General features: G+C 38.2%; 6 protein-coding genes and 2 non-coding genes across 8 annotated transcripts; 3 read left to right on the top strand and 5 right to left on the bottom strand.

Moving 5' to 3' along the window:
* Positions 1-13,548: 13,548 nt before the first annotated feature.
* LOC130500043 (uncharacterized) lies at positions 13,549-25,640 on the bottom strand. The gene is made up of 7 exons (XM_056994740.1): positions 25,576-25,640; positions 24,972-25,487; positions 24,159-24,855; positions 14,355-14,980; positions 13,990-14,274; positions 13,799-13,904; positions 13,549-13,716 (listed from the first exon to the last, which is right to left on the bottom strand). Exons 1-7 carry the CDS (start codon positions 25,638-25,640, stop codon positions 13,549-13,551), a joined length of 2,463 nt encoding a protein of 820 aa, XP_056850720.1.
* A 3,861-nt stretch (positions 25,641-29,501) lies between these two features.
* On the top strand, positions 29,502-29,608 carry LOC130500459 (small nucleolar RNA R71). Its single transcript, XR_008939084.1, has one exon. It is a non-coding gene; the product is annotated as a small nucleolar RNA R71 (small nucleolar RNA).
* Positions 29,609-32,055: 2,447 nt separating this feature from the next.
* LOC108827775 (zinc finger CCCH domain-containing protein 63) lies at positions 32,056-34,432 on the top strand. The gene is made up of 8 exons (XM_018601259.2): positions 32,056-32,786; positions 32,885-32,974; positions 33,077-33,178; positions 33,261-33,407; positions 33,502-33,621; positions 33,718-33,777; positions 33,855-33,952; positions 34,035-34,432. The coding sequence occupies exons 1-8, from the start codon at positions 32,253-32,255 to the stop codon at positions 34,177-34,179; spliced, it is 1,296 nt and encodes a 431-aa protein (XP_018456761.1). The 5' UTR covers positions 32,056-32,252; the 3' UTR covers positions 34,180-34,432.
* LOC108827776 (sorbitol dehydrogenase) lies at positions 34,400-36,102 on the bottom strand. Its single transcript, XM_018601260.2, has 5 exons — positions 35,841-36,102; positions 35,699-35,766; positions 35,085-35,612; positions 34,821-35,008; positions 34,400-34,739 (listed from the first exon to the last, which is right to left on the bottom strand). The coding sequence occupies exons 1-5, from the start codon at positions 35,956-35,958 to the stop codon at positions 34,547-34,549; spliced, it is 1,095 nt and encodes a 364-aa protein (XP_018456762.1). The 5' UTR covers positions 35,959-36,102; the 3' UTR covers positions 34,400-34,546.
* A 217-nt stretch (positions 36,103-36,319) lies between these two features.
* LOC108827778 (uncharacterized) lies at positions 36,320-37,588 on the bottom strand. The gene is made up of 3 exons (XM_018601261.2): positions 37,377-37,588; positions 36,878-37,082; positions 36,320-36,762 (listed from the first exon to the last, which is right to left on the bottom strand). The coding sequence occupies exons 2-3, from the start codon at positions 37,067-37,069 to the stop codon at positions 36,649-36,651; spliced, it is 306 nt and encodes a 101-aa protein (XP_018456763.1). The 5' UTR covers positions 37,070-37,082; positions 37,377-37,588; the 3' UTR covers positions 36,320-36,648.
* Positions 37,589-48,745: 11,157 nt separating this feature from the next.
* Positions 48,746-50,192, top strand: LOC108823311 (peroxidase 66). The gene is made up of 3 exons (XM_018596485.2): positions 48,746-49,031; positions 49,131-49,319; positions 49,408-50,192. The coding sequence occupies exons 1-3, from the start codon at positions 48,819-48,821 to the stop codon at positions 49,972-49,974; spliced, it is 969 nt and encodes a 322-aa protein (XP_018451987.1). The 5' UTR covers positions 48,746-48,818; the 3' UTR covers positions 49,975-50,192.
* Positions 50,123-51,391, bottom strand: LOC108823312 (uncharacterized). Its single transcript, XM_018596486.2, has 4 exons — positions 51,234-51,391; positions 50,747-50,994; positions 50,416-50,641; positions 50,123-50,340 (listed from the first exon to the last, which is right to left on the bottom strand). The coding sequence occupies exons 1-4, from the start codon at positions 51,360-51,362 to the stop codon at positions 50,218-50,220; spliced, it is 726 nt and encodes a 241-aa protein (XP_018451988.1). The 5' UTR covers positions 51,363-51,391; the 3' UTR covers positions 50,123-50,217.
* A 6,199-nt stretch (positions 51,392-57,590) lies between these two features.
* LOC130500450 (small nucleolar RNA R71) lies at positions 57,591-57,697 on the bottom strand. Its single transcript, XR_008939075.1, has one exon. It is a non-coding gene; the product is annotated as a small nucleolar RNA R71 (small nucleolar RNA).
* Between the last annotated feature and the right edge of the window lie 12,753 nt (positions 57,698-70,450).

Here is a 70,450-nt window from a genome sequence, read left to right on the forward strand (position 1 = left end):
TTTTCTGTTTTGCCGGAAAATTGCGTTTTTCGGCAAAAATTGCGTTTTCTCGGGTTTTGGTAGGAAAATGTGTTTTTCCGATTTTGACGAAAAGTTGTGTTTTCCCCGTCTTGGCAGGACAATGCGTTTTCCCTGTTTTGGCCATAACTTGCGTTTTTCCGGTTTTCACGAGAAATTTCGTTTTTCGGTTTTGGCGGGAAATTACGTTTTTACGGTTTTGGCGGGAATGTTTTTTTCCGGTTTTGACGAACATTTGTGTTTTTCCAGTTTTGACGGGACATTGCGTTTTCCGGTTTTGGCCAGAAATTGCGTTTTTGATGTTAGGAGTTTTGAGGCTCCTAAGTCAAAAGATAGTAAAGTGGAAGTAAATTGTCGAACCAATTCTGAGGGATTCAAATGCAGAGAGAATGCAAGTATTTGCCTAATCTAAGTGCAATCAGTGAATTGGATGGTTTTTAAACTAAAACTAGAATGCAAGTAACAGAAATGATACTTTTAAGCTATTGGAAAGGAGAACTAATGGGTATAGGGATTTAGACCTTGGGTGATCAGGTTTCGAACTAAGGAATGTAAATGATGAATCAAACTATCAACCTTAAGCCTAGACACAATTCTAAGCAAGCTCTATGTCTAGATGAATGTTCATTTGCTAACATGTCTCAAACATCAAATGTCTTTGGTTGAATAACATGCAAGCAATCATTACTAACAAGTCTATTAGCTATCTTAGCATCTTTAACAACAAATCTCTTTGGCAAAGTACACTAAAAGCCTAGGAGAGTAGACTCAGGCATTTCATCAAACACCTGTCAGGTGAGAAATGCCTAGAGATCACTCTTTGAGTGGCCTACTCAAATGATGCATTAAGATCACTCTACTATGCAAGGAACAAGTATGATATATACCTAAAACATCTTAGAACTAGCCTAATCACCCTTAATCACCCTAACCCATGAATCCAAAAGGTGATTACTCACTAATCTCCATGATTCCTCTTAAACCCATGGTGGATTTCAGATGAATCATATAGAGAACTAGAAAAGAAAATCACAAGAACACAAGAACAATCAAATCAAAAGAGAGCTTTTTCTTCAGAGATTTTTGTGTATTCAATCGATAAAAGATATCTGCCAATGGTGGCTACAAAAAATACTTAAACATTAGGTTTTTCAGTGCAAAAACGTACACAATAAATTGCAAAAAGGTCATTGAAAATAATAAAAATCGTGCACTGATAACGCGGAGCGACCTCGGCCAGTCGCTCCGAGAGGTCGCTCTGGGCTTCGGGAGCGACCTCGGGTGGTCGCTGCGAGGGGTCGCTCCGGAGGCATTTTCTTCGTCTTCGAGCCGTGTAAAGCCGAGCGACTTGGAGTGGTCGCTCCAGCTTTGATCGTCAAGGTCGCTCCGGCTGGAGCGAGGTCTCACAGCGACCTCTGCAGGTCGCTCCAGGCTCCTCTCGTCCAATCATCCTCCTTTTCACATCTTTTGAGCTCCAAGTGCATCCAAATGTCTCCAATAACCTCACTTGGCACTCTAGTACCTAATAGAGACTTATGCATGCAAAATGCAACCTAAACATGTCTAAATCCTATTCTATATGATGAAAATGCATATGAATGAATGGTTAAAACAATGCAAATATGCAAGATATCAACTCCCCCACACTAGTCCTTTACTTGTCCACAAGTAAACAAGAACCAAGGAGAAGAGGTTTGAAGGTGGGGACTCATAATCAAAAGAAACTCTTCTTAGTTCTCAACCTAAAAACCTTGCATAATCATACCAAATAGCAAGAGCAAGGATTTTATCCATCTCTAACTTCTATAGGCCTATCTCAGCTCCTTTGATCTCTACACTCATTAATCATGCATCTACAAACCACAAATCCACCATCTCTCTAACATTCAGGAAGCAAACTCAATAGACATCTCACAAATGGTCAACTGGTCCAAGTCATTTGGTTTGGTAAGACAAAGGCTTTAATGCAAGTGAAATCAGAGGTTCAAAATAATCTTTTAAGGTGGTTTACTCTCAAAACACAGTAGCATTGACATTACACATAATATATCTAAGAAAGAGATCAACTCATGCATACAATGCTCAATCTCCATTGTTCTACCATTTACCAAACATACAAGATATTTAATTATTCCTCAATGTCAAACCCAACTCACATCTCTCACCAAAAGATCCCAAGAACATTTTTCACATGAGACTCTTTCTTTTTGAAATCAATAAGGGATTTTCACAATTTAAAACAAATCTCAGCTCCTAACAACTTTGCTAGCCCCCTTTTTATTCTTTTTTTTCTTCTTTTTTTTTTCTTTTTTTTTCTTTTTTTTCTTTTTTATATTTGGGGGCCAAGACTTTTCACAATAAGAGGTAGATACTTCTCCACTTATCCCAAAAAAACTAATCATTTCACTACAACAAATATGGCTTTTCATAGCATACGGTTTACGCTATTATATGGTTTTTATAGCGATTTTATAAATGCTATTATAGTTGACGCTATAATAGGATACCTATATACGATAGCGTTTTCAAAAGACGCTATTGTAGAGTGGCCTATAATAGCATTACCAGTATGCTGTATTAATTATATTTATGACACAATACTTGTGTTATAGGAAATTATATAACAGCTCTTCTCTAATGCTGTATTAATTTTATTTATAACGCTTTATTCGTGTTATAGGAAATTATATAACAGCTGTTCTCCTTAGCTGTATTAAACTTAATAATAACATTTAGTTCGTGTTATATAAAATTGTATTATAACATTTTTTGGCTGCTATGTATATTTGTAAAATAGCTATATTATGTAGCAATGATTTACGTTGTAGTAGCTCTGCATATATGATGTTGGTGATGTGGTTTTGATTTATGTATATTTGAATTGTAGCTTCTATTTTGGATACAGTTTCACACAATAAATCCGTCACATGTTACAGCAGATAAACAAAAATAGAAACAAACAAAGTCTGAATCCATTTCATTTCTCCATAATAGAAATACAATGTCATAATTAAGTTTCAAAGAAAAAACACAAATACCATAGGTTCATTAATACTAAAGGAATGAAAGTAGAAGACCATACAGTTCTTATTCCACCTCAAAGGATCACAACTTTATCTTCAGGCCATGCTACAGTGCTGCCGATAGCATCCTCCATACACTCAATTGCAGACGTTGGCCTCCAAACCTTGGCATCATTCACCTTCACTACATCAACCCACACACGAACTGCATTATTGCCCAATGGAACGAAATGGACTAACTGTTCAGGGTTGTTCGAAGACCAGCGTCCTTCTGCAACAACTACTTTTTCACCAGTAATATCCAATAGTCTGCACTTCTGACCCTCTTTCACAGTCTATATAAAAGAACAATGTCGAATAGTGTAAGTAATATGTAACCATTATCAACTTTATCAGGTCAACGGTCTGAGAGCTTACCTTCTGAGAGCTTGAAGGAGGTTGTGAAAATGTTTTTGAAATCTTAGCAGGAGCTGGTGGAGTGTGAACTTGTGAGTGCGTATGAGGAGTAGCTGTAGTTGGTGACTCTGTGTCTGAATTCTCGAATAAAACTCTGCTCACTGGCCATGCTACAAACGTCTTCAAACAGTCGCGAAGGTTTGAGTGTTTTTCTGTTGGCCGCCAAAGAAATGTCTCTGTTACCGTTACCACATCCACATATACTTTAACAGCATTTGGTCCAAGAGGAAGGCCATCCACCAAGGCTTTGGGATCACGACACTCCCAACGACCTTCAGCAACTGTTTCATCATCATCTGTTAGCCAATGTAGCAGTTTGCACTTGTTCATTTCTTTTGTCTCTGGGCTCTGACAAACAAATAAATCCATCATAGGAAACACATTAATAGATATTAGAGACAGAAACTTAAGATCAAAATGAGATTATCAGTAATGAAAACCTTACATTACTTGGATTGTCATTTGGAGAGAACTCCTCGTCAAGAAATAGAACCGCATCCTGAGGCCACGCTACTGTTTCTCCTACAGCATGACCAATAGTATACATTTTTGGCGCCGGTCTCCAAAGAAATGCATCTTTTTCAAAAGCCGTCTCAACAACCACCTTAGCTGAATTAGGGCCCAAGGGTACATTGTTAACAAACTCCATCACATCAGAAGACAGAAAACGACCCTCTGCTACTTTGGATTCCTTGTCACACCAATCGTATAGAATACACTTAGGCTGTGGAAACCTTTTGTTTACACTCTACAAATATTCATCAACAGAACTGTTATCAATCAATTTTAGTTCACGAAAAAACTTAATACAGAAGAACTTACTGATGGTGGTGAATTTTCACCCACTTCCGAGTCTGACCGCTGCAAATAGACATACAAATTAGGTTACCATTTTGCAAAAAAAAAAACAATAACCAAAGGATAGTTAATCTGTAACACTTACTCTACTATTCATTTTTGCAAGGGCCTCTTCTAAGTTGTGGACCTGCTGCTTCAACTGAAATTGTGTCTGTTGCATTTCAGTCATATGCTTGCTCTGCATGCCGAACAAAGCAAGTTTGGTCACACTCATTCCTCTACCCATTGCCCTCAAGCGTCCAGGATTGTCAGGTCCTAAGAGCTGACTAAGAGTGTCTTCTCTTGGGTTTGAAGATGATGCTCCTGGATCATCAGACCGAATAAACTCATTGGCCTTTTCCTGAAACATGTTGAAGTTATATATGATAAAACTGTTGTGTAGTTTAACTCTACTGTGAATCTCATAGTCAAATAAGCTAATGAAATAAGAAATTACTATTTTTTCAGCAGCATCCATGTTTACTGCTGTCCCATCCTTTTTAGTTCGTGACTTGACCCATACATTCAGTCTGCTTACTTCACCGACACCTGAGCTCTCTTTTTTCTGCATTATGATTCAAGCTATCTTATTAAAAACCAATGTTAAATATATGCACATTTTTATATGATTAAAGATCATTAGAAGTTAAAAAAAAAGATCATTAGAAGTAAAAAACTTACTAAATCTTCTGCCAATCTAACCATTCCTTTACGGCTACATGTATGGGAAATCTGCTTACGTCTTCTTTCCTTGTATGCATCGCTAACAGCCTATATAGAAGTGTTACAATGCTGAATATGAAAAATAAAACTATAAGTACAAAGTTCATACCTTGAACTCTTTACTAGTCTTCGCTTTCACAAACTTCCTCCACTCAGCCACTGGAACATTATCTGGACGCAAATTCATTCGCTCTGCGTTGTTATCAGCTTTAATAATCTGATTAACCAATCGTGATTTAGAGGCCCTCCATAAGCATCCCATCTGTTTCATTACTGCCGCTTTCTCAAACTCTCCATCGAGTTCGAACCGTAACTACAGCAACAATAAAAATTGAAGAGTAACAAGAATAAATGAAGAGAAGCATAATTTACAATGAGCATTAATAGAAATACCTTAACAGATTTCCACAGAACAGTCTTCCGCTCCTCACCAATTTTTCTCCAATCATCTATGACGACAGGAACATGTTCCCTTACCAAGGGACCTAAGTAAGAAGAAAGCTTAACTGATCCTTCTCCACAAGGTTCTCCAAACTCGGTGAACTCCACTTTTATTCGTGCATTAGGATCTCTGGCAATGTCTTTCATCTTCGTTGGTCCTCTGTGTTTCTTAGTGCGGGGCAGTACAGTATCACTATCCTCATCACGAACCTTAGCAGCTTCAGAATCTTTGTTCATTTCTACTCCACCATCATTAGCAGCTTCAGAATCTACCATGGGTTCTTCTTCATGAGCATTAGCACCTTCGGCATCTTGGTTGAGTTCTTCTAAACCGTCATTACCTCCAAGTGGTTCATCAAGCTGTGGCTGTGTCGGGTTCTCTTTGTATAGAGGTAGTGATTCCTCAATCCCATGGTAGCGGGTGCCGATGAATTCAGGGTCATCATCTCGTACTTGGGTCTTCCTTTTACCCGATTTCTTTCTCCCTTTACCGGCCATGACAATCCTACAATAAAACTCAAGGGAAACTCAACAATTAACTCATACTCAAATCAACTCAAACTTGAATCCTAAATAGTTAATCAATGCAAGCAATCATTTATTCCATAATAGGTAATCAACCAAAGAATGTAATGCAAACCCAAGAATAACTAATCAACGAAATCAAACATATATTCCTTCACTATCATCTCTGACATCATCAGCTTCATCTGATATGTCTTCTATACTCATATCCATATCCGAAGGCAATGGACCTACTTCTCCTTGTAGGTCATCCACTTTCTCATCACTTTATCTTCTACTTGGACCCTTCATTACTACATACCAATTCGATTCATCATTTTCCCTTGAGTAAAATATCTGTCTCGCCTGAGATGCTAAAATGAATGGATCCTTTGCAAAGGATATGTGGCTGTGATTGAAATTAACCAGTGTAAAGCCATCCTCTACCTTCATACCGTTACCTTTAACTGCCCACTCACACCTGAATATTGGCACGTAGAAGGCATTGTAATCCAGTAGTATAATATCAACTACTCTCCCATAGTAGGATACAACGTCTACCACCTGCGATGTGTCCCTTGCACTTGATCTACACATTGCTGTTGCCTCATAGTAACACTACAAGAAAATAGTATTATTGCAATAGTGGTATTTTGTTGTAATTCTCTAATATATTGTTGCAAAAATCAATTTGCAATAAAAATGTGAAAAATTTTAATGTCTTGATGTTTGAATGTTGCAAATTCACATTTGTTGCATATATGTAGCAAAATTAGCAAGAAATTGAGTTGTTGCTATAATTATCATATTTTTGCAACAATAGTTTTATAACAATTTTGTTGTATTTTTGCAACTTATTTTTGTAACTATAAATAGTGACAAATCATTGCTACATAAAATTTATAACAAACAACATTGCAAATTTGCAATTAATTTATTTCTTCAATGATATATTATTAATGCAATAAGAATATAAAAATGTTAAAATTACAACGTATAGTTGCAACTTATACATTGCTACAAAAATTTGCTACATAAAAGATACAAAAAATTGTTGTTGCAATATTTTCTAAGTTACTTTTACATTTCGTGCAAGGTGGTTCTTACGTGACATCAATTAATATTTCACTAAAATTAGTAGATTGTCAGGTTTAGCATAAATGATTATTGTGGTTTTTTATATTTAATAGCAGATGTATAATTTAATTTTATAAAATACATATATTTAACTGATAACATTTATTCAATACAATAAATATTTAAAATTTCAACAAGCATTCATAAAAAGAGATCAACGCTAATTTGAAATCTACATCAATGATCCACCCATAAAAAAACATTTACATTTTCTCAAACTCCTCACTAATTAGCTTTCCCCTTCATCCACAAATGACCCATCTGATTTCCTGTGTGTCTCCTGAAGAACATAAATGTAAGATGTGCCTTTATTCCTTTCCTTCTACAAAATAAAAATTCATCTGAAAAAATTGACTAAGTCAAAGATAACACTTGAAAGCAAACTGATTTTTTTTGAACGGCAAGCAAACTGATTAAAAAGAAGTAAAACACACAAAAAGTACTGGAGATGAATAAGCTTACGAAGAACTATTGTGTACAGAAGTGTTATGAGTTATTAAAAAGCACACATATGGTCTCTATATAGATATGAAAACAAAAAAAATCTGAACGTGTTACGTATCTTGAGATGGGATATATCGTTCAATATCATATTATCTCAACAAACTCATCGCTATATATAAGGTGATAACAACAGAAACAAAAAAAAAAGAATCTAAAGTATATTACAAGTAGATTATTTTTGTGTCCAATTACCAAAAAACAAACAACTCTTTACACAACTAATTTTATTCACGTTGGGATTGATGATGTGCATTTTGATATTACTTAGTAGAAAATTTCTATTTTTAAATTTTAATTCAATACTATAAATGATCATAGTTTCTTCAATTCAAGCAACGTAACGTCTTGGATAATGTGGTCGAACATCAACTAAAGGTGTGACTAATTCAAACACAGCAGTTGCGGTTGCGGATGCGGAAGTTTACGAGTGCGGGTGGTTGCAGTTTCAAGCGTTAAATAGCGTTTTATATAACTGACGTGACGTTTAGAAATTATTGCGTTTACGGGATGTTTATGACTGGTTGATTATGAGATATTACAGTGGTTTAAAAATAAATTATTAATATAAACATATTATAACATTATAAAATATAAAACAATATTATTATGATAAAATATAATAATTATTAATATAAAATGATTAATAATAATATTAAGTTTATTTATTTAATTTTCAAATTAGTTGAAAGTTATATATTTTATGAAGATTTATATTAAAACTTTTAAAGAATATTTTGTTTCTTTTTTATATGTGTATATCTTTATATATGTATGTATATTAACTTTTAAAAAATTATGATGAATAGCTACTTTAAAGTTTTTATAAAAAAGTTACTATATTGTTTGTGAATTTAAATTAATATATATAAAAGTGTATATATTTTTATTTATAATATTTTCATTTTTAATTTTAAAATTTAATTTAAATTTTAAAATATTAAGAATTTTTTTTTAATATTTTTTTATCCAACCGCAACCGTCCGCAACGGCAAACGCTAGTTGGAACGAGCTTTTAATTTTAAGAAGTTTAGAGTGGTTTGAACCGATTTGTAACAGTTTGTATAATTATTTTGAAACGCTGTCAACCACCGCAAAAACTGCGTTTGCGGGTGGTAGCGGAAAAACCAATCAACCCCTAAATTGCCTATTCAATAGAATTTTTTCTCGTTGGATTTAATATAATAATCCATTCATGTTTGAGCTCTTACATATACAGGACATAGTATAATAATGAATTGAAATCCTCTAGGGTATCAAATTTCCATAAGTATATTTTATAAAGTTTTACGAGAAATTGCCAAAAATACCATTTTCATAGTACCACTTTTCATGTTTACACTAACCACTTTTACCACTACTTTTAATGAAGGGTTTATATTTGAAGGTTTAGGATTTAGGGTTAAGATTTGATGTTTTAGGGTTTAAGGTATATAGTTTAGGGTTTAGAGTTGAGGATTTAGGGTTTAGAGTTGAGGATTTAGGGTTTATAGTTTAGACTTTAGGGTTTAGGGTTTAGGATATTGAATTTAGGGTATATAGTTTAGGGTTTAGGGTTTAGAGTTGAAGATTTTGGGTTTAGGGTTTAGAATTGGAGGTTTATGATTTAGAATTTGGGATTAAAATTTTGAAAATCATATAAAAACAAAGGTATAAGAGTTTTTACCATTTTAATAAATAAGGTATTTTTGAAAATATGTCTTTAGTGGTGGTAAAGATGAATAATGGACAGGGTTCTTATTAATGATGTAGCGTTGCAGAAGTTCTCAAGTGCCTATTCTGTGTTTGAAGCTGGAGGTTGTTCTGATCACATGAGATGTAAGATTCAAATTTTTCCGCCAAATGAGAAGATGAGAAGACCTTTTAAATATGTAAATGCAATAGGGAAGTTGGATGCTTTTCTCCCTTTGGTTCAAGATTTCTGGAACTCTACCCCGAAGCTGTTTCACTCGACTTCAGCATTATATAGATTTTCAAAAAAATTAAAGAATCTGAAGCCTCTGATTCGTGAGTTAGGTAAGGAGAAGCTGGGAAATCTTACGAAGAAAGCTAAAGAAGCTCATGAAAGGCTATGTGAGAAGCAGAATGTGACTTTGTCTAATCCTAGTGGGACAGCTATTCAAGAAGAGGCTGAGGCTTATGAGAAATGGCTGCATGTTGCCAGCTTGGAGGAGGATTTTCTAAAACAGAGAGCGAAGCTGCACTGGTTGGAGGTAGGAGATCAGAATAATAAGACTTTCCACAATGCCATTAAGTCCCGTCAAGCTCAAAATACAATTCGAGAAATCAGGTGTGCTACTGGTAATGTGGTAACGAAACAGCAAGACATAAAAGATGAGGCAGTGTATTTCTTCTCAGAGTTTCTGAATAAGGTTCCTGACAACTTTATTGGAGCAACTACGGAAGAGCTTGAAGAGCTTCTTGAGTTTCGTTGTTCTGATGATGATTGTAGAAGTCTGGAAGCAGAGGTTTCAGAAGAGGAGATAAGAAGAGTGGTCTTTGCTATGCCATCCAATAAGTCGCCTGGTCCGGATGGTTACCCAGTTGAATTCTTTAAATCTACTTGGTCTATTGTTGCTCAAGATTTCATCATTGCAATCCAATCAGTTTTCAGATATGGTTTTCTCCCCAAAGGCGTCAACTCAACAATTTTAGCTCTTGTTCCCAAGAAAACTGATTCCTTAGAGATGAAAGATTTTCGTCCTATTGCCTGCTGTAATGTGATTTATAAGGTGGTCTCGAAGATTATAGCAAACCGGCTTAAGCTGATTCTACCTCGAGTGGTGTCTGAGAATCAATCAGCTTTTGTTAAAGGTAGGCTATTGATGGAGAATGTCTTATTAGCCTCAGAGTTGGTTAAGGATTATCACAGAGAAGTTGTCACTCCTAGATGTTTGATGAAGCTTGATATCTCGAAAGCGTTTGACTCGGTGCAATGGAGCTTTGTAATTAGAAGTCTTGAGGCAATAGGGGTTCCAGCTCGGTTTATTCAATGGATCCGGCTTTGTATTTCAACTCCATCTTTCTCAGTACAAGTAAATGGTGAGCTTGCGGGTTATTTTCAGAGTAAGCGTGGTTTGAGACAAGGTTGCTCTCTTTCTCCTTACTTGTTTGTCTTATGCATGAATGTTCTTTCACATAAGATAGACAAGGCAGTGAAAGAGAAAAAATTCAAGTTTCATCCAAGATGTCAGGTGATCTCTCTTACTCATCTATGCTTCGCAGATGACTTGATGGTGTTTGTGGAGGGTACTAAAGATTCCATTGAGGGGGCTCTCTCTGTTTTTGAAGGTTTTGCTAAGTGGTCTGGGCTCAGTATTAGTCTTGAGAAGTCGACAGTTTACATGGCTGGAGTAGAAGCGGAGGAGAAAAGAAGAATATTGAGAAATTTTCCTTTTGCAGAAGGTTCTCTTCCAGTTAGATACTTGGGTTTGCCACTTATGACTCAAGCTATGAAAAGACAAGACTACTTGCCTCTGGTGGAGAGAATAAGAAGTAAGATTTGTTCCTGGACGAGCCGTTTCCTCTCTTATGCTGGTCGGCTTCAGTTGATTAAATCTGTTTTGGTGAGTATTGTAAACTTCTGGGCTTCTGTGTTTCGTTTGCCTAGCAAATGTATTCATGAAGTTGAGCAGTTATGTGCATCTTTTCTATGGACTGGGCCAGATTTAAAATCTACTGGTGCTAAGGTTTCCTGGTCAGCTATATGTAAACAGAAAGCGGAAGGAGGGTTGGGGATTAGAAGTCTAAAAGAAGTGAATATGGTTTATGGGTTGAAGTTGATTTGGAGACTCCTATCAGCAAGATCTCTGTGGGGGAGTTGGATTAAAGAGAACCTGTTAAAAAAGAAGAGCTTTTGGGAGATAAAAACTAGTACTCAAATGGGGTCTTGGATGTGGAGGAAGTTACTGAAGCTAAGAGGAATAGCAAGAAATTTCTATAAAATGGAGGTTGGAAATGGAAGTAGCATATCATTTTGGCATGATCACTGGTCTGAGAAAGGAGTGTTAATTGAAATATTGGGAGACAGAGGTATGATTGACATGGGTATTCGTAAGGAAGCTACTCTAGCTGAAGCTGCTCAATGTATTCGTAGAAGAAGGAGGCATCGGGCTGCAGTTCTGAGCGAAATTGAAGTCATTTTAGATAATGTGAGAAGTTTGACTCAAAGTGAAGCCATGGATGTTAGCGTTTGGAAGGGGAAGTCTGGTTATAGAGCTAAATTCTCAACTTATGAAACTTGGATGTTGATTAGAGAATCCAGTGTGCAGCAACTATGGGCTCGAGGAGTATGGTTTGCTATGGCTACTCCAAAGTATGCTTTCATAACTTGGTTAGCAGTACTTGAAAGACTGTCTACAATGGACAGAGTAGCAAAATGGAGCCAAGGAATTGATGCTGTTTGTGTGCTATGCAAAACTGTTACAGAGTCTCGGAGCCATTTGTTCTTTGAATGCACTTATGCTTCGCAACTCTGGTTTCACCTTGTAGGAGGGATTCTGGGTAGTTCTCATACAAGCAACTGGAATGCAGTTATGTTGCTGATTTCAAATGGTACTTATGATAGGAGAAGTATGTTTTGCATCAGATACGCTTTTCAGGCTGCAATCTACGCAATTTGGAGAGAGCGTAACAGGATTCGTCATGGTGAGAAGCCTATGGCTATTTCTATTCTCAAGAAGCTTACTGAAAAAGGGATTAGAAATAAGCTCAGCCTAGTTAAAATGAAGGGAGGGAAAGGGATGGAAGGTATACTTCAATTCTGGTTTCAAAAAAGAAATTAGTGATGTGCTTTGAGTTTGAAGTTCAGGGTGTGAAGTGGTGGGATGCGGGTGAAGTGTTAAGAGCCCCTAGCTATGGGATTCTTACTCTTTTTCCCCCATTAGAGTTTTGTCCCATTTGGGTTTTCTCTAATGAGGGTTTTAATGAGGAGAATCTCATAGCATTACCAAACTTGACTTGTGTCTTATGGTCAAGTTTGAGAGGGGATTGGGATTTTGGAGTTGCTTTAGAGTAAAAGTTCTTTTTAATTGTTGAGTTGTTTAGTTTCCTTTAGCTTGTTGCACAAGTAAACATTTTGCACTAGTTTGTAATAAGGCTTTTTGATGAATAAATTTAACATTCATTCAAAAAAAAAAAAAAAAAAAGATGAATAATGGTACCTTGAAAGTGGTATTTTTGAAAATTCCCCAAGTTTTACTGTGTACAACAAACTTGTGTTGAATCAATTTCGGGACTAGGGGTTTTAAGTTCTCGGCACAGTCATTAGCGTTGCCAAATATAAACTTTGAAGATCATTTACTTTATTGTATTTTTTGTCCAAATAGTACTTCGCCTAATAACAAATCCTAATTAACAATTATTAATATACTATATAGTTATTTTATTATTATTTTTGGAAATATGTAAACCAAGTTTTCATCTAATTTCATTTTATTTTGAATAGGAATAACTAAATCACACTATACTAGACCAAAAAAATTCATAACATAAAACTTTTTACAAAATCTTAAGAATCAGAACCTTTAAAATATATTGTACACTTCTAATTGCCAATATATATATATATATATAGTATAGTATTTTGTTTTATTTAACATACAAAACATTGTTTTAGGAACATATGACTAATGTCACGTTTTTCTCACGTATTGTTTATATTTTCTTTTTGCAATTTAGCAATGGTTTTAAAACTGTTGAATGTTTCTTGCAAAATTGGCAAGATATTTTTTTATGTTGCAAAATATTACAATTTAGTAATGAAAATATGCAACATATATTGTGGTTGTAGTTTTGCAATAAAATTGTAATGAAATCGGAACGAATATTCATCATTGCAAATATATTGCAATAATCATGGCAAATTATTAACATATATGAAGGTTGCAATTTTGTTGTTGCAATATTGCTAATTTCTTGTAGTGTAAACCCCACTATTCTGACTTAGCCTATGCACTGCTTTCGTATGAAACCGTAGCCCATTCACAATGTAGCCTGTGTAAGATCTGGCTATACTACGAGGACCATAAGCCAGCCACTTTAGTGTCTCTTCCTCATCAGCTGAATCAATAGGTTTCTAAAATTTATAAAAATAAAAAACTGTCAGCGAAACTACATGGGTATAAAATCCAATTAAAAAATTTACAGTACTAAGAGACCTGTTGCTTTAGCCACGCCGCGAATTTTTCAGTATGCATACGCCATAAATAAGTTGCATCCCGTTGACATCTACTATTTGAGTCTTGTAGATGTTGCAAATGAGCACTTGCATATGAAAAAAAAAAACCTCAAAACTGGAATCTAATATAACTTTCAATGAATACTATTCTAAGTAGGAAGAGAAACTTACTCAACATATGGATCCACCATAGCCGTGTTTTGTATTACAGCAAGATGAGCTATTTTCAACTCTGTATCTGAAAATTGGAATGAGCGGGCAGCTGATATAGGACGACCTTCAAGGATGGAATGGCTCTCGTACTCAGTGTTTCTATCCGCTTTTTCTTCTACATTAGTTGTAGTCTTCAAGAAAGCCGAGCAGAACTTCATGCACTCGTCTGCAAGATAAGACTCAGCTATACACCCCTCTGGTCTTGCTGTGTTTCTTACATAGTCTTTCAAAACTTTCATGTACCTGTTTTAAGTGAACATAAAATTTTAATAGTAAGTCCATTAAGAAGATAAATTTTAAAAAAAATTCACAAGAAAACATACCTTTCAAAAGGATACATCCATCGGAAATGGACAGGACCACCAAGTCGTGCTTCTCTGCCTAGATGCACACACAAGTGAACCATGATGTCGAAGAAACTAGGTGGCCAAAATCTTTCAAAAATGCAAAGAGTCTCCACAATTTCAGTTTCTATTCGCTGGAGTTGTTCCACGTCAAGTTCTCGTTGGCATAGAAGGTTGAAGAAAGCGCATAAGCGGAAAATGGCGACCCTAGGACCCTTCCGTAGTAAGCCCCTAATTGCTACTGGCAGCAGTTGTTGCATTAGGACGTGGTAATCATGAGATTTGAGTCCCATCACCTTACACTCCTCTAATGATATACAACTAGATATATTAGCACAGTAGCCATCAGGTCCTTTAAAATCAAACAGACGCTTACAGAATGTGTGTTTCTCTGACTTTGACAAAGACCATGGAGCTGCTGGGAGTAATGTCCTTTTACCCTGAGCTTTGGGATGCAAATCCTTCCTGATACCAAGACTTTCAAGATCCTTTCTAGCCTTTAGACCATCCTTTGAATTGCCACAATGTAACAATGTGGCAATCAAGCTTGCAGCCACATTCCTCTCCACATGCATAACGTCTAGATTATGTCGAATAGGGAGCTCCTGCTCATGTGAAAGCAAATAAAGAAATCAATCAGAACAAGTGTTATAGAATTAAACAAGTTGTAAATCGAAATTTTATACATACCTCCCAATAAGGCAATGAGAAAAAAACAGAACGTTTCTTCCATCTAGACAATTCCTCTTCGTCTTTCTCTCATATATCTTCTTCTTCATCAGTTTCACTTAGTTCCTCCTCGTTATCAGATGCTATGTCATCAACTCGAGCAGCTCTCTTTCTTGCAGACTGTTTTATATTACCAAACACATTCTTGTAATTTCTCAGCACAAATGAGACATTCCTACCCGTCAGTATCCTTCCCTTTGTCCCATGTTCAGTTTTCTCATCAAACCAAGTCTTCTTTTGTTGGGGTCAAAATCGGTCAAGACGAAATCGATGTCCGAAAGTCTCGGAAAAACATGAAAAATGTTAAAGCAACCTCGAGAGACTAATTGTTAATCTCGAAATCAACTGCTAGAAACATTTTCTACACAAGGAAAAAACCTACGGAAAACTAAAAACGCAAAGAACACGAACGCGCCGAAGGAACCGAGCAGCCAACACCGGACGTGGCCGTGGCCGCCGGGCGGCTAGCCCCGTGCTGGCCGTGGCCGCCGGCGGCTAGCGCCCGTGCTGGCCGTGGCCGCCGGGCGGCTAGCCCCGTGCTGGCCGTGGCCGCCGGCGGCTAGCGCCCGTGCTGGCCGTGGCCGCCGGGCGGCTAGCCCCGTGCTGGCCGTGGCCGCCGGCGGCTAGCGCCCGTGCTGGCCGTGGCCGCCGGGCGGCTAGCCCCGTGCTGGCCGTGGCCGCCGGCGGCTAGCGCCCGTGCTGGCCGTGGCCGCCGGGCGGCTAGCCCCGTGCTGGCCGTGGCCGCCGGCGGCTAGCGCCCGTGCTGGCCGTGGCCGCCGGGCGGCTAGCCCCGTGCTGGCCGTGGCCGCCGGCGGCTAGCGCCCGTGCTGGCCGTGGTCGCCGGGCGGCTAGCCCCGTGCTCGCTCGGGTCGTCGGACGGCTAGTCTTCGTGCATAAGTTCCAAGCCTCCGGGTCGCCAGAAATCCGTGTTTCACGACTTTCCGAGTCCTTATAAATAAAACTCCTTTTTCTGTTCCGGGATTTCTGAAAACCCCTAAGACGTCAACGGATAGGAAGACTTCGTATAAAACGGTGATGGTTATCGTACAACACCATTCACCTCACCAATGGATCGAAGATCTTCCGAAAGACTCGACATCCAAGTAGGAGCATCCTTTCAGAGAAATCGTAGAAAAACAGCGGAAGCCCGGAATGCGGCCCGAAAGGGACCAACTCCGATCGGACGACCAGTTTACGATTTTCTAAAGGGATAGATGCGACGGTTTACAATTATCTTCGCATGACAAGATAAATGATAAACTTCCGAAAAGATAAATGTCAACTTTCCGAAAAGATAAATGTCAACTTTCCCGATAAACACGAAAGCCGACGAAAATGGAAAAAGTCCAGCCCACGGCAGACTCAGCCCACCAAGGATAGACCGTCATATGGGAGTATATAAGCAATGCTAGGAGCAGAGGAAGGGGGATCCGAAATCAGAAGAAAGAAACTACTCCAGAGCAATTTAGAACTTAGGCGCTTATTTCCTTTTTTAGCGAGCTGCGACTCAACTAGGTTAGATCTAGGTTCTAAGACTAGCGACGATCGACAGCTCTCGTGGCCGAGATCTCGACCTGTTGTCCAAACGTTCTCCGCAGATTCGGAAATAAGATTCTTTCTTTTTGCTCTATTCATTTTACGCATTTATTCTCGAATTAGACTTGTTTTAACTTTGTCGTGCGTGGCCCAGCAGATAGCCGGGATCCTCGGGGAAAACTAGGTCAACTTAGTTTTCCTACGTTTCAACTTAACTAAAATCGACAGTGCGAATTTCGGTTCCCACAGTTTGGCGCTAGAAGGAGGGGGATTCACGGCTTATCTTTCTCGCAACTACGCGCGCCCGGTTAAGCATGTCTGTTGACGCGGAAAAAGACAAGCAAACACACGACGGACCAGCCGTCGATGTCAACGCTGAGAAGACTCCTGACGGAAACGTATCGACGGTCACTGCCGAGGCAAACACCGCGATGCTGGACCAGATGAAGGAACTGTTCGCCACCGCCCAGAAACGGTCGGAAGAACAGGAGAAACTAATGGCTTCACTCGCTAAACAGGTCAATACCTTAACAGCGAAAAGCAAACTCCCGCGCGGATCCACCAAGGTGAGGCGTGTCAGGAGGCTGGACTTCGGAACTTCCGAAGACCAAGAAAAAGATGCCCCGAGAAAATCCCCGGAACTCGTCCCTGACGATACCACTCCGACGGGGCAGAAGAAAACGACGGGCAACCTTCCACCTCCCGCAAGGGACAACGAAGGAGACGACGTCGAAAGAATCAATCTGGATGTCAGCGATCAATCGGATCCGTCCGACGAAGACGCCGACATCCACCACCGAAGGACCCGAAGTCAGTCAGCTCGACTGGCGGCAGCCTTCGAAAAACCCATGACAGAAGAGGAAGAAGACCTCTACTGGTCAGAGCAAGAAAGGCTGGCTGAGGACCAGACTCGGGCCTATCGCCGCCAGCGTAGACAGAAGAGCGTGAACGGCGCCAACGAGATTCACGATCTCCGCGAGTACATCGCCAAAACTGCAGCCGAGGTGAAAGCGGTAAAATCGCAGATTCACCACGCAACCAGTACTGCCCCCGAGATCGACCTGCTCCTCGAGGAGTCGAGAAAAACCCCGTTCACCTCTCGAATCACGGAGGCACGAGTCTCGGATCCTGGGAAAATAAAGCTTCCCACCTACGATGGAACCACAGACCCAAAGGCACATCTGCAGTCTTTCCAGATTGCAATGGCAAGGTCTAAACTTCCGGAGCGGGAAAAGGACGTCGGCTGCTGTCTCCTATTCGTCGAGAACCTCAGAGGTGCTGCACTCGAGTGGTTCTCACACTTGAAAAGAAACTCCATCGGAAGTTTCCGCCAGCTTGCTTCGGCTTTTCTGAAGCAATTCTCCATGTTCATGGACAGGGAAACTTCCGACGTAGACCTTTGGAGTCTAATTCAAAAAGAAGACGAACCGCTCCGCGACTACATAAAGAGGTTCAAACTCGTGATGTCCAGGGTAACAGGCCTCAGCGATAGAGTCGCCATCGACGCCCTGAGGAAGAACCTCTGGTACAAGTCAAAATTCCGAAAGTGGATCTCTCTGGAAAGGCCACGCACCATCCAGGACACTCTTCACAAAGCAACGGATTTCATCATCATGGAAGAAGAGATGAAAATCCTAGCGCAAAAGCATGGACCGCCAAAAGCGTCCGGCAAGAAGAGAACCTCTCGTAACGACAAGTACGTCCATCACGAGGGGGAAGACGTCCAAGGCGAACATAACTACGCCGTTAATTCCGAACAAGGAAGGACCAGCGGAAACACCTGGACGCGGAACTCGTACAAGGACAATTCCAGCTGCGAGTTCCATCAGACGAGAGGTCACTCCACCGCCAACTGCAAAGTCCTCGGCGCTAGGCTCATTATGAAACTGCTTGACGGCAAACTAGCAACGGTCAAGAGCGTGAAAGACCTGATCCTAGATTCTGACCGTCCGCCGAAGACCGACGGAGCCAATCACGAGAATAACGCTCCTGGGACTCAATCGGGCGAAAAACGCGAACGGAGACAAGACGGCGAAGGAAACAACAACAACCGCCAAAGGGTCAATATGATCATCGGAGGATCGCACTTTTTCCAGGACTCTGTCTCGTCAATAAAAGCCTACGGGCGGAGGGCTGAAACAGGCCCCGGATGGTCTCCAGAAGATGACGTTCCCAATCACGCAATCATCTTCGAAGAACAGGATACGGCCGGACTCGATAAACCCCACTACGATCCTCTGGTCATCGACTTGGTGATTCAGGATCTCGAAGTCGGCCGCATCCTCATCGACACAGGGAGCACGGTCAACATCATGTTCCGCGACACTCTGCAGAGGATGAACATACCCCTCGGAGAAGTCATCCCAGAACCGAGACCATTGACTGGATTCTCGGGCGTCACATCCATGACCCTCGGAAAAATCAGACTCCCAGTCATGGCTAAAGAAGTCACGAAGATCGTCGAATTCGCGGTAGTGGATAACCCGGCTATCTATAACGCCATAATGGGAACCCCTTGGATAAATGCCATGAAGGCGGTCCCATCCACTTACCATCTCGGCGTCAAATTTCCAACACCAACTGGAACTGCGGTAATCTGGGGAAGCCAAAAACAGTCGCGACTCTGCTTCCTAGCCGAGCACATAAACTTCGCAGCAATCGGAACGCTCCAGTAGCTAACCCGAAGCGAACCAAGAAGAATCTGAGCATCTCCGAGAACTCAGCAGAAAACAACTCGGATCTGTCCGAACAGGCCACGACTCAGGATAGCGGAAAAATCCTCGAGTCCGTCGCCGAAAAAACGGATGATCCAACTCCCGACGCGACCGCCGACTTAGCTGAAACAGTCAAGGCGCCAGAAATCGTGGAGTAATAACAACCGTGATAGAAGCAGAACTACGAGATGGCTTGATCCTCGCAAGAGGTACGTAGGCAGCTCGTCGCAACCCGACGAGTTCAGCTATCCCCCTCGCCAAAAAGGGGGGGGGAGATGGGAACGGATATCCTTGTACTCCCGCAAAAACACTTTTCGCATGTAGTCTACATTATAAATGATAAATCCTTTTGATTCAAATGCTTACTCAACGCATAAACATTAAGGAAAACGAAAATCATATCTTTAAGGAACGCGAGACGTCGTTAGTTCCCAAAAGGTCTCGATTCTCCATTTTCCTCCAAACAGTCCATCCGCGACTCTAAAAACTCCACTAAACAGTCCATCCGCGACTCTAAAATCCATTTCCGTCGATTGGCCCCGACGGAAAAATACAGAAACGTTTCACTCAATCAAATTCGTAGTCCGGCTTCTAACGAAGTCCTTTTGCATCCGACAAGGATATCATAGCGCGCTATACAAAAAATCCAAATTTTGGTTAGCTCTTCGTAAAGGAAGTAGCTCGACTCGTACCCAAACGAATCATATAAGCCGATAAGCACTTCGCAGATTCTAGAACGGTACGAGTCAGGTCAAAATCGCAAACAAGCAAAACGAAAGCCGATTTGTCATCGCATAGCTTCAGTCCGAAAGTAGACCTAGGTCTTGCCCTAAACCCGGCCTTGCTGGTATCTAAGACATCTCATAGGCATAAGTATCCAGAATACGAGATCCCAAAATTTGCCTCTTATCGCTTACAAACCTAACGTTCGCTACGAAGTGACCTACGGACCTAGCGACAAAAAAAAAGAGATTGAATGCGAAGTGACTACGCGTATTCAAACCCTCTACACTTGACGAAAGTATAAATCAAAACGCATAGTTCATAAAAGGCATTTATAACAGGGATTCGAAAGCCACCAACGGCCGATCCCGAAAAACATAAAGTCACGCGACCTCCTAGGGGTCGCGACACATACATACAAACGGCCACACTTGGCCTATCATAAATTATAATCAAATGCATAGCAGTCGGTTAGAGATATTCCGAACGAAGAATCGGGCTGGTCGACCTCCTCACCCCCGTCGCCTGCGTTTGAACCCTCGCCTACATCCGCCGTATCCTCCGAGACTTGGATAGGATTCCACAGTTCTCGAATTCTCCCTTCAATCGGAGGAACAAAGGATTCGGCGCTGGCACATATCCTCATCGAGCCATCCATCGTGGCAAGTTCGCCGGAAAGAGAGAAGTCCTCACGCTGCATCTTGCTGAGGGTACCGACCGAACCACGACACTCGCGAAAATCACCTACAAAGTCCTGAGCCTCTTTGTACGCTTCGAACTCAGTAGAAAAAATTTCGGCCCTTCGGTTCATCTCGGCGGCAGCTCTTCTCCGTCCGCTCCTTTCCGCACGAGCGAGGGCTCGAGCCTGGACCTTGGCTTGCCGGCGATTTTGCTCCTCCACCTCCAATCGATACTTAGCAAATTCCCTTTCCGTTTCCTCCGCTTTGAAACGGGCCAACCGGGCGGTGCGGAAACTCCCATCATCGATGCATTCCAAACTCTCACGGCCTGCAAAGAAGCCAAGGTCAAATAAAAAGAAAAGAGGAGTTACTCAAGTTTCAAAAACAAACCTCGTTGACCAAGCGAGCACCCTCCGCAGTCACTTTGTCCCTTTCCTCGTTGTCCAAAGACTCGTCACGGGAAAACGCCGGAGGGAGTTCGTCAAAGAAGTCACCCGGGGGAGGAACATCCCGGCTCTCTGAGGTAAAGCCAGGGTCATATCTCGGCGTCGCGCCATCTCCCGACGAGGTCCCAAAAGCGATCCCTTTATCTTTACGAGGTCTCCGCCTCTGCCTTAAAGGGGAAAAAACGTAGGACCTATCGTTGACGCAGGGACGTGTACCACCTCGCGATCGGTGAAGCGCGACCGCCCCTCGAATCCGGTCGAGAGTAAAGGAATTCCAGGAACAAGGCCTCGACCTAAAAAGATCCCTCCTGACCGAAAGATCGGAAGGAACATGCGCGAGACACCTGTTCTCTAAAAAAAAAAAAAAACGCACGTTCAGTACTCGCCTTTCGAATTCTAAAAGAGGGACTGCGATAATCTTACCTCGCTGGTACAACCAGTCCGTCGGGAATAGGTGGAGAAAGCCTTCCTCAACAGACTCTCCGTATATCCTCACAAAAAAGAAACGATCAACATAATCCTTGGCGTGCGAGGTGACTCCATTGATTACCGAAAAGTTGGTCCTCGCCTTGGAGTTCCATAACCCTTCGAAATCGGCAGGGCTAAGGTCTATCCCTAACTCGTAACTCAGAATCACAACGCCGAGCCAGCTCTCCAAAGCTGACACGTTCAGCTGGCTGATTGCGATTCCGAAACGGTCAAGGGCCTGAACAATGACCCCAGGGATTGGGAACCACAGTCGGCATTGCGTCAAGAACGCCTCGTAACAAGTAAAGTAACCTTCCGGAGGATGCTCCGAACTCTCATTCCCGCGGGGAATGCGAAACACGACTCCCTCTGGAACCCCATAAAACTCTCGAAGAGTTTCGAGATACTCGGGGGATACTTCGCTCGGTGAGTCAATTTCTCCACGCGCCCTCAGAGGTCGCCTAGGAATCGGGATCACGGGAAGGGGAGCATCAGTGCCAAAGACGGCGTCGCAGTACGCGCTCCTGTTGATCTCTGAAACCTCGGGCTTCGGATTTTCTTCCTCAGCGTGAAAACTATCCGAGGACGAGTGAGACTGCCTCCTCGAGGTTTTTGATCTTGAAGTCATTCTTTTCTTGAAAGCAGAGAGAGAATTTGCAAGAGAGAGATTAACTTGAGGATCTTGGGTGAAGTAAGAATGGTAAAGAATTCACAAGTCTTTATAGGCAAAGATTTTACTATTTACCCCGACCTTCGGCACGATTTCATCTCCATACTTTCCTCATGAACCATACCGCAAGCTAGGACCTACGAACCCTACGGCTCCTAGCTAGCTGGGGGGCTAACTGTTGGGGTCAAAATCGGTCAAGACGAAATCGATGTCCGAAAGTCTCGGAAAAACATGAAAAATGTTAAAGCAACCTCGAGAGACTAATTGTTAATCGAGAAACCTTAAGAAAAAATTAAGTTCGAGATTCATCGTCTCGAAATCAACTGCTAGAAACATTTTCTACACAAGGAAAAAACCTACGGAAAACTAAAAACGCAAAGAACACGAACGCGCCGAAGGAACCGAGCAGCCAACACCGGACGTGGCCGTGGCCGCCGGGCGGCTAGCCCCGTGCTGGCCGTGGCCGCCGGCGGCTAGCGCCCGTGCTGGCCGTGGCCGCCGGGCGGCTAGCCCCGTGCTGGCCGTGGCCGCCGGCGGCTAGCGCCCGTGCTGGCCGTGGCCGCCGGGCGGCTAGCCCCGTGCTGGCCGTGGCCGCCGGCGGCTAGCGCCCGTGCTGGCCGTGGCCGCCGGGCGGCTACCCCGTGCTGGCCGTGGCCGCCGGCGGCTAGCGCCCGTGCTGGCCGTGGCCGCCGGGCGGCTAGCCCCGTGCTGGCCGTGGCCGCCGGCGGCTAGCGCCAGTGCTGGCCGTGGCCGCCGGGCGGCTAGCCCCGTGCTGGCCGTGGCCGCCGGCGGCTAGCGCCCGTGCTGGCCGTGGTCGCCGGGCGGCTAGCCCCGTGCTCGCTCGGGTCGTCGGACGGCTAGTCTTCGTGCATAAGTTCCAAGCCTCCGGGTCGCCAGAAATCCGTGTTTCACGACTTTCCGAGTCCTTATAAATAAAACTCCTTTTTCTGTTCCGGGATTTCTGAAAACCCCTAAGACGTCAACGGATAGGAAGACTTCGTATAAAACGGTGATGGTTATCGTACAACACCATTCACCTCAGCAATGGATCGAAGATCTTCCGAAAGACTCGACATCCAAGTAGGAGCATCCTTTCAGAGAAATCGTAGAAAAACAGCGGAAGCCCGGAATGCGGCCCGAAAGGGACCAACTCCGATCGGACGACCAGTTTACGATTTTCTAAAGGGATAGATGCGACGGTTTACAATTATCTTCGCATGACAAGATAAATGATAAACTTCCAAAAAGATAAATGTCAACTTTCCGAAAAGATAAATGTCAACTTTCCCGATAAACACGAAAGCCGACGAAAATGGAAAAAGTCCAGCCCACGGCAGACTCAGCCCACCAAGGATAGACCGTCATATGGGAGTATATAAGCAATGCTAGGAGCAGAGGAAGGGGGATCCGAAATCAGAAGAAAGAAACTACTCCAGAGCAATTTAGAACTTAGGCGCTTATTTCCTTTTTTAGCGAGCTGCGACTCAACTAGGTTAGATCTAGGTTCTAAGACTAAGCGACGATCGACAGCTCTCGTGGCCGAGATCTCGACCTGTTGTCCAAACGTTCTCCGCAGATTCGGAAATAAGATTCTTTCTTTTTGCTCTATTCATTTTACGCATTTATTCTCGAATTAGACTTGTTTTAACTTTGTCGTGCGTGGCCCAGCAGATAGCCGGGATCCTCGGGGAAAACTAGGTCAACTTAGTTTTCCTACGTTTCAACTTAACTAAAATCGACAGTGCGAATTTCGGTTCCCACATCTTTCCTCTGAAACTATGTAAGGGAGGCAAACTTTTCCGGTGGCCCATAAATACGAATTTCCTACTATTACTCAGCCACAAACTATCTGTGTGCTTCCCGCATATAGGACAACCCATTTTACCCTTCACTTTACAACCAGCAAGATTCCCGTATGCCGGGAAATCACTAATAGTCCAAAGAAGCATTGCCTTAAGATTAAAGGTTGTCTTACTAACTGCATCGTATGTTAACTCGCCTTTGCACCACAGATGTTTTAAATCTTCTATCAGAGGTCCTAAGTAAACATCTATACTATTACCCGGTTGATGGGGTCCTGGAATCAGCAGAGTGAGCATTATGTTCTCCTCCTTCATACATAGGTGAGGAGCCATGTTGTAATTCACCAGTAACACAGGCCAACAACTGTATCGGCTGTTCTTCATACTGAAGGGATTAAACCCATCTGTTGAAAGCCCAAGTCGCAAGTTCCTCTCCTCCGCTCCGAACGCCGGATACTTGTCATTCATTGACTGCCAAGTAACTGAATCTACTGGATGGCGCAGTTTCCCATCTGTGCTCTTGTTATTGAAATGCCATCGTAAATCCATTGCAAGTTGCTCCGATCTGAACATCCTTTTCAGGCGAGGTATGACTGGAAAGTATCTCAAAACCTTCTGTGGAACACCCTTCTTGATTTCACCAGTATGCATGTTGGTCTTCCATCTAGACGCCTTGCATTTTGGGTAACTCTCAGCCGTCGTGAGCTTCTTTCTAAATAAGCAGCAGTCGTTCACACAAGCATGAATTTTTGATAACCCATATCAAAAGATTTCAAAAACTTCTTGACATCATAAGTTGATGTGTGCAGGACATTGTTTTCAGGTAACATGTTCGGCAATGTTTGCAGTAAGTCATCAAAACTCTTGTCTGACCACCCATTCTGAGACTTAATCCTGAACAATGAAACTACAGCTGATAGCTTGCTATGACTCGAACACGTCGGATACAAGGGGGTTTCAGCCTCTGCAAGTTTTGCTAAAAACTCATCTTCTTTCCTATCCTCACCCTCAACTGACTCACGTAACTCTGACCCCCTAATGGCTAAATCGTCATCTAAGCAGTTTGCGGCTTCATATAATCTAAGGATCTCAGCATTCCAGCATATATCTTTAACTCCCACCACATCAACTGAGTTACCATCTCCATGGTGAAACCAATCCGAGCGTACCTTGTAGGCATCATCCATTCCATTTATAACCAAATGAGAGACAACCTCCTCACTTGTATGGCGATTTAGATTACGGCATCGGGCGCATGGACATACAATCTTCCCATTAACTCCTAACTTAGCAGTAACATCATTGACAAAACTCCTCGCACCTCTCTCATATACAGAATCAACTCTTAAGTTCATGTCAAACAAAAAAAAAAGTTATGACAAGAAGTGTCGAAATGCATAAACTGAACACTTAAACAAATTTACATACCTACATAAATGGACCCATGACTTGTCCAACATTGTTAAGACCCTTGCCACAGTTCAAACAAGCGTACATGGTTCAAGCAACAATTGACAATATAAATTACTAGTCGAAGTGTTAACCGCAAACAACAAATGCAATGTCTACAAATAAAAGTCTACAAATGATTACAAAATTAGAAGAAATAGATGTGTCTAACCTCCACAGATATAGAAGACGCAAGACTATGAAGATACGAACCCAGACCTGCAAAAAAAAAAATTCTGTGATTAATGGAAACAAATATGAACCGAAAACATAAGTAATCACAGCAATGACGACCCAAAACTATCTACTTGCAGAACTAGAATCAATCGACAAGATCAAACCCTAACTAATCACAGAATTGAGGAACTAAAACCTATCTAGTTTCAGAACTTGAATCAATCGAGAAAATCAAACCATAACTAATCAGAGCATTGAGGATACAAAACCTATCTACTTTCACAACTTGAATCAATCGAGAAAATAAAAACCTAACTAATCACAGCATTTAGGATTCACTTTGAATTAGAATCTCGGATTTGAAATCGGAGATGATGAAGGCTGAATCGAATTGTTGAGCGACGAGGAATCGATGAGCGACAAGATTAATGTTGGTGAGCGACGAGGAATCGAGTCGGAGATGGTGGAGAGAGCGTTGAGCTCGATGTAGAGAAGAAGAGAAGAAGGAGAAGAACGAAATCCCCCTTTTCTTTTTTTTTTCCTAATGCTATGAAAAGTAATGATTTGGCCGCGAAAACCACTTTTTCTTAAGTGTTGGCGCTTAGTGTAAAAACTCGGGTGATTAGTGAGGTTTTAATCCCGCTTAATTTTTTTTTCGGCATAGCATAAGTAAAATGCTATGTATTTGTTATTCATGCTTCCAATTACCTTTCCATAGCAGTTACGAAAATTGTGTTATTATAATATGCTATTAATACCTATAATTGTTGTAGTGTTTAAGCACAAAGAGTCAAACCTTTCATATTCCCAAATCACAATCACAACACTCACCCCCTTCATATAGCTAGACAATAGGGTGACTAATCTAGCAAGAATGGAGACTAAGCATTGTCGTTCCCAATACTCTCAACATTATGCACATGTAAAGCTTTCCAAAGAGGCCTCACTCAAAAAATAATGATGGTTTAAAAATGAGGTATGGGTTTTGGGAGTGGAGTACCACTTGAGTTTGTCAAGAAGATTGGTAAAAAGGATAGGACAACTCAAGTGTGTATATCCATGACTTAGCACACAAGGGACCATATGCAAGAGACATTAAAACAGGAGCTTGCTTTAAAGAGAGAGTATCAACAGTCAAATGAGTTTCAAGAGGAGCATTCAAGGCGCGAATTTACAAGCTTTCTAAAGGGTGCTCAAGCTACTTGTCATGATTACAAAGGTCAACAAATTCAGTACTTAGCATGAGTTCTTTACAAGGTTGAAATCCCCCTAATGCATGAATGCAACCTATATGCTTCTAGACTCAATTCTAAAAATGCAAATGATGCAACTAAATGATTCTTTTTGTGTTTTTCAAATTTTTTTTATTTTTTATTTTTTGGATTTTTCTATGCAAATAAGAATGTAATATGCAATGCATGAGACTCAAAATCATGGAAACAAACATGATCAAATACTTGGTACCTCCCCCACACTTAAATCACACAGTCTCTGTGTGAGTGAGGTACCCAATGGAAATGTGAAATACAAAGAAAAGATGGGAGAAGGAAAGTTTCCAGTTACCTGAGACGGGAGCGAGGTGGAAGGGTCGCTGTGGCAGGTCGCTCCCAGCTGGAGCGACCTCATGACGTCGCTGCGGATACCTCGCTCCACGGTCAGTTCCGCTCCGGAGGACACGAGCGACCTCTGGGGGTCGCTGTGGGCAAGTCGCTCCCAGCTGGAGCGACTTCTCTCCCTCGCTCCATGACCTCGGTCTGATTTCCGATTTTCTGCTCCACACCTGCACACAACTTCATTTTCCCATTGTTTTATGCAGTAAGATGAAAATGTAAACACTAATGCAATATATACAAGGATACTCATGGGACTTCCTCCCAAGTGAGCTTGTTTTAAGTCTCTAGCTTGACTTTGCCTCCTTTGGATCAGGCTGGACTAGGTGCAGAAAGTGGAGTTGACACTCCATCTTCCTCAGGTGGTAGCTCATCAAAATGATCATCAGCAGGAGAAGGATTCATCTCTTCAATGGTGAAGGCTTGTCCAAATACAGTGGGGTTCCTCATCTTCTCCTTGATGTCAAAGTGGAGGATGTTCTCCTTGCCCAAATGGAGGTCAATCTTCCCTTCCTTCACATTCACAATAGCTCATGCTGTAGTTAAGAATGGCCTTCCAAGAATCAATGGGTCTTGAGCCTCCTCACCCATTTCAAGCACCACAAAATCTGTAGGTATCTCATACCTTCCAATCTTCACAGGGAGGTTCTCTAGGATGCCCACAGGGTACTTCACTGATCGATAAGCCAACACCAGAGAGAGTCTACACTTCTTGTATTGAGTGAAGCCAAGCTTCTTTTCCATAGACAAAGGCATCAAGCTGACACTAGCTCCCAAATCGCAGAGACATTTCTCAAATACCATAGGTCCAAGAGCACAAGGTAGTGTGAAGCATCCTGGATCCTCTAGCTTCTCTGGAGCATCAAGCCTCTGAATGATGGCATTGCACTCATGACTTAGAACCATCTTGCCCTCCATCTCCTTCTTCTTAGCAGCTACAGCATCTTTCAGGAACTTACTGTATTGAGGAATCAGCATGAAAGCATCAATGATGGGCATTGTAACCTGAGCTTCATTCATCTGCTTCTCAAACAAAGCCTTGTACTTCTGTAGCAGCTGCTTCTTGAATCTACCAGGGAATGGAAGCTTGGGTTCATAGGGAGGAGGGACAGAAGAGCTCTCACCTGCTGGAGCAGCAGGTTCACCATCTTTTGTTGTCTTCTTCTCTTCTCCAACCTTTCCTTTACCCTTATCTTTCTCAATCTTCTCCAATATCTCATCATCTGTCTTCTCATCAACAATGACCACTTCATCATCTAGATTGATGGCTACCTCCTCACCTTGTTTCTCAGCATCCTTGGTGAGGGTTCTAGGAGGTAACTGCTTACCACTCCTGAGTGTGACAGCTTTTACTTCTTTGGGGTTTTGATCAGATTTTCCAGGTAGAGATCCTGGCTGGCGATTCTGGTGGGTCCTCATGGAAGCAAACTGAGTCTCCAAATGCTTGACAGAAGAAGCGAGGTGGGTGAATTTGTTGTTGAGCTCATTGTAGCTCCCATCAATCTTGGAGTGAAGGTTCTTCAGCTCATAGCCCACATGCTTCTCACTTCTAGTCTGAGACTCCAAGATCTGTTTCAGTAAGGCATCAGTGCTGCTCTGTTGAGGGGCAGAGGAGCTAGGAGAGGAGTTTTGCTGAGGCTGATAGTTGCTCTGCTGGTTGTTTCGAGGCTGATAACCACTCTGCTGGTTGTTTGAATAGGGCTTCTGTTGGTAGTTGTTGTACTGAAAGTTGGGTTCCTTCTTGTACCAGGTACCATTACTGTTGATGAAACACAATTCTTCTTGCCCTTCCAAACCCTCAACCTCATTGACAGTAGGAGGTATCTCCTGGCTTGGGTTGCCAACAAAGTTCACCTGCGCTTGTGTGGCCTTATCAGCAATGAGTTTGTCAATCTTCTCCTGAAGAGCCTTTATCTCATTCCTTGTTTGATTGTCATCACCTCTACTGCTTCTGTCATGGTCTCCACTGTAGACTGCATCACTCTTAACCATGTTGTCAACCAGAGCATCTGCCTCTTCCTCAGTTCTCCCCAAAAAAAACCCATTGCTAGCTGTATCCAGTCTGGCTCTGTACTTAGGAAGAGCACCTCTGTAGAATGTGCTCAGCAAGCTCTCCTTAGAGAATCCATGGTGTGGGCACTGAGCTTGGTAACCATTGAATCTCTCCCAAGCTTCACTGAATCCTTCCAAGTTCTTCTGTTGGAAGCTGGAGATCTCATTCCTCAACTTATCAGTTCTTGAGTTAGAGAAGAACTTCTCCAAGAATGCTCTTTTGCAGTCTTCCCAAGTGGTGATGGAGTCACTTGGTAGAGACTTCTCCCACTGACGTGCCTTATCCCCGGCAACGGCGCCAATTTGATGTTAGGAGTTTTGAGGCTCCTAAGTCAAATGATAGTAAAGTGGAAGTAAGTTGTCGAACCAATTCTGAGGGATTCAAATGCAGAGAGAATGCAAGTATTTGCTTAATCTAAGTGCAATCAGTGAATTGGATGGTTTTTAAACTAAAACTAGAATGCAAGTAACAGAAATGATACTTTTAAGCTATTGGAAAGGAGAACTCATGGGTATAGGGATTTAGACCTTGGGTGATCAGTTTCGAACTAAGGAATGTAAATGATGAATCAAACTATCAACCCTAAGCAAGCTCTATGTCTAGATGAATGCTCATTTGCTAACATGTCTCAAACATCAAATGTCTTTGGTTGAATAACATGCAAGCAATCATTACTAACAAGTCTATTAGCTATCTTAGCATCTTTAACAACAAATCACTTTGGCAAAGTACACTTAAAGCCTAGGAGAGTAGACTCAGGTATTTCATCAAACACCTGTCGGGTGAGAAATGCCTAGAGATCACCCTTTGAGTGGCTTACTCAAATGATGCATTAAGATCACTCTACTATGCAAGGAACAAGTATGATCTATACCTAAAACATCCTAGAACTAGCCTAATCACCCTTAATCACCCTAACCCATGAATCCAAAAGGTGATTACTCACTAATCTCCATGATTCCTCTTAAACCCATGGTGGATTTCAGATGAATCATATAGAGAACTAGAAAAAAAAATCACAAGAACACAAGAACAATCAAATCAAAAGAGAGCTTTTTCTTCAGAGAGTTTTGTGTATTCAATCGATAAAAGATATCTGCCAATGGTGGCTACAAAAAATACTTAAACATTAGGTTTTTCAGTGCAAAAACGTGCATAATAAATTGCAAAAAGGTCCTTGAAAATAATAAAAATCGTACACTGATAACGCGGAGCGACCTCGGCCAGTCGCTCCGAGAGGTCGCTCTGGGCTTCGGGAGCGACCTCGGGTGGTCGCTGCGAGGGGTCGCTCCGGAGGCATTTTCTTCGTCTTCGAGCCGTGTAAAGCCGAGCGACTTGGAGTGGTCGCTCCAGCTTTGGTCGTCAAGGTCGCTCCGGCTGGAGCGAGGTCTCACAGAGACCTCTGCAGGTCGCTCCAGGCTCTTCTCGTCCAATCATCCTCCTTTTCACATCTTTTGAGCTCCAAGTGCATCCAAATGTCTCCAATAACCTCACTTGGCACTCCAGTACCTAATAGAGACTTATGCATGCAAAATGCAACCTAAACATGTCTAAATCCTATTCTATATGATGAAAATGCATATGAATGAATGGTTAAAACAATGCAAATATGCAAGATATCAGTTTTTCCGGTTTCTACGAGAAATTTTGTTTTCGGTTTTGGCAGGAAATTAAGTTTTTACGGTTTTGACGGGAAATTGTTTTTTTCTTTCGATTTTGACGAAATTGTGTTTTTCCGATTTTGGCGGGATATTGTGTTTTCCCAGTTTTGGCAAGAAATTGTGTTTTCCGGTTTTGGTGGGATATTGCGTTTTCACGGTTTTGGCCAGAAAATGTGTGTTTTCCGGTTTTGGCGGGAAATTACGTTTTTCTGGTTTTTGACGGGAAATTGTGTTTTTCGGTTTTGACGAGAAATTATGTTTTTACGGTTTTGACGGGAAATAACATTTTTCAGGTTTGGTGGGAAACTATGTTTTCCGGCTTTGACGGGAAATTGCGGTTTCTCGGTTTTGGCGTGAAAGTGTGTGTTTTGATTTTGGCGATAAATTGCGTTTTCCAGTTTTGGCGGAAAATTGCCTTTTTCCGATTTTGACGAACGATTTTGGGAGAAAATTATATTTTCTGGTTTTGGCGAAATTATGTTTTCCCGATTTTGATGAGAAATTGTGTTTTCCAATTTTGACGGAAAATTGCATTTTTCGGGTTTGCGGGAATTTTTTGTTTTGACGAAAAATTTATCAAATTTTTAGTGAAGATTCACCTTTACCTAGATGCTCCATGAAGACTCATCCTCATTTGGATGAGAATTTGAGGTGAATTTCCATAAATGCAGTTGGGTGATCCATCTGGATGTAGCATTTTAATGTATAAAACGAACATCAATTTGCATCTTCACCTAAATGGATCATCCAGGTGAGCAAACGAACAGCAACTAAGCACAACCGGTATGTTCGGAAAATAAAACAATCTTGGAAGTCCAATGTATTCAATTTCAAATTTAAGGCAAAGAACAATAACCGGTTTAAACCGACATTCCGACAAACAGACGAGTAAAAACATCAAAGTAATTTTGCAAAATAAAATATCGTTAGGGGTAAAACAATAACTACACTACTGTCGTCAAGCTGACGCAACTCTTTACTCTCTCTCTCTCTCTCTCTCCACTACTTGTGTCCTCTTCAAGAAGATCCGAAGATTTTTTAACACAAAAACCTAAATTTGTTTCGTAATTTTTCTAGGGCTTCCTCCAATTTTGTAATTTGATCGGATTCTGAAGAAAATTCCACAGAAAGAGAGGGAGTTAGGGAAATACAAAAGGCCATGGATTTCGATTTGAACGGAGGCAACAAGCGAGTCTTCAACCGTCTCGGCGGGTCGAATCGTCCGGCGGCGGCGGCGGCGGCAAAGGGCTCACGTCAGGAGGTTTGTTCCTACTGGCGAGCGGGGCGGTGCAATCGGAACCCTTGCCAGTTTCTACACCGAGAGTTACCGGGTCCGGTTTCGAACAAAAGGGTCGCCGACGAATCTGGGTTTGCGGGTCCGAGTCACAGGAGAGGACCTGGGTTTAACGGGAGCTCTAGTAGTAATACGTGGGGGAGGTTCGGTGGGAACAGCAGGACGGTGGTGACGAAGACGGAGAAAGTTTGCAGATATTGGGTGGATGGGAGCTGTAGCCACGGTGATAAGTGTAGATACTTGCATTGTTGGAGCAAAGGAGATGGTTTCTCGCTGCTGACTCAGCTTGATGGGCATGAGAAGCTTGTTAGTGGCATTGCTTTGCCTTCTGGTTCTGATAAGCTTTACACTGGGAGTAAAGATGGGACTATTCGTGTCTGGGATTGTGCTTCTGGACAGGTCTCCTTTTCAGAAGCATGTTTGTATTTGAGGAATTCATTTCTGATCCTTTTTGAAGCTTACTTATAGTGGCTACTATTGTTTTCTCTTTGGATCAGTGTACAAGCGTACTCAATCTTGGTGCGGAAGTTGGCTGTGTGATTAATGAAGGTCCGTGGCTATTGGTAGGCATGCCAAATCTTGTGAAGGTGAGTTATACTTACGCATTGTCTTCCTTGACTTGACTGTCACAGTATCAAGGATCCGCTTCTACTACTTGTTGAGTTATAGTGTTGTTGTTGTTGATACAGGCTTGGAATATGGAAACCAGTGTAGACCAAAGTCTCAGTGGACCTGTTGGCCAAGTGTATTCTCTTGTTGTGGGTACTGACCTACTCTTTGCAGGCACACAGGTAATATTATAATTTTCTCTTGCAAAGATCTCTTTGATTATATTTTTTTGTTTGTTAAGTAAGTTGTATACTTTCCGTGCAGGATGGTTCTATATTGGCATGGAGATATAATGCTGCCACTAACTGCTTTGAACCGGCTGCGTCATTGAAGGGCCACACACTTGCTGTTGTTACCCTATATGTTGGGGCCAATAGACTCTATTCCGGGTCCATGGACAAATCTATTAAAGTCAGTACTAGTATTATCTACCATGTGTGAGTTTAAAAAAACCTCTGTTGTTTTTATTTGAGCTAATTTTTTTGGGGGGGTTATGTGTTTGTAGGTTTGGAGCCTGGATAATCTTCAATGCATACAAACGCTCACGGATCATACATCAGTTGTCATGTCTCTCATTTGCTGGGACCAGTTTCTTTTGTCTTGCTCATTGGACAACACTGTAAAGGTCAGGTTCATCGCTAACTATCCATCAGATGAAATTTTTCAACTTTCCCCCCTATTGACGTTTATTTTTCTCTTTCTTTCTTTCTGGGCTGTACAGATATGGGCTGCAGTTGAAGGAGGCAACTTGGAAGTTACATACACTCACAAAGAAGAACATGTATAATTTCTTTCTCCTCTTCTTTTGGTCCTAATCTATTATGTATTGTATAACTAAACAGCTTGTATAAATGTCAGGGAGTGCTAGCTTTATGCGGTGTACATGATGCAGAAGCAAAGCCGGTTTTGTTGTGCTCTTGCAATGACAGTACCTTGCGTCTCTACGACTTGCCATCGTAAGTCTCACAACACTTATTTGATTTCTGAACCTACACTTCTTCATTCTGTTTGCTGAAAAGCTTAGGGTTCATTTATTAGATTTACGGAAAGGGGCAAAATCTTTGCAAAGCAAGAGATACGGTCCATCCAGATAGGTCCAGGTGGCATATTTTTCACGGGTGATGGAACCGGTCAAGTTAAAGTATGGAAGTGGTCCACTGCTCCAACCACGGCTATGTCCTGAGGAAGTTCGAAATCTTGTCAAAAGTTCTTTCCTACGATCTTCTTGTACCATTTATATATGCGTCTCTCTCTCTTTACGATTGTTGTGTCCATCCTAGCAAAGGCCATGGTCTGATGAGATTGGTCGAGACTATGCCATGTTAGGAGTTTTGAGACAGAACCGGGAGAGTTTTGTCCAGTTTCAGTGGATGTCTTGTAACACTTTGATTTGTATGGTCAGATTTGTCATAATAAAAGATTTATCTATTCAACAAGGACTAACGAGAGTGATGATGATACATTGAACAAAGCTGCAGACGCATTCTTATTACAGAAACATTGAAATGATCTTAGAAGAGCAAATGCTTTTTTTTTTTTTTACGGTTGTTTCAGAGATTGAACATAACTTTAATAGCATTGCTTCCACGAGCACTGGTTTCAAAGGCATCTTCCACTTCCTTCTGAGAGAAACCAAATCTGTGGGTTATGAGTGGCTTCACATCAATCTTACCACTTGTAAGGAACTCGAGACACAAAGGCCATGTGTTCTTGTACCTGAACACACCCACCACATCTACCTCCCTGTCTCAAAACCAAACTGTTTCAGGACCATGGTTGTTTACAAAGTTTCTTGATGTGATGTTCAAAAGAGGTTATTATTACCTTGCGGCTGCGGGAGTGAGAGGGACAGTCATTATACCATGACCCATTCCGACAAGGCATACTTTCCCGCCGCATCGAGTGGCTGCTAATGCCGTCGACATTGTTTTGTTGAAACCCGCACAATCGAATGTCACATCGACGTTTGACCCTATAGCTTTCTTAATTTGTTCAACCTCAAAACCAACATCCTGCAAAAAGTTAAAAGGCTTCTCATCTTATACAATCAGATCATTATGTTTCAAAAAGTAAAAAAAGAGAATGAACCTCTAAGCTTGTTGTCACTTTGACAATCCCATCTGCACCTAGCTGTTTGGCTACAGATAAACGGTTATCATCAACATCCACAATCACAATCCTTGGCACACCGAAAGCACGAGCAGCCAACATGGTGACAAGTCCAATAGGTCCGGCTCCCATTACCAACACGTTTGTCTCAGGACCAACCTCAGCTCGGCGACAAGCATGCACGCCAACACTTAGTGGCTCACACATTGCTCCTTCCTCCAAACTCACATTCTCAGGCAATTTAAAACATAGATCCGCAGGGTGAACCACTTGGTTTGCTAGAGAGCCATGAACCGGTGGGGTTGCAAAGAACTTCATCTCAGGACAAAGATTGTATCTTCCTTCCTTGCAGAGGTTGCATCTCCAGCAACTAATCCCAGGCTCAAGAGCCACTCGGTCACCGACCACTAGATGTTTCACTCCTTCACCTACCTCTTCAATGATCCCAGCGCATTCATGTCCAATCACCATCGGTTCTTTCACAATGAAATCCGCACATCTCATGGTCTTGTTTTTGTAACATCATAAACTAATGTTAAGACCCCATAACAAATCAAGAAATAAAAGATTTATTTCGGATTATTACAAGTTACCTTGAGGTAATGAACATCACTTCCACAAATTCCAACAGCCTTCATCCTAACTCTCACATCATGAGGACCTTCAAGGATTTTGAACAAAAGGGTCACATGAAAATCCAATCAAATCCCATGAGAAGAAGAGTTTTGCGCTTACCAAGGGAAGGAAGAGGAAAAGGTTGGATCTTGAGAGTGTTGAGACCAACCAACCAAGCAGCCATGTTCTCTTCTTCAACCTTTGAGCCTTCTCCCTGAGACATTCCTCCTTTTCCCATAACTCTTCTCAGCTCTAAGCTACTCTAGTGATCTCAACTTTTAGATGAAGGGAAACAGAAACCAAACCCACTGAAGCCTTGAAGAATGATTTAAAGAAAATAAAGGAGTCAGCATCGAAATCACCATCAAATAAATAAAGAAATTACATAAAGAAATATATGAACGGGAAAAATCGAAGCGGTGGTTGGTTTTTGTTTTATGTGATTTGGATAAACTCTCATGTCTTTTTCTACTTTTCTTATCATAATCTCATTTACACTCGTATGATTTGGATGGAGCGAGAACACGTACCTTATGTCTTGGATAACATTACATATCAGATTAGGATGTTGATAAAAATCAATGGCTAAAGAACAAAAATTGGTTTTCGAAATGAAGATCTTTATTATATCGAGTTTGTCATCACTTCTTTCACATTGGTTGTTTGATAAACATATTTGTATATATATCAAGAACCTGAATATGTTCTTGGTACCATACTTTTGTCCCCAAACGTATGTGTAAACAACACAAGGAAAATTTGTAAAATCCACGCATCACAGAACTGTTAATGCAAGAGGCTACGAACAGCCTGTTCAAGTTAACAGATCTGTTAATTCGGAACAGGATACCACTTATTCAAGTTAACCAAGATATGTCTAATAAGGAAATGAAGACACCAGAGTGGCGCTTAAATGCATTTTGCATGATCAAGGCTGGTAAACCTCGGGAAGACGAAGACCTACACTAGCTGCAGACTTCCCGAGAACTCGTTTCATTTCTTCAGTTCTGTCAACTGCAATGTTGTACGAGAACAACAGATCCTGCCACAACCAATTCACATATCCACGTGAGAGACTAGACACAAGAAACAACCAACCAACGTATTTGTTCCCATCATGGAGAACAAAACATAACATAGTCATGAAGAATGATTACCTTGTGAGAGTGAATGCTATTAAGAAGATAAGCGTAGTTGCGGGCAAGGTTGATTTTGTCGAGTGAGTTTGGGTTCTTGCGAAACTCGTGCTTGACAAAGTCTGTGAAATGAGACTTGTGGTCTTCTTTGCCAACATGTTTCACCACTGCTTTAAGAAGGTCACGGTATACTCTACCAACTTCACTGCTCATCTTATCTTTTATCCTAAAAACACAAATCCAAATTGAGCTTTAAAACCATATCCATTCCACAACTAAACTCAAATTCAAACTTGTTCGGTAAAGCTACAAGTTCCCCCAAATTTTAATAGCCTTGTAAGTTTCAGTTCATTGAACCTCTGATTAAAATGAATATCATCAGCCATTTCAATAATCAAAAATCATGAGCAACCTAATACACAAAATGCTAACTTGGAACCCCTTAGTGATCAATTAGATTGGAAACTAGAAACATTAACCATATCATTGGAGAACAATCATCAGATCGGAGAAAGCGTACCAAAAGGTTCCGAGAGCAAAGCGGGAAGGAGGAGAGTGGCGCTGATTCTTTCGGAACTTTAGTGACCCTTATAGTTCTCTTTCAAGAGTGGAACGAGGTCGAGATCAACAAACTCTCTCCTGTGTTTGCACGACACTGGTTCAAGACGAGAAAATGATGAGAGATTAACCTAAATCTTTAACCGGGTTTAAACCGATTCATCAACTTGGTTCGTCCGAAGAGTTCTTTCTGTGTTCGACTGTTCTGGACTTGGCCTGCGGTTTTGGTTTATTCGGTAATTTCGGTTCCAGTATTTTTGGTTTCGATTTATTTATCACCGAAGTGAACCAAAAAAGCTGGCTCGGTTAGTTTTGGTTTCCAAGTTTCGGTGAACAAATCTATTTTTTTGTTTCAGATATTTTCATTTAAATTAGTTTACTTCAATTAAATTCAGTTGTTTTTGGTTCATTTGATTAATTTAGTTTGGTTGTTTCGGCTAATTTAGATCAATTTTTTTTTATAATCCGAAAACCGTATCAAAAACTAAATTATTTTCAAAATTCTGCCGAACGAAACCAAACTCCAAACCTTAATCGAACTAAAAAATTTGGTTCGGTTCGACAGGTTACATGCCCAGTCTAGACCTAGTCACTAGATCAGTTTTTATTCCCCCACCCCTAATATGAAAGCGCTTATTAGGTCTGGGCGTTCGGGTGTCCGTTGGCGTTCGGGTTGGGTTTTCAGGTTTACATGTCCTAAGTCCCATAGTAAAATTTCATTAGTACGGGTCAGGTTCGGATAATAACACTTTGGGTTCGGTTAAAAATTATATTGCGTCCTAAAACCCATAAAGTAACCATATATCATTCGGATTCGGGTTATATCGGTTCGGTTTGGATATAACCAAAGTAAAAAAAAACAAAAACTTAAAGAAAAGCAACTAAATTAATAAAAATTAATCTATCACACATAAAATTGCTAAAATAACAATAAAATGTTAAATCAAACATGAAAACAAACATTATTTGTAAACAATATACATTATATTATAGAGAGTAGACTTATTATTCTAATGAACAAATTATAAATAGTCGACAAAAAAAAAAAAAACAAATTATAAATTACTTATTTATAACTAATTGTGTACTTAAACATTTTTAATATTGTTAATATTTATTATTATATATCATATTACCACAAATATTAAATTTAATAACTAAAATACTTATATATATATATTTCAAAATATTTATATTAACTATTAGTTTCGGGTTTTCGGGTTGGGTTAATAACACTTCGGGTTCGGATATTTTTTATACCACCCTACAAAACCCTTTCGGGTATTTTTACATTTCGGATCGGATAACGGGTCGGGTTTTTTGGTTCGGGTTCGGTTCCAGATTTCGGGTTCGGTTCGGATTTCAGCTTCAGTGCTTTAGCTTTATGGGTGATGAACCACAGTCAATGTGGCGCTACCGTAGAGGAAGATTTTGGCCGGTTTCATTCGGTCCAGCCGTCACCATTTTTACCTTTTTCTATAGATTAAGATTCATACTCCACCATGGTTTAGCAAACCAATTGTTTAGCACTTGGTTCTTTTTCTTTTATTTTCTTTTTAGTTTTTGATCTTAATTTTTTGTAGTTTTAAATTAAAAAATCAATATGAAACCCATTTTAAAAAACTCTGATTTTTACTTTTTCTTAGTGTAAATATAGAAATCAATATATGCAAGTGAATCTCTCAATATTTTAAACATTAAAAACTTGAAAAAAAAACACTTTTAGATTGTACTAAAAGGTTTTTATTTTAAATTAATATAAAAAGGAAAAATCTTCAAAATGACATTTATTAAATGGTAAACGACAAATATACATACATTTATAAGGTTAATAAAAATATTTAAATAGGAAATATGAAATTAATAAAAATGTATAAATGATTAATTATAAGATAAATATATTTTACATTATGGATTTGGGTTTCAGGATTCTAAAGAACGTATTAAGAGTTTTTTGACAAGGAAAAAAGATATCTAAGATGAAGTTGTGAAGAATAATCTATGGAGATTTGAGTTTCTAATGGTGGTACAAGAAAATAATTGGAATTTAAATAGGATCTTTGTCATGCCTTTAAATGTTTGAGGTCGGAATCAATAGCCTATAGGAAGTTTGAAAGTAGTTGGAAGACTAAGAGGTTGGTCTTTTGGTATAAGTTTTTTTTTGAATAATCAGGAGGTGATCCGGCGGCCGTGGCCAACCGACTAATCCTCCTGAGTTCGGAACCAGTCTGTGTCTGTACACTCAAGGGGCCTAAGTCATTTTGTGGCCAGCGCGTATCGAACCCGGAAAAACAAAAAAACAAAAACAATCTTTTGGTATAATTTTCGAATTTTTTTTTAACAATAGATTATATTATTATTCTAGGCAAATAGTTATAAACAATGAAAAATATCAAAATAAAAACAGAAAAATAATACACCAGTAAGAATCTAAAGTAAACTAACACACATCTTGTGTATGGATGATTAAAAATTTTCATATAAAAACTCTATATTTGTTTTTGGAATATTTGAATCTCAAGGAAGATAATCTTTGTATTAATCCAAAAACACCGCGCTCTGGACTAAATTAAGAACGGTTGTCATTCTGTTTTTAATACTCCAATAAGAGTCACTGAGACAAGACAACTCTTCATATTGCTCTATTGATAATAATATAGTCAAATAGATACAATTCCATAAAATTTGATACTGTTTTTGTGAAATAACCCTAGTTTGCAGCAAAAATTCCATCATCATCACATGAAGAACTATCCACGATTGAAACTGGTAACCCGTCGTCACCATCCAAAGTAGATCTGTCAATTACCTTTTGTAAACGGTTCAATTGAACCAAAATTTTAATCTTACCAAATCCATTAGAACAAGCATATAGAAAAAGAAGCATATGTTTCGATCTTCTTATACCATAGAGTTACTTCTCCGAAGTTATTTTGTTTTCTTTCGTGTCTTTGGTGAAATCTCTTCTTTAAATAACTATATCATCATTCTGAACGTCTTTCTCCAAAAAAATTATCAGAAAATGGTCTAACAGTATTTCATCAAAAGTGAGTTCTAACATCCTTCTGCATATCGTGGTCAAGAAACGAAATTATATTTCGCATGAGCAAGCTAGAGCCACAAATGCATTTTCTCAAAGCTGGCCAAAAGAATTCGTAGTAAAATTTCTCGTCTAATATTTAGGGAAAATTGGAAAAGTGGGTAAGTTTGAAGTTTCGAATTTTGTACTTTGGTAATTTTAAGTTTTTATTTTGGGAAAATTGTTTTTTAGGCAAAAAAAACAACAACTATATCCTATTAGTATAATTTCTCTTTGAGAAATACTTAGGTTCACTCCTAAAGTGAAACTTTAGGTTCACCCAACCAATAGGATTTCGTTATTTCATATTCAATATCTTTTAAAAAGGAAACAAAATATTATCAAATTTTATTATGCTTTTAAAATAAAAAATAAATAGAAAATAATAATAGTCGTAAAAAAGTTTTTTTTTAAATACCGTCAGCAAAACACTAAATCCTAAACTCTAACCCTAAATCATAAACCTTAAATCCATGGTAAACCCTTGGATAAATCCTAAATCGTTGGATTTTTTTTTTAAATATTTTTAACACAATCAGTAAAACACTAAACCCTAAACCCTAAATACTAAACCCTAAACCCTTAGGTAAATCATAAACCCTTGGATAAATCCTAAACCGTAGGATTTATAATTTATCCAAACATTTTGGATTTACCAAGGGTTTAGGGTTTACCCAGGGGTTTAGAGTTTAGAATTTAGGGTTTAGGATTTAGTGTTTGGCTGACGGTATTAAAAATATATTTTTCTAAAACGTATTTTTTGCAATTAATATTAATTTTTATTTTTAGTTTAAAAATATTAATATAATTTGATAATATTTTGTTTCCTCTTTTAAAATACTGAATATGAAATAATGAAATCCTATTGGTTGGGTGAACCTAAAGGTTCAATCTAGGGGTGAACCCAAGAATTTCTCTTTCTCTTTTGTACTATTTTTTCCTCTAATACCTTTTATTATTTTTTTAAAAAATAAACCAAATAAATAGTTTTACAAAAAAAAATAGTAAATACTGATGAAATATCTATATCAACTTATTGATATATTTTTCAGTTCAAAAAATGTTTAAATCATAATTTCATATTTTATTCTAAAAAGGTAGAATTGACATTCTACATAGTAGAAAGTGTAATCTACTTTTTTCATTGAATCTAATATGTTTAAAATATGTGTTCTACGTAAATAATAGTAATCTAATTTTTTTGGAAAACACATTCTACACTTAACCTACAGTTCTAAAATTTGTAGAAATCAAAATTTACACATTACTATAAATCTAAAAACTATAGAAATCAGAATCTACATATTACTATAAATCTAAAACTAGTAGAGATCGATTTCTAACATATTTATTGTGTAATCTACCTATTTTAGAATACATGTTCTACGGATAAGGATAATATTAGAAGACAATATTTGAGAATATTAAAGAATATTATGTTTCCTTATTTATTAATAAAAATTGATTTTAAAAAAAAAAATCTTTTTAAAAAATCTTTTCAAAATAAAATATTTTAGTAAAAAATATATTTTTTTAAAAAAATATCTTTTAGTAAAAAAATATTTTAAAAAAAATCTTTTACTAAAAAAAACTTAAAAAAAGAAAATCTTTTTAAAAAGGAAATTCGTCTTTTGGGGCTAAAAAATTAATTGAGATTTTTATTTTTTATTTTTTAAATTTTTAGTAAAAATTATATTTTAATATTCAAAATTAGTTTTTAAATTGTAATTTCGAATTTTTAAATAAAATTTAAGGGTATTATTGCCATTTAAAAAAATTAACCTAATAGACCATGTAATATAACATAAAGTAAGAGGGATTAGACTAAGAGGACATAGTTGTTGTTTTTTTGGGATAAAAAAACAATTTTCCCTTTTATTTTCTGAATGGGTAAATCATCTTTTAGGTCGAGATGAAAGATCCTATAAGGCCTTTGTTAGATTGATTATTTGCAGGTTTGCCATTACAATTAAAACTTTTAAAACTCAAGTTAATGGTAACTTACCCACATAAACTTGCCAACAGATTACAAAATATTATAGATAACCACAATACTTGAAACCAGTTTAAATATATTGGATAAATGGGACACTTTCAACTTGAATTTGTCCCTCTAATATTTTTTCTTAGTCAGTTGGAAAAATAGGATTTATATTAATGTTAATACCATAATACCCTCAGATTAACCAAATTAAATTCTCAGTTAAATACATAATATAATTAAATTAGATTTTCTTTTATTTTAAAATGTAAAAAACAAGAAAAGATAAATACGTGTTTACCCTAATTATTTTCTAATTCTTTGATCTTTTTTGTCGAAGCTTTTGAAGCTCTTCAATGGCGATTTTGGCCTGAGGAGAATCATCCCTTCTTCCTGATTAAGCTTACCTTTGATATTGTTTTGATTGGATGATCTTTGGTCCGGTTCCTAAAAATCTCGCCGGAAAACCGTGAATCGGCTGGTCACCGCCACGAGTTGACCCTATTCGCTGAGTTAATCGTTAAAACTTCTAAATTCATTGCTTTATAGAATTTAAACTTGATATCACATTATATGTTACAGTTTTGTATTATTTGCACAAAAACTTACGAGTTGACCCTATTCGCTGAGTTAATCGTTAAAACTTCTAAGTTCATTGCTTTATAGAATTTAAACTTGATATCACATTATATGTTACAGTTTTGTATTATTTGCACAAAAACTTACGAAACTAATCACTGAAAGCGCAAGAAAAAAAAAAAGAAAACGGCTGCAGATTTCGCAGTAAGAAGGTGGAAGACGAGGGCAAGCAGTGGCTATCGAACCCGGGTTCTGCAGGTTTAAAAAGACCAACAAAGACCACTACACCACGTTTACAACACAAGATATTCGAACTTATGTAGTATATATCCATATCTCTATATTAAAGCTCTAAAATAACTTCCCGATTAATCTCTGTATAATCCTGATTAATTCATTACGCGCTATGTGCTACCCGACCGCACGCGCCTAGCGTAGTTTAGAACAAGGGGAAAATTGTCGTGGGTGGTGGGTTCAAACTGCAGATCTACGTACGTATTTTACTTTTATTTGATTGAATTTTAATTAATTTAAGGATCATATGAGAGAATATACTATGAAAGATATGAAAGATTTATGGTAAATTTAGGAAACATTTTTAACCGAATATGGAAGTTTCCATATTTTTTGGATTTGCCTAGAATATGTATACTAACTATGCAGAACATCGTATAGTAGGTGAAAAATATATTCTACCTTAAGGCATCATATAAGGTAAAAGGCAGAACAAGTTATGGTATGTAATGTAGCCGAGCTATATCATTGAGTTGTGGCTATATATCGTTATCAAGTTGTAGGTAGACCGAAGACATCTTTTTGATTATAACATAACTGATTCTATCTTTACCAGAATATACAAGAAAGGTTAGTTTACGGCATATATCCTTGATATATCTATGTTTAAAACTTAGAATCCGATTTATAAACTAAGTAGATTACCAGAATGAGTATTCTAACTGTAGGTAGAAGATAAAATAAAATATGATTTCAAATCTTTTTGAAAAAAATTAAACATATATATTATCATACTTATGTTTTTAACAGTTTTCATATTTTTTTACATTTTTAAAATTCAATTTACTATTTTTTCCATTAAAGAATGGTAAAACATGTCCAAAATTGACAAAAGTACGAGAAATCCTATTGTGACAAACAAAAGTTCAAAGTTTATATTGAATCTTTGATTTTGTTCCACAAAACCTTTGTTTTCCATTTTGTTTCTTCTGCTCTAAATTGTTGCCCTAAATTGATTCTACTCGTCCCTCATCCTCCCAAATTACATCGAAGATTATCTAAAAACCCGACATTCAAAGCGAAAGTTCCAATTATGGTTTTCCCAGTTGCGAAACCAAACAGCAATTATGAAGCGGACAACTTGTAGTCAAGCTCATCCAGCAAATTCTTCACCTTGATAAGCAGACAATATCTACCTTTTTCTACACCTCAATACACATCCCATTTATGAGTGTACAGATTACCCACATCTTTTTCTACATTTTTATGCATCTGCATATGTACAGTATACAGTTTATCCAAGCACATGCGTATGTGTACACTTTATCCAAGCGCATGTGTGTATACTTTACCCAAGTTTTATAGATAAGAAAGTTAAAATGGACACATTTCTCTCTTTTCTTATCTTATCTTAGGTTACCCATTCTTAGAATTACAAACTAAAACTACTTCATTCGTACAGTAACAAACTTAAAAATGCCGAACCCATACTATGATAATTTCCTTAGTGCAGTACAGGTAACAAGCAAAAGAAAGGATGCACAGAGAAAAAAATAGTACGACAAATCCTTCACCAACCGTACCGCTAAGCGAAGGCATTGAAACCAAATATTGATAGGCATAGCTCAACAGTAGCAACTCTTTTTGACCATCTTCTCTTTTAATTCACTTCTTTATTCATTTTTAATCTTACTCTGTCCCCACGCACACCATTATGCATATTCTAAAAGATACCACCTCATCCTGTGGTTGGCACGATCCGGATTCTAATCCGAAAGTCTTTCCATCGTAAGAGTTTTCTATGTCTTTTTTTTTTTTGAATTATACAGAGGTATCCTGGCTCCACTTAATCCGAAAGTCTTTCCATCGTAAGAGTTTCCTATGTCTTTTTTTTTTTTTTGAATTATACAGAGGTATCCTGGCTCCACAGAAGTGGTCCAGACTAGTCATGTGTTGCCACATGTCGGTTCTCTGTCTCTGGCGATGCTGAAATGTTAATTCTCCAGTGGCCGGGATTCAAACCCAGGTGGCGGAACTCACAGCTGTGAACCCTTTACCAACTGAGCTAGAAGCCCCGGTTAGAGTTTCCTATGTCATTTTAGGTTCAAGTTACAAAAGAAAATTAATATTATATGATTTATCCAAGTTTTACGAAAATATATTATTTGTAACTAGAATTTGTATTAACCTATATATGCTTCCATTAATTAATTTACAAAAGGTTCGGCATCTCAATATTTACATAAAGGTGACAGACTTGTTTTTTCTTCTCAACGATATTGTTAAAAACAACATTGTCGATGTAAATCAATATATGGGAATGTCACCAACGTCAATGTAAAATGAAAGAGGGAATAATAAACTATATATAGATAATAACATTATCAATATTTTAATTATATGTGTTTAAATAAATTCAGCAAAGACATATGTTACTTGGGTTATAAGAGTTTATTTAAAATGATAAGAACAAAAACATTTACTAATTTTTTTCCTAGTTTTTCAGTTCCCTCTTTTTTCTCTTAAAAATGTATTTTCTTTTTAATTTTGTGTTACGTCAATTATAATGCAATCTTATATCAAAATAGAAATCTACTCTATTAAACATAAGTACTCTATGGATTCAACATTGCAACATGTGATATAGTACAAAAAATGCCATTGAAATTTTTTTAAAGTTCATTTATATAATTAACCAAATCATAAAATATTTCATATCTTTTAAATTTTGATTATAATTTTTTTATTTTGTCACAGAATCTTATTAAATATTTTTAACAATTTCAAAATATTATTATAAGTTAATATTTATTAAATTTTAATTATATAAAAGGAAAAATTAAAAATATGTTAATGTATTTATATATTCTATAAGTGTAATTATAATACCAAACAAATAGAGATAAAATAAAATAAATCAATACTAATTATTTTTATTTAAAGCTAAACTAGATTTTGACCCGCTCGACCGAGCGGATATCAATTTTCATTTTTTTCTTTGTTTATATTAAATATTATACATGGTTTGTAATGTGTGTACTAATATAATATATTTAAAAAATAACAATATCCTTAATTACATCGAATAATTTTTTTACGTTCTACAGTAAATTATATGACCAATATTTATTGGACATCATATAAACAAATCAAACATTAAATAATTAGATTTATCTATAAATATCTAGAAAATAAATTTCTGAATTAAAAGTAAAAAACATATACAAATATGAGTTAGTATGGTATTAAAAAATTGATACATTAGTTATAACATTTGTAAGAAAATAAAAATATTATAGACAATTTTTCCATAGAATATTCAATTTTTATAGTTGTATCAATAGTTTTCAAAATAGAGAAGGTGTATGCACTGTGAAAATATTTTAAATCACGTTAGAAAAGTTTCCAAAAAAATATAGATTTTTTTTGAAAATTTTAATTAGTTGGAAAAAGCTAGGAATGTGATCTAAATTTGTAATAAGTATTTATCTGTATAAGTGATAATATATGTTTTTAAAAATTTATCCGATTATTGTTTATATGACATTTTGAAACATAATAATTTATAATTTATATTGAGTAGTTTTATTTTGTTTTACAACCCATCAATTGTATAATCCATACTTTTAGAATATGATCCAATATATTCGTACAAATATATTTTTTTATGGATCAAAATTTATGATAATGTATGATAAAATTGTTGTATATATTGTATAAAATATATGGTGTTATATATTTTATATTTTCAACATTTATCATACTGAACTTACATTGTGGTATTATTTATATGAAAAATATATGTGACATAATATATTTATATATTATATAAATGATTATTGTAATGTGACTTTTATTTTTATTTATTACTAATAAATAATAAAATTATAATTACATATTTAAAAAATAATATTTTTCATTAAATATTTAAAGCTATGTTTATTAATTATTTTCAAACACACACACATATATATATATAAGAAAATAGGAAAAAAACAATGAACAATATAAGTTAGGTTTATTAGTTATTGTTGCCAAATTTTTTTATTTCAAATTCGATTTTAGAAATGTATTAATTAAACAGAAAAAGATAAAAAATCATAAAAGGTAACACACATTAAATATAATTTTATTTTGGAAATAAATTAATTAAACAAAAAAGACAAAGAATTTTTAGGAAACACACATTAAATAACTGAAAAAGACAAGCATTAATATAGAAAGATTAATTAAATGTTCAGTGGCATATCATTGTAAATAATACTAAAAACTAAGGGGTATTTTTAAAGTGTACTTCTGTTTTAATAGAATAGATTTAAGTAATATGCAAACAAACAACACAAGGTTACACGTTTACGTTTTTTCAAATAAACTTAATTTTCTATAAAGTGCATTATAAAATAAAATATTTAAATTACGATTAATCAAACTTTAATTGTAAAATGACGTTTTAAAATTAAATATTAGAATTAGATCTACATTTATTTAACTTGACAGAAACAAATACGAAAAGTTATTCTATTTGATTATGTGGTCGGTTAGGATACAATTGGCTTCATTCGAGTGTAGATGTTTTCTCAAACGTATAAAATATTTAGAGTAATGCGAAATGAGTTAAAGAAAACCATTACGATGTGAGTTAATTTGTCAAAAAAATGATGTGTGTTAAACGAACAGATAACTTTCAGATATTAAAACATGAAAAAAAACCTAAAACCAATGTGAGATAGAGATTTTATCGTTCAAAAATAGTTTTATTTGATTTTACCAACCAAATATTATAACAAGTCATAAATTAATAAATTGAACTTATTTATTCTTTAAATACACAATTGTTTTTGTCATAACAAACTAAACGTGTTCTTACAAAAAAAATCCACAATATATTAAAAAAAAAACTAAAAAAATCATTTTCATTAAAGTAAAAAAAGTTCAAATCATTTCACGATTTTAAAGCACAGATAAAAATCTAGTAATATATTAAAATTGGATTCTAACTGAATTTAGTTATATTTTGTACATTTTAATTGAAGTTAACTTGTGGTTAGTTATGCACTTTGCCATAAATTCGTTTAACATAAATGTAGTTTAATATTAATGACAAATAAACTTAATTAATACTTTACTTAACAAATAGTTAAAATGTCAAGACCATCGAATAATATAATAGAAAATATAAACTGTTCTTTACAATAATGATATCAAATAAATACACATTTTTATTGTTTACCAAAAAAAAGAAAAAAAAACAGTATATATTCTGTCCAGCTCAGCTTCACATATTATAAACAAAGTGCATGCTTAGACTCAAAGTACAATTTTTAAAAGAGAGAAAAATTAAACACCGGAATATATGCATGTTTGTTCCAAATAATTAGAGTAACTTTAAAGCATATTTTTACACACACATTTTCTAGAGAGTTAAACATTATATAAGCCAATTATAGCCTAGCATCTTCTTTCTCATCAAATCCTCAAACGACTCTAAGAACAAAGGGAACTTCTTGAGGCTTAAACACACAAAACTTAAAATGGCATTCTCCAAGAAACTCGTTTTGGCGATGATTTTTACAGTATTTGTGATAGTTAAGCCCTCAGAAGCTGCTCTTGATGCTCATTACTATGACCGATCATGCCCTGCTGCCGAGAAAATCATACTTGAAACTGTTAAGAAGGCTATCTTGCATGATCCCAAAGTGCCTGCTCGTCTACTCAGAATGTTCTTCCACGACTGCTTCATCAGAGTATGCATCGTCTTTCTTTGATGGTTGATAAATTTAATTTGACTAGACATGAAGAAGTTGAAAAGATCATTTGAAAATTATTTGGTTGGGTTGTTGTAGGGGTGTGATGCGTCTATTCTACTAGATTCGACCAAGTCAAACCAAGCTGAGAAGGACGGCCCACCAAACATTTCGGTACGATCATTTTACGTGATAGATAATGCCAAGACAAAGCTTGAAGAGGTTTGTCCTCGTACTGTTTCTTGTGCGGACGTGATCGCCATTGCAGCTAGAGATGTGGTCACCCTGGTGAGTCTTCGTGATATAGTGATCATTTTATGGTATTTGTCACCACCTCTTAAGACCTATATGCAATATTTTTTTTTTCATTTCATAGTCCGGTGGTCCTTACTGGAGCGTACTGAAAGGGCGAAAAGATGGGAGAATGTCACGAGCAACCGAGACGATCAATCTCCCAGGACCAACATTCAACGTGTCTCAACTGATCCAAAGCTTTGCAGCAAGAGGCTTGTCAGTGAAAGACATGGTTACACTCTCCGGCGGCCACACGATAGGATTCTCTCATTGTTCTTCTTTCGAGGCACGTCTTCATAACTTCAGCAAGTTCCACGATATCGATCCTTCTATGAACTTTGCATTTGCGCAAAGTCTGAAAAAGAAATGCCCGAGATCTAACATCCGAGGCAAGAACGCAGGGACTTTCTTGGACTCTACGACCTCGGTTTTCGATAACGATTACTACAAGCAGATACTATCAGGAAAAGGTGTGTTTGGATCTGATCAGGCGCTTCTAGGAGACTACCGGACTAAGTGGATCGTTGAGACATATGCTCGAGACCAAAAGGCCTTCTTCAGAGAGTTTGCAACTTCCATGGTGAAACTTGGGAACTTTGGCGTCAAGGAGACAGGAGAAGTGAGAGTCAACACTCGTTTCTTCAATTAAAAAAAAAAAGTTACAGAAAATATATGCAATTGAGAATTTTCATTTTCAATTAAGTTTGATTGCATTTACAATTCATATAAAAATGTATTAATAGTATTATAGTTCGCTATGAGTGGCATCGTTTGCTTTATATGTAACGTTGTTCTGCTTCAGTGAACATAAAGTTAATTGATGGTTCGAAATGTTGAATGAAAGTAATAAATTTGTGAAACACAAAACACATAGAATTTGAATAATGTTTCGTTATGCAAAAACAACATCAGAACGGAACACATACTTGACTCCCTTGGAAACATTTCTTCCTTCGTGCAACATACACTTGTCTCCATGAATATGAAACAGAGCCATACCTTCCACTGGAGCTACCTGCGACGATAGATTAAATTTTATTTACGATTATACTGAACAAAAAAAAGAAAAAAAAAACCATTTGAGAGTTACCTCAGCTACGATACTGTTCCTTGAACCATAAAAGACAGTTTCTCCACCTACTAAAGGCTCAGCTAAAGGAGAATCATTCGTCTTGCTTGAAGAACTGCTCTTGGATTTGGATTTTGCGTTATTGTTGCCGCTTAGATATATCAACAATGTGTAATAGGTCCGCTTCCCATCTTCAAGATCAACACTTTCATCAATGTGACGACCAAAATGCTGACCAGCACTATACCTGAAAATCAAAAACGGATGCGTATTCTTAACCATCACCAAGAAACCAAAGAATGAAACTATAAAAATTTCGAGAAACGTTTATGTGATAATAAATGTGCAAAACCTGTAAAATCGAATGTTTGGATTCAAACCAACAGCAACTCTCCTCCTAATCTTGATATCAGTAAACAAATTAGAAAGCCCGGATTGCCATAGTGTGTCAGCAAGAACAGGATCGTTCACAGAGATTCGATGGTTATCTCTAAAAGCTTCACCATAAGCAGGGCCTCGGCTTCCTTGGTGAGTGAAACCTAGAGACTCTGCGATTTTAACAAAGCCCTTTGACTCATCACTAGTGAGACAGTTCTCCACCTGAAATCATCATCAACCTAAATGTTTAAAAGCCTCTCGAGAAACTAATATTACAGAACCTTTTAAACATCAAACATCAAAGATTCGGACGAATCTATAAATTTTTACATGAACTAAAGATCTATTGTTGGTTGGTCATCGTTCATCAACATAAACTGCAATTGATACCTCATGGGTTTAACCTAGATTGAATCGAACAAAGTTAACAGCTAATCCTTTGTACATATGAGATAATTTACCGTGAAGAGATCAAGATTCTTGAGATAAGAGACACTGAGATTGGGTTTGGCTTTGATCTTCGGCCACTTGATTGTTGCAGACAATTCTCCTTTGTCTCCCATCTTCGCGATTTGGGGTTGATGTAACATCAGAGGATTTATATGTATGAATGAATGTATCCGGTTCATTTTATTTTTATTTTTATTCTTTTTACTTTAATTCAATTTTAGTCAAAAAAATAATGTTACTGATATTTTCCAGACCTTAATGAGCAAGCCCATTCAAAATGTTTGAAGCCCAAGCCTATATAATATAAGTCTAATTAAAGATGATTTTGCAATACATCTGGTTTGTTAATCGGTTTATATCTTGAGTATTTGGACTCTTTACCAAAGTTTTACTAATAATTGGCTAACTACACAAACGAACAATTACACACCGTATAATTATTTTTGCCAATAGACACTGATACCCCCTATAACTATAACTACTACAAAATCTAGGGATGGGTGTTCAGGTATCCATTCGGATTCGGATAGGGTATTTCGGATTTTCGAGTATTTCGGTATAGGGATATAGAATCCGTTCTGGTATTTCTGTACTTCGGGTCGGGTTCGGGTATTTTTAGTTCGGGTTCGGTTATTTCGGATCGGGTTCAGATATTTAGATTTTAGAAGAAATAAAAATAAAATTTTCAAATTTTTAAGTTTATTGTATTTAAAAATATATATTTCACTTAACTGATTTTTCTATTTTTTTATAGATTGAATGATTAATAAATTTAGAGATAACATTTTAAAAATAAAAATATTAATTTGGTTATTGTTTTTAAACTTTGGATGTAACTTTTGTTAATACATGAAACAAAAAGTTGACATGCATTTTAAATGATCGGATTATATCTTGAGTATTTGGACTCTCTACCAAAGTTTTACTAATAATTGGCTAACTACACAGACGAACAATTACACACTGTATAATTATTTTTGCCAATAGACACTGATACCCCCTATAACTATAACTACTACAAAAATCTATGGGTGGGTGTTCGGAACTTGTCGGCTTCGGATCGGTTATATCAGATTTTTGGATATTTGAGTATATGGGTACATACCCCGTTTGTGAATTTCTACACTATGGATCAGATTCGGACATTTTTAGTCCGAATTTGATTATTTCAAGTTAGGTTCGAATTTATAGATCTTGAAAAAGTCAAAATTTTCATTATCAAGTTTCTTGTATTTAATAACTTAACTGATTTTCTTATTTTATACGGATAAAGTGATTTGTTACTAACTTAAAATGCATGTCAAATTCTTGTTTCATGCATTAATAAAAGTTGTTTCAAAACAACAACCAAATTAATGTAATTCTATTTTTAAGTATATATATATTATCTGATCTTGAATCATGTACAACATCAATATAAATATTTTTAATAAAATAAGAGAAATGAAGTAGAAAAATAAGATTTAATATATATATTCAGTTATTTTTGGATATCCATTCAGACCAGGGAGCGAAACTAATATCTCCTGTGAAGCTGGGCTCCTTGTTCATCTATGTCCTCGTCGTCTCATGCTAGTTTCGTTCATCCCCATCTTTATCCCTTGAGGTGGGTTTGTCCGGTGTGGTTAGTTTCGCTCCCTGGCCTTTTCTAGAGACTAGACTGAGGTCTCCTTTCATGCATGGCTTCTTCTTAGCGCTTTGTGGTCCATGTTCGTTGACATCACTGTACCCGAAGGATCGTCTGTTCCAGCTCTTGGGTGGCTTGTTCTTGCTGGATTTTGAAGCATAGGCTTTATGGTCTTACTTGTTATGCTTATTTGTAATGGGAGGTTAAAGTTACCTATCAAGTTTTGGTAACATGTCAAGAGGACGTAAGGAGTTTGTCAAGCATGGTTTACGGGTGGAAATCATTTAAACTATTGCTGTACTTTGCTTATTGGCTTGTGATGTTATGTTGTTTTGCTTCCTTATGTTAAGGCTTAGTCTCCGAGGAAATCTGTTTTTGTCAGCTTTTGTTTTGGAGTTATCTTTTCATCCCGTTGATGTTGTATCTCAAATGTTTTAATTTAAGTATTCTAAAGTGAAGAAAAAAAGAGTCCCACGACAAAAAAGAAAGAAAGAAAACAAAACGAAAACAAAAGAAGAAATATGACATCATATTCCCTTATCACGAATGTAGATTTTGGAGACGATACTCTATTCCGCTTTTTCTTATGTTTCGACACATACTCTATAGTTTTTCTTTTAACAGAAAAGAGGAATAGTACTAAAGATTGCAAATAACCGAGTGAATAGAAAAAAAGGGTCAATTAGGAGGATGGGCAACTTTTAAGTTTGAATTAGGAAAATGGATCACCTTAAGTTTATATTAAACAATTGGACAACCTAGTAGAGAGAGAATAAATTTATGACATTTTTAACCTTTTTGCCTATTAAACTTGGCAAGCTGGAAAAGTAATTTCGTGGGACCCAAAATCCACTTTGTCTATAAAAAATAATTTTTTTCCCACTAACTTTTTAACAACTAACTTTTGTGCACCCCGTAAACATTCTTTATTCATTAAACTTTTGGATCATATTTAATATTTAAAAATCATATATGAGCAACTACTTTTAATATAATACATATTTTTCATATATAAAGTCAACATAAATCTATACGAATTAATATAAAATCGATGTAAACTCTAAAATTTATGAAAGTTACCCAATAAATTATACATTTTGACTCATAAAAGAAACTTTCATATTTATGAAATCTACCCAAATAAATGATAATTCATAAAATTATGTAAATTTATGGATAATTATCATAAATCTGAGTAAATTTAATAAACTTGGAAACCTTCATAGATCCTTCATTTTTTGCCAAAATGGCAGGAAAACAAATTTGTCTACATTTAATTTTAATATAGTTGGGTAAATTTAATAAATTTGGAAACCTACGTGAATCTTACATTTTTTTTGGTCAAAATTGATCTCACACTTTTTGTTTTTGCCAAAAATAGAAACACTCACGAAATGCTACATTTTTTTCCCAAAAATAAAATGACAAATTGGGATCTGGCAGCAAAGTGCATTCGTTATAATTTTTATGTTTATAAAATGACAAAAATTGTTAATGAAATGACAAATTTGTTAATAAAATGACAAACCCTACACCTTTCACGATGAACTGATCTAATAACTTTAATTTTCAAGGATCATATCTACTTGCTAGAACCAATATAATCCCATATTGAGTACAACCTGCAGATTTCCAATCATCCCAAGTTCTTGATTATTCATAGGTAGAGCCGTGCTTATAATCTATTGAAAAAGATATCCGCTATAGTGCTATTTCACCCCAAAAAATAGAGTTATCCTTAGGTTCACCCCTAGAGTGAACATTTAGGTTCACCCAACCAATAGGAATCAAGTATTTCATAATTAATATTTTTTAAAAAAGAAAAGAAAATATTGTCAAGTTATATTATGTTTTTAAAATAAATAAAATAAAAACAAATAAAAATAATAGCCGTTACAAAAATGAATTTTTGAAAACTATTTTTAATATCGTCAAAAAACACTAAACCCTAAACCCTAAATCCTAAACCCTAAACCCTTGGGTATACCCTAAACCCTTGGATAATTTTAAACTCTAAACCCTAAACCCTAAATTCTAAACCCTAAATCCTAAACCCTTGGGTATACCCTAAACCCTTGGATAATTTTAAACTCTAAACCCTAAACCCTAAATTCTAAACCCTAAACCCTTGGATAAATCATAAACACTTGGATAATCCTAAATTCTAAATCAAAAACACTAAACACTAAAACATTAAATCTTAAAAATACTATTATGGTTTTATGTTTTTAATTTAGGGTTTAGTATTTATCCAAGGGTTTAGGATTTAGAGTTTAGAGTTTAGTGTTTTGTTGACGAAATTAAATTTTTTTAAAAAATCTTTTTTTGCATATATTATTATTTTTATATTTAATATTTTTATTTTCAAAATGTAATATAACTCGATAATATTTTGTTTACTTTTTTAAAAGATATCAATTGTGAAATGAGTGATTTCTATTGGTTGGTGAACCTTAAGGTTTACTCTAGGGGTACACCAAGATTAAGTCCAAAAAATATAGGATAATTTGGTGCCTCCATGTCAAGTATCTAGTGATTTTTATGTCTTAAGAAGTTAAGACTCAACATGAGTTTGACCAAATTCTCTCGCATAAACTTCTTATCTTAAATATTTAAAATCATCAACAAAACACTAAACATAAACTCCTAAACTCTAAACCATGAATCCTAAATCCGGAACTGATGTCTTGCATATTTCCATTGTTTTATCTTCATATTTTCATGCATTTTGATCATCAAAGACATCATCTAGGCATATCTAGGATGCATTTCATTGCACATGTCCTTATCAGGTGTTGGAGATGCAACATGGTGATCATGGTAGGTTTGAGAGGTGTTTTAGAAGCAACAGTGATGTTCCAACTCGTGTGCTTATTTCACCAAGTGTTGCAGCGGCCTTTTGCGTCCACAGCGGCCTTTCGTCACGGTGTCATTATGCCGCTGCGAAACCAAGTGTTGGATAATAAAATTGCGTACGCTCAATCGGTTTCCCGCAGCGGTTCCTGAAGCCGCCACGTTACAATCATGGAGAAAATGAGGCTAAGTGTCCCAGCGGCTTTTGGGCGCAGCGGCCTTGAGGCCATGAGTCAGGATACCGCTCCACGTCGAGAGCCAGCGGCCTTGTTACCCACAGCGGCATAGTGGCCTGTCATAAAGCCGCTGTGGACGGTGTTTTACGTTAAATTACTATTTTGCCCTCTACGATTTACACACTCTAAACCTATGTTTAAGTTATCACTTTGTAGCCACCAGGCAGATTATCTTTGGTTACTTGGTAAACATCATTCTATTGAAAGTTCTTGATCTCTTTTGATCATTGATTCAATTGTTCTTGTTGTTTATCTTATTGATTTCTTATTCTGTTAATGATCAATCTGAAACCTCAAATAGGTTTAAGAGTGATCATGAACCTTAGTGAGTAATCCACCATTGAATTCATGGGTTAGGAAGATTTAGGGTGATTAAGTTAGTTCTAGGATGTTTTAGTATTAATCAAACCTTATTCTTTGCCTAGGAGAGTATTCGTAATGCATCTATTGAGTTGGCCTCTCAAAAGTTGATCTTTAGACATCTCCCACCCACAAGGTGTTCGATGATATGTCTGAGTCAACTCTCCTAAGCTCTTAACACACCTTACCAAAGACATTTGTTGTTAAGGGTGTTAAGAAAGCCAATAGACTTGTTTGTTAATGATAGCTTTTATATTATTCAGCCAAAGACATTTGATGTCTGAAATATGTTAGCAAATGAGCATTCATCTAGACATAGAGTTTGTTTAAGATTGTGTCTAAGCTTAAGGTTGATTAGTTTGATTGATGGTTGCCATCCTTAGCTCGAAGCTTGATCACCCAAGGTCTAAATTCCTATACCCATGAGTTCTCCTTTCTCATAAAAGAAAGTTCATTTGATTTACTGTTTTAATTGTTTAGTTATTGCATTTTAGGGTTTAGAAATCATCAAATCATCGATTGCACTTAGATTAAGGAAGTACTTGCATTCTTGGTGCTTTGAATCCCTTGGAATTGGTTCGACATTTCACTCATATTACAACATTTGTTTTAGGAGCCTTGAAACTCCTAGCATCAAATTGGCGCCGTTGCCAAATTCCGAGTTGATTTAAACATTGAGATTTAGTCACTTGCTTGAGACTAAGTCATTTTTCTTTTTCTGTTTACTGATTCTACATTTTCATCCCTCTTTTACTTTCAGGTGTATGAACTTGAGGAGCAAGGGCACATCAGACCTAGTTCCACTTGTACCTGACATCAGAGCACTTGAAAGGGGTATATCAAGACAGAGAAGAGCTCAGCAGGACATCGATATGGATCCACCTGCAAACGGTCAAGGGGTTAACCCTCAGCATCCTCCGCGACCTGCTCGACCGATTGGTACCTATGACCGTCCCAACATCAATGGTCATAGGCTTGGCATCAGAGCCCCAGCTGTGGAGGCTAACAACTTTGAGGTCAAACCAGGTCTCCTCAACGTGATCGAGAACAACAAGTATCATGGCTTGGCTGTAGAAGACCCATTTGATCACTTGGACAAGTTTGACAGCTACTGTGGTTTGTCAAAGACCAATGGTGTGTCCGAGGATGCCTTCAAGCTCAAGTTATTCCCTTTCTCTCTGGGAGATAAGGCACGTCAGTGGGAGAAGTCTCTACCTAGCGACTCCATCACCACCTGGGATGACTGCAAGAGAGCATTCTTGGAGAAATTCTTCTCTACTTCAAGAACTGCTAAGCTAAGAAACGAGATATCCAGTTTCCAGCAGAAGAACTTAGAAGGCTTCAGTGAAGCTTGGGAGAGATTCAAGGGCTACCAAGCTCAGTGTTCACACCATGGTTTCTCCAAAGAGAGCTTGCTGAGCACCTTCTACAGAGGTGCACTTCCTAAGTACAGATCCAGATTGGATACTGCAAGTAATGGGTTCTTCTTGGGGAGAACTGAAGCAGATGCAGAGGAGCTTGTTGACAACATGGTGAAGAGTGACGCAGTCTACAGTGGAGACCATGACAGAGGAGACAGAACTGATGATAAGCAGACGAGGAAAGAGTTAAAGGCTTTGCAGGATAAGATCGACATTCTGATTGCTGATAAGGCTACACAAGAGCAGCTGAACTTCGTTGGTAACCCAGCCCAAGAGGCACCTCCTGGTGCTAATGAAGTTGAAGGTTTGGAAGGTCAAGAAGAGCTATGTTTCATCAACAACAATGGTAGTTGGTACAAGAAGGAGCCCAATTTTCAGTACAACAATTACCAACAGCGATCTTACCCAAACAACCAGCAGAATGGTTACCAGCCTAGGAACAACCAGCAAGGCAATTCTCAGCCTCAGCAGAATCCTCCTCCTGGTTTTCCTAACAAAGGAAACCAATCTTCTCAGCAGCAAGCTCATCCTTCTAGTTCTGCTCCTCAGGCCAGCATCACAGATATTCTACTGAAACAAATCTTGGAGTCTCAAACTAGAAGTGAAAAGCATGTTGGATATGAGCTGAAGAATCTCCACAACAAGATTGATGGTAGCTACAATGAGCTTAACAACAAGTTCAAGGCCTTGGAGAACCAGTTTGCTTCTTTGACTACTCACCAAAACCGCCAGCAGGGTTCTCTACCTGGAAAACCTGAGCAAAACCCCAAGGAAACAATGAAGGCTGTTACCCTTAGGAGTGGCAAGCAGTTGCCTCCTCCAACTCTCACCAAGGATGCTGAGAAACAAGGTGGGGGGGTAGCCATCAACATTGATGATGAGGTTGTGATTGTGGATGAGAAGATCAATGATGAGATCTTAGAGAAGATTGTGGAAGCCAAAGGCAAAGGAAAGGTGGGAGAAGAGAAGCAAACAGTGAAAGATGGTCAAGCTGCTGCTCCAGCAACTGAGAATCCTTTTGTTCCCCCTCCTTATGAGCCCAAACTTCCATTTCCTGGAAGGTTCAAGAAGCAGCTGCTGGAGAAGTACAAAGCTTTGTTTGAAAAGCAGATGAGTGAAGTTCAGATTACAATGCCCATCATTGATGCTTTCATGCTGGTTCCTCAATACAGCAAGTTCCTCAAAGATGCTGTAGCTGCAAAGAAGAAGGAGATGCAAGGTATGATGATCCTCACTCATGAGTGTAATGCCATCATTCAGAGACTTGATGTTCCAAAGAAACTAGAGGACCCAGGATGCTTCACACTGCCTTGTGCTCTTGGACCTATGGTTTTTGAGAGATGTCTCTGCGATTTGGGAGCTAGTGTCAGCTTGATGCCTTTGTCAGTTGCAAAGAAGCTTGGTTTCACTCAGTACAAGAAGTGTAGACTCTCATTGGTGTTGGCTGATCGTTCAGTGAAGTACCATGTTGGCATCTTGGAAGACCTCCCTCTTATGGTCGGAAACTGTGAAATCCCTACAGATTTTGTGGTACTTGAGATGGGTGAAGAAGCTCAAGATCCCTTAATCCTTGGGAGACCTTTCTTAGCTACAGCTGGAGCTATTGTGAATGTGAAAGAAGGCAAGATTGATCTCCACTTGGGTAAAAGGCATGTTCTCCACTTTGACATCAAGGAGGTTATGAAGAAACCAACTGTGCATGGGCAAATCTTCTACATTGAAGAGATGGATGCTCTGGCTGATGAACTCCTTGAAGAGCTGTCTCTAGAAGATCCTCTACAGCTGGCTTTGACAGTGGAGAAAGAGGCTGAAGTGATTGAGAACCTGGAGAGTACTGCCTATGGGATGATGCTGGATTCACACAAGGGGTTTGAGAGTAAGGATCAGTACGAAGAGCTGCCACAAGTGGTCCATCAAGTAGCTTCAGTGACTCAACAAGAGAACACCCAGCAAGATGACTGGAGCGAGCTTAAGGCGCCCAAGGTGGAGCTCAAACCACTCCCCCATGGTGTAAGGTATGCATTCCTTGGCCCTAATGAGACCTATCCTGTCATTGTGAGTAGTGAACTTACTGAACCTGAGCTTGCTGAACTTTTGAAAACACTTAAAAGATTTAGAAAAGCAATAGGTTACTCCCTTGATGATATCAAAGGGATCTCACCCACTTTGTGCATGCATAGGATACATCTTGAGGATGAATCAATGACTTCTATCGAGCATCAAAGAAGGTTAAATCCTAACCTGAAGGATGTTGTAAAGAAGGAGATTCTTAAACTTTTAGATGCTGGTGTGATTTACCCTATTTCAGATTCTAAATGGGTATCTCCTGTGCATGTGGTTCCAAAGAAGGGTGGGATCACTGTGGTGAAAAATGATAAGGATGAATTAATTCCCACAAGAACCATCACAGGACATAGAATGTGCATTGATTACCGAAAACTGAATTCTGCATCTAGAAAGGATCATTTTCCATTGCCATTTATTGATCAGATGCTTGAGAGACTTGCAAATCATCCTTTCTATTGTTTTCTTGACGGGTATTCAGGGTTCTTCCAAATACCCATACATCCCAATGATCAAGAGAAAACGACATTCACATGCCCCTATGGTACCTTTGCTTATCGAAGGATGCCATTTGGGCTGTGCAATGCTCCAGCTACCTTTCAAAGGTGCATGATGTCGATTTTCTCTGATCTCATTGAGGATGTTGTGGAGGTGTTTATGGATGACTTCTCTGTCTACGGATCTTCCTTTTCTGCTTGTTTGTCTAATTTGTGCAGGGTCCTACAGAGATGTGAAGACACCAACCTTGTGCTCAACTGGGAGAAGTGTCACTTCATGGTTAAGGAAGGGATTGTTCTTGGACACAAGATATCAGAGAAGGGGATTGAGGTAGACAAAGCAAAGATTGATGTGATGGTCAGTTTGGCTCCCCCGAAGACAGTGAAAGACATCAGGAGCTTCTTGGGGCATGCTGGTTTCTACAGAAGGTTCATTCAGGACTTCTCCAAGATCGCCAGGCCACTCACTAGACTGTTATGCAAGGAAGAGATCTTTCTCTTTGGTAAGGAATGTCTAGAAGCTTTCAAGAGGTTGAAGAATGAGCTTGTAAATGCTCCCATTGTCCAGCCACCAGATTGGAGTCTACCCTTTGAGATCATGTGTGATGCTAGTGACTATGCTGTGGGAGCTGTCTTGGGCCAAAAGAAAGATGGCAAGACTCATGTGATCTACTATGCGAGCCAAACCTTAAATGATGCCCAGATGAAGTATGCCACAACTGAGGAGGAGATGCTAGCCATTGTATTTGCATTTGAGAAGTTCAGGAGCTATTTGGTGGGGTCTAAAGTCATTGTATACACAGATCATGCAGCTTTGAGACACCTTTTGGCTAAGAAAGATGCAAAACCGAGGCTTTTGAGATGGATCCTTTTGCTCCAAGAGTTTGATTTGGAGATTAGAGACAAGCCTGGAGTTGAAAATGGTGTAGCTGATCACTTGTCTAGACTGAAAATAGAATGTGGCGTTCCTATTGATGAGGGACTTCCAGAAGAGCAGATCATGGCTATTGGAGCAGTGATGGCAGCTTGTGAGACTGGTAGAAAGCTTGAAGAGGTTAAAGCTACTGAAGAGAAGGAACCTTGGTATGCTGATTTGGTGAACTACTTAGCCACAGGAAAAGAACCTTTGAATCTTGTGGGCTATGCCAAGAAGAAGTTCTTCAAGGATGTGAAGAGATACTATTGGGACGAGCCTTACCTCTACATTCTCTGCAAGGATCAGCTCTACAGAAGAGTGGTTGCCAATGAAGAAGTTGAAGGGATCCTTACACACTGTCATGGATCATCTTATGGAGGTCACTTTGCCACCTTCAAGACTGTTGCAAAAGTGCTACAAGCAGGATTCTGGTGGCCACATATGTTCAAAGATACACAAGATTTTGTTTTGAGGTGTGATTCATGCCAAAGAAGAGGAAACATTACCAAGAGGAATGAGATGCCTCAGAATCCTATCCTTGAAGTTGAAGTGTTTGACGTGTGGGGTATTGACTTCATGGGACCATTCCCATCATCTCATGGCAACAAATACATCCTTGTGGCTGTTGATTATGTTTCAAAATGGGTGGAAGCCATAGCAAGTCCCACCAATGATGCCAAGGTGGTAACCAAGATGTTCAAGAGTGTCATCTTTCCAAGATTTGGAGTCCCAAGGGTTGTGATCAGTGATGGAGGCTCTCACTTTATCAACAAACTGATTGAAGGCCTTCTCAAGAAGAAAGGTGTGAAGCACAAGGTAGCAACTCCTTACCATCCCCAGACAAGTGGCCAGGTTGAGGTTTCTAACAGAGAGATCAAGTCCATTTTGGAAAAGATTGTGGGGATTACAAGGAAGGATTGGTCTACTAAACTTGATGATGCACTTTGGGCTTATAGGACAGCTTACAAAACACCTTTGGGAACCACACCTTTCAACCTTGTGTATGGGAAATCTTGTCATTTGCCAGTGGAGCTTGAGTACAAGGCGCTATGGGCAGTGAAGTTGCTGAATTTTGACATCAAGAGTGCCAAGGAGAAGAGGCTTTTTCAGCTCCATGAACTTGATGAGATAAGGATGGATGCTTTTGAGAATTCAAGGATCTACAAGGAAAAGACCAAGGCTTTCCATGACAAGAGCATTCTGAAAAGAGAGTTCAAGGAAGGAGACCAAGTTCTTCTTTACAACTCTAGGCTGAAGTTGTTTCCAGGAAAGCTTAAGTCAAGGTGGTCCGGTCCATTCAAGGTCAAGGAGATTAGACCTTATGGGGCTATTGTTTTGTGGGGTACTGATGGAAGAGACTTCACAGTCAACGGGCAAAGAGTTAAGCTCTACATGGCTACATCACCAAAGAAAGTTGGAGTCTCAACTCCACTTTCTGATCCCACCCCGGCCTAACCCCGAAGGAGGTAAAGTCAAGCTAGAGACTTAAAACAAGCTCACTTGGGAGGAAATCTCATGTCTATCCTTGTACATAATTTTATTTTCTTTGATTTTCTAGATTGTTTTTGGGTTTAGTTTCTTTCTATTAGGGGTTGCAAAACAGTTGGGAAGTTTGGAGAGAATCAAGAGACGTGGTCTGTGTGTGCAGTGTCACAGCGGTTTTTCGGCACCAGCGGCCTAATGGCGTGACAAGAAACCGCTGCGTTAAGAATGTGATTTATCACACAAAATTGCGTAATCTGGCGCGGCTTTCTGCAGCGGTATCTCATCCCGCTGCTTGATAACCCTCCCAGCGGTTCTTAGGTCCCAGCGGCCTTCTGTCCCGCGCCATAAAACCGCTGCGCGTACCAGGTAAGTGTCTCTTCTCTGATTTCCGGTTCAATTCAATTGAACCAAACAGGTTTACCCCTCAAAACCCTCGACTCATCTCTCCCCCTCACTTCACCCTCTTCTCACGATCTCTCTCTTCTCCATCACTCTCAAGAACACAACTCTCTCATCTCTCAACGAAATCCATTGATTTTTGTTGCTGAGGTCCCGAATTTCCCTCCTCTTTCACCATCTCCAATCGATTTTCATCAAATCAAGCTGAGGTATTGTGAATCGGCTGCAATCTAAAAAAAAAAAAAAAAAAAAATTCGAAATTTTGAATTGCATGCTCGATTTCTTGCTTTGCAACTGATGTTCATGTTCTAATTAGCTTGTTTGATGAGTTGGGTTGGTGAAAAAACGTGTTCAATTGTGTTTTGAGAAAGTTTAGTGTTTTGTGTGATGATTGATTTCCATGTGACTTACACACTTCTAAGTGTTTGTTTTGCAGAACACGATGACGAGAGATAAGGGAAAGGAACAAAGGAGACTAAAGGAAAGGGAATAGCGTCAAGTTCTCAAGATCCACCGGAAAGAGAAGCCCGCACCTCCGTGTTCCGGAGGAACCCTCCTAGAGAGCTCCGTGTGAGCCGACACAGAACAAGAGAAGAGCACGAAGCTGAGGTTGATACTGAAAGGGAGATAGAAGAAGCTCTTCAATCAACGACCGAAATTGAAGAAGAAGCTCCAGTGGTTGCAGAGGAAGAGCCAGAGAGACGAGTTGATAACATTCCGCCCTACACTAAGTTGCTAGCGCACATCAAAAAGATCCCGCTAGCTTCAATGAGGTTTCCAGATATCTCCGCTCTGCGAACACTCGGGATCCTTGAAGACGTAAGGCTCCTCCTACGCAACATGGGCATGGAATCCTTTCTTGGAATGGCTTATCCAGTACATGAGGAAGTCTCCTATCAGTTCTTGGCCTCAGTTTTAGCAGTCTTCCATGATGAGTATGATGAGCAGGAGGGGTTTGGACACATTTTTTTCAAGGTCAAAGGGAAGCTCCACAGGATGGGTTTTAAGCAGCTCAGTTCTATCTTTGGGCTGTCGGATGGTGCAAAATCACGCTTACCTTCATCCACCTTGATCTCAAATGATGTTTGGACTTGGATTGCTGAAGGAGCACGGGATCCTGGCAGTGATAAGTGCAATGAAATCACAAGCCCAGGAGTGAGATATGCCGCAAAGATACTCAGTCATACCTTATACTGCAGAAGAGAACCTGGAGGAGTAAATGAAGATGAATTGAAACTCTTGGGACTAGCACTTCTTCCTCTGGATGGGCATGGTAAACTACAGACCACAACCCTGCAGCAATACAAGGATTTGGGACTGATAGGAGTTCTCGTGCAGAGATTCATCTACTATAAGTATTGGGCTTGGATGCACGATGATGGCACACCAAAGCTACTTATTGGAAACCTCATCACACCTATCTTAGCAGCAGTTGGGACTAAGCTAGGACCAGTGAAGAAGGAGGCTCAGTACATCGATCTCCCGTACTTGAAGAAGACCAAGTTCCTGGGAGGAACAGCAGGGGTCCAATATGCTTACCAGTTCTACTCTGCCTATGACCCCAGCATTAAGTCCTACTTCCTCCTACCTAATGAAGCATTTACCTCACTTCCTGAGCACATCATGTTCGACCCAGAACCTCGGTATCTTGTCCCACGAGACCACCCTGAATTTGGTGCCATCAACGCCCCGCGCAAGAGGAAGAAGAGATAACAAGCAGAGTCCTCTGGGACAGCTAGACCCAGTGATGCTGATGATGAGGGACCAACGACGCCAGGTCCATTATATGGAACAGACAGATACCACTTCCAGCCAGGGGCGGACGCACAGCGAAGCCTACGGGGTCCTGTGCCCCCAACTGATTTTTTGTTTTCTTTAAGCAATTATTATAAAGCTCATGGAATGTCACGAACCCTGAAATTGAATACAATGGATGTGCCCCCGACTAATTAAGGTTCTACGTCCGCCACTGCTTCCAGCCTTATAGAGGTGCCACTACGAGCGCAGGTTTGCGCGAAGCTCTTTCTCAGAATGCTAAGCTGCTCAAGTGGAACAAGATGCAAGATAGGACCATTCACAAGCTGAAGGAGTCAGTCAAAGTGCTCAAGAGACAGATGAGGAAGGTCACTTCACTACTAGCACGTACCACTATAGGTTCAGGTTGCCAAAGGGATGATGTGATGTCAACTGCTGGGCCTTCTACTCTTCCTCGGCCCTCTTTCTACAACACAGCTTCATCTGCACGCTCTCCAGATTCTGAGCTGCGTAGACAGCGCAGAAACCGCCCTCCACCTGCTCGTGAGTCTTCCAACGAGTCCCCATCCATCGCCACTGCAGACAATTGGGACACGGATGGTTCCTCATTCTATCCTTAGCCAGGTATCTCCATACCTTCCCTTGTATATACTAGTTTTTCTTTGCTTTTTAGGATTTCTTTTCGGTATCTCTCTCAGCTTAACAACACAGAGACTGTGTGACTTAAGTTTGGGGGAGGTCCCAAGTATTTAACCTTGTTTGCCTTGTTGATCTTGCATTGAGTCTTGCATTTCACATACTTATTTGCATAGAAAAGCCAAAAAAAAAAAAAAAAAAAAAAAAAAAATTGAAAAAAAAAAAAAAAATCATTTAGTTTGCATCATCTGCACTTTTAGGAGAGTCTAGAGCATATAGGTTGCATTCATTTGCATTGGGAGCAATGATTTAAAATGCCTTGTAGAGAGCACTGTCTAGTCTCGTTTAGTTCATGCGCCTCTTTTGAAAACCTTGTAAGCTTCGTGCCTTGAAAACTCCCCCTGAAACTCAATCTCTTAAGCCAACTACAACCTTGAATGAACTGAATGAACTTAATTTCTTGCTCATGGTCCCTTGTGTGCTAAGTCATGGATATACACACTAGAGTTGTCGCGCCTTTCATGCCAATCTTTTTGACAATCTCTAGTGGTAGTCCACTCCCTAAAACCCTCCTCCTTTTAAGCCTTCATTGATTGTTGAGTGAGGCCTTTTTCGGAAAGTCTTGCATGTGCATAATCTTGAGAGTATTGGGAACGACAATGCTCAGTCTTCATTTTTGCTAGATAGGATACACTATTGTCTAGCTATAGGTGGGGGGGTGAGTGTTGTGAAGTTTGACTTGGGAGTTTGAAGGTTGAAATAAAATGATTGAACTCTTGTGCTTAATTGTCTCTTTGGAAATTGTATAAAACCTCTAGCTCAAGTTGTGAAAGTCTTGGCCCCCCCCCCCCAAAAAAAAAAAAAAAAAAAAAAAAAAAAGAGGAATAAAGAAAGGGGGCTAGCAAAGTGTGAATGAGCTAAGAGGTTGTGTTTAAAGAGTTTAGATATTTCCCTTGACTGAAGAGTTTGAAGTTATGTTCTTGGAATTTTTGGGTGAGAGATGTGAGTGGGGTGTAACTTTGGGAAAAATTGAGTCACTTGTATGTTTGAAAAAGGGTAGAGCAATGAAGATTGAGCATTGTATACATTAGTTGATCCCTTTCTTAGATATATTATGTGCAATGTTAAGACTACTTGTTTTGAGAGTGAACCCCCTTGCAAATAATGAGTTTTGAGCCCCTTGACCACTAGAACAAAAAGCCTTCCCTTACCCAAATGACTTGGACCAATTGACCATTTGCATAGAGCTCACTTGTTGTATTGCTTAATGAATGTGAGAGTTGGCTGAACTGAATGTGTGAATGAATAATGTTGAGTTAAGATAGGCCTAGAGAAGCTAGAGGATATTAAAGGAGAGTGTGCTTGTGCTGAATTCTTATGTTGAAGCGAGTGCTTGTGTGTTTCTCTTGGCTATGAGCTCCCACTTTCAAACCTCTTCCCCTATGAGTCCTAGAAAGTTCACTTGAGGACAAGTAAAGGACAAGTTTGGGGGAGTTGATGTCTTGCATATTTTCATTGTTTTATCTTCATATTTTCATGCATTTTGATCATCAAAGACATCATCTAGGCATATCTAGGATGCATTTCATTGCACATGTCCTTATCAGGTGTTGGAGATGCAACATGGTGATCATGGTAGGTTTGAGAGGTGTTTTAGAAGCAACAGTGATGTTCCAACTCGTGTGCTTATTTCACCAAGTGTTGCAGCGGCCTTTTGCGTCCACAGCGGCCTTTCGTCACGGTGTCATTATGCCGCTGCGAAACCAAGTGTTGGATAATAAAATTGCGTACGCTCAATCGGTTTCCCGCAGCGGTTCCTGAAGCCGCCACGTTACAATCATGGAGAAAATGAGGCTAAGTGTCCCAGCGGCTTTTGGGCGCAGCGGCCTTGAGGCCATGAGTCAGGATACCGCTCCACGTCGAGAGCCAGCGGCCTTGTTACCCACAGCGGCATAGTGGCCTGTCATAAAGCCGCTGTGGACGGTGTTTTACGTTAAATTACTATTTTGCCCTCTACGATTTACACACTCTAAACCTATGTTTAAGTTATCACTTTGTAGCCACCAGGCAGATTATCTTTGGTTACTTGGTAAACATCATTCTATTGAAAGTTCTTGATCTCTTTTGATCATTGATTCGATTGTTCTTGTTGTTTATCTTATTGATTTCTTATTCTGTTAATGATCAATCTGAAACCTCAAATAGGTTTAAGAGTGATCATGAACCTTAGTGAGTAATCCACCATTGAATTCATGGGTTAGGAAGATTTAGGGTGATTAAGTTAGTTCTAGGATGTTTTAGTATTAATCAAACCTTATTCTTTGCCTATGAGAGTATTCGTAATGCATCTATTGAGTTGGCCTCTCAAAAGTTGATCTTTAGACATCTCCCACCCACAAGGTGTTCGATGATATGTCTGAGTCAACTCTCCTAAGCTCTTAACACACCTTACCAAAGACATTTGTTGTTAAGGGTGTTAAGAAAGCCAATAGACTTGTTTGTTAATGATTGCTTTTATATTATTCAGCCAAAGACATTTGATGTCTGAAATATGTTAGCAAATGAGCATTCATCTAGACATAGAGTTTGTTTAAGATTGTGTCTAAGCTTAAGGTTGATTAGTTTGATTGATGGTTGCCATCCTTAGCTCGAAGCTTGATCATCCAAGGTCTAAATTCCTATACCCATGAGTTCTCCTTTCTCATAAAAGAAAGTTCATTTGATTTACTGTTTTAATTGTTTAGTTATTGCATTTTAGGGTTTAGAAATCATCAAATCATCGATTGCACTTAGATTAAGGAAGTACTTGCATTCTTGGTGCTTTGAATCCCTTGGAATTGGTTCGACATTTCACTCATATTACAACATTTGTTTTAGGAGCCTTGAAACTCCTAGCATCAGGAACCTTTGGGTAAATCCAGAACCCTTGGGTAAATCCAGAATCCGAATAAATTATACATTTTGACCCATAAAAGAAACTTTCATATTTATGAAATTTACCCAAATAAATGATAAATTATTCATAAAATTATATAAATTTATGGGTAATTTTCATAAATCTGGGTAAATTTAATAAACTTGGAAACCTACATGGATCTTTCATTTTTTGTCAAAATGGTAGGAAGAACAAATTTGTCTACATTTATCTTAAATATTAAAAATCATCAACAAAACACTAAACCTAAAATCCTAAACTCTAAACATTGAATCCTAAATCCGGAACCCTTGGGTAAATCCAGAACCATTGGGTAAATCCAGAATCCGAAACAATCTGGAACCCTTGGGTAAATCCAGAACCCTATGCCTAACGTTTAATACAATCTAATTCACTATAACTCAAGAAATAAGTATACGTATACATAAGATGTACGAATATCTAAGGTGTACGAATATATAAGGTGTACGTATACATAAGTATACATAAGGTGTACGAATACCTTAGGTGTACAAATACCTAAGGTGTACGAATACCTAAAGTATACAGAAGGTGTACGAATACATAAGGTGTACGAATATCAACATAACCCATCTAATACTTAAGATGTACAAATACATAAGGTGTACATATACATAAGTATACATAAGGTGTACAAATACATAAAATATATGAATACCAACATAACCCATCGAATACTTAAGGTGTACGAATACACAAGTATATGTAAACATAAGTATACATATATTTAAGGTATACGAATACATCGGTGTACGAATACATAACATCTATGAATACCTTTTGTTTATATCCCTTATTGCATTGGAGAGTTTAAATACATATTAAGTATAAAATTTAAATACATCTACGAATACAACAAGAGCACAGTGCTCTCCAAAACAATTATACGTTAATTATTTAGAACTCACATTTTACTCTATATAAAATTTAAATATTTTGCTAATAACCTATTGGTATTATAATCTAAAATTTTGTCAATCTCATTATAGATGATCTAATTAACTAAAAGGTGGTAAAAACAATGAAATAATTTATAACAACATTTCATTTGTAAAAGCTGATATACCAAAATATTTTCATTAAATTCAATAAAATAAATTAACATATTAGTTTAATTGTGTTTTCATATATGTGAAGCACATTCATTTAGACAACATAATTTTTCATATAAAATTTAAGATTGTTTAGAAATGAAATGTTGAAATAAATAAGTGAAATACATCTTATAATAAAAAAACTAAACAATTAAATATTTTTTATAATAAAAAGCTAAACAATTAAAAAACTAAACAATTAAAGATTAAACAATAAATAATTGACATTAAAGACATCTAAAATGAAATATAATGAAAGATTTCTTTAAAAAAATACATCATATTTTTAGTATGAAATATATAATACAGTTACAAAAAAAATCAATAAAATCGAAATAAAATCTAGATAATTTTTCAATAGAAAAAAAGACATTTTCTATTAATTGTTTAGTTTTTCTCAATAAAATCACAGCCATGAAAACTAGAATTTTAGATGGATATAAGATGTTTTAATAGAAATAGATATTATATTATCTTGTATTATTCAAAGATTTTTTAAAAACTAAATTATTAAAAGATAATGAAATATAATTTAAACAATTAAAAGATAATGAAATATAATGAAATATTTTTTTAAAAACCAAACAATTAAGAGAATGTAATATGTAATACAGTTACAATAAATTTCAATAAAATCGAAATCTAACCTAGATAATTTTTCCCATTAGATTACTTTTAAGAAATCAATTTTTAAATTTTAATAAACATTTTTAGTATTTATACTTTTAATAATTAATAAATGATATATAGTATTTTTGTATGATATTAGGCATTCATTTTAATCATTTTTAGTGTATAAATATTACATTTAGGTGTCATATGTATAAATTTTATAAACAGTGGCTTGGAGTGTACATGAGCGTAATGGTTTCTTATTCTTCAGTTAAAGAAAAAATGATTTTTCTTCTTCAGTTAATTTAACTGTAAAG

The sequence above is a fragment of the Raphanus sativus genome, chromosome 9, assembly GCF_000801105.2.
Source record: "Raphanus sativus cultivar WK10039 chromosome 9, ASM80110v3, whole genome shotgun sequence".
NCBI classification, from domain to species: Eukaryota; Viridiplantae; Streptophyta; class Magnoliopsida; order Brassicales; family Brassicaceae; genus Raphanus; species Raphanus sativus.

Excerpts from the sequence above, each read along its gene's own strand:
- LOC130500043 (XM_056994740.1), bottom strand. The coding sequence starts at position 25,640 with ATGTACGCTTGTTTGAACTGTGGCAAGGGTCTTAACAATGTTGGACAA. Across the intron at positions 24,856-24,971 it reads CTGCAAACATTGCCGAACAT|AAAGAAGCTCACGACGGCTG; the intron begins GTTACCTGAAAA and ends CTGCTTATTTAG. Across the intron at positions 13,905-13,989 it reads ATGGTGGATCCATATGTTGA|TGCTCATTTGCAACATCTAC; the intron begins GTAAGTTTCTCT and ends TTCATATGCAAG.
- LOC108827775 (XM_018601259.2), top strand. The coding sequence starts at position 32,253 with ATGGATTTCGATTTGAACGGAGGCAACAAGCGAGTCTTCAACCGTCTC. Across the intron at positions 32,975-33,076 it reads GCATGCCAAATCTTGTGAAG|GCTTGGAATATGGAAACCAG; the intron begins GTGAGTTATACT and ends TTGTTGATACAG. Across the intron at positions 33,622-33,717 it reads CATTGGACAACACTGTAAAG|ATATGGGCTGCAGTTGAAGG; the intron begins GTCAGGTTCATC and ends TGGGCTGTACAG.
- LOC108827776 (XM_018601260.2), bottom strand. The coding sequence starts at position 35,958 with ATGGGAAAAGGAGGAATGTCTCAGGGAGAAGGCTCAAAGGTTGAAGAA. Across the intron at positions 35,767-35,840 it reads TTTTCCTCTTCCTTCCCTTG|GTCCTCATGATGTGAGAGTT; the intron begins GTAAGCGCAAAA and ends AAATCCTTGAAG. Across the intron at positions 35,613-35,698 it reads GTGATGTTCATTACCTCAAG|ACCATGAGATGTGCGGATTT; the intron begins GTAACTTGTAAT and ends TACAAAAACAAG.
- LOC108827778 (XM_018601261.2), bottom strand. The coding sequence starts at position 37,069 with ATGAGCAGTGAAGTTGGTAGAGTATACCGTGACCTTCTTAAAGCAGTG. Across the intron at positions 36,763-36,877 it reads ATAGCATTCACTCTCACAAG|GATCTGTTGTTCTCGTACAA; the intron begins GTAATCATTCTT and ends TGGTTGTGGCAG.
- LOC108823311 (XM_018596485.2), top strand. The coding sequence starts at position 48,819 with ATGGCATTCTCCAAGAAACTCGTTTTGGCGATGATTTTTACAGTATTT. Across the intron at positions 49,032-49,130 it reads TCCACGACTGCTTCATCAGA|GGGTGTGATGCGTCTATTCT; the intron begins GTATGCATCGTC and ends GGGTTGTTGTAG. Across the intron at positions 49,320-49,407 it reads CTAGAGATGTGGTCACCCTG|TCCGGTGGTCCTTACTGGAG; the intron begins GTGAGTCTTCGT and ends TTCATTTCATAG.
- LOC108823312 (XM_018596486.2), bottom strand. The coding sequence starts at position 51,362 with ATGTTACATCAACCCCAAATCGCGAAGATGGGAGACAAAGGAGAATTG. Across the intron at positions 50,995-51,233 it reads AGAATCTTGATCTCTTCACG|GTGGAGAACTGTCTCACTAG; the intron begins GTAAATTATCTC and ends TGATGATTTCAG. Across the intron at positions 50,642-50,746 it reads CCAAACATTCGATTTTACAG|GTATAGTGCTGGTCAGCATT; the intron begins GTTTTGCACATT and ends TTTGATTTTCAG.